Genomic DNA, 72,089 nt, shown 5'->3' on the forward strand with positions numbered 1-72,089 from the left:
TAAGCCGCACAGCTCCTTTTTGATGTTGAAATTTTTTTCATTTGTGTATTTCCCTACTGTATCACGTTCCCCCAGCACCACCAAACGGCAACCCATCGGTGGTCAGTTTTTATCATGTTGTGGCTCCTTAATGTAAAGTTGCTCGTAATGGTAAACTCTAAATTTTTACGGGAATAAACAGCCTTTACATTTTTATAATGTATCTCGGAAGCTTGATTACTTACGTGGAGGACCTCACAGTTTTTTTATTCTTCAGGGCTATCTGCCACATTCCTCACCCTGTAGATAGGCCGGCCGAAGTGGCCGTGCGGTTAAAGGCGCTGCAGTCTGGAACCGCAAGACCGCTACGGTCGCAGGTTCGAATCCTGCCTCGAGCATGGATGTTTGTGATGTCCTTAGGTTAGTTAGGTTTACCTAGTTCTAAGTTCTAGGGGACTAATGACCTCAGCAGTTGAGTCCCATAGTGCTCAGAGCCATTTTCACCCTGTAGATAACCTGTCTAAAACATTTTCTATTTCGACTTCAATTTATGATGATGACTTAACTAGACGATGAACGACGACTCCTGAGGGCTGTTCAGATCGTCTCTTGTTTATGAAGGTTAAGAACAGCCGAAAGCCTTTAACGTATTCTTGGGGAGCATTGTGTGTAACTTCAGTTTCACAGATGAAATTCTCTCGCTTTTCAGGCACAAAATGCACTGCTGACACGGTGTACTACAAGCACACACTTTGATTAGAAACAACTTGTGAGAACGGAGTCAAAAACTTTCTTAAAATCGAGAAGGTTGGAAATTATTCTAAAACTGAAACGCTTCCCTAAAAACATTTTGAAGCTTTTATATGTTATTCCTGCAGTAACCAATAGTATTTCAGAAGACTTAGAAATACTAATTTTCTCTTTGCTAGTACTCTGTCTTAGTACTGTGTCCCCACCAAATTGTGAATCCACCTTAAGCCGGTTAATGAGGTAAGAAGATCTGCCGTTTGAAGTATACTGCGTGAAGTAAAACGTCATGCTGCATTCACAATTAAAAAGAAAAGGTAGTCATTGAGGTGTAATGATGTCAACACTTCCAGTTTAGAGAATAACAGCTTGCTCTAAATACTGAAAAAAATGTAGGTTAATGCATAACAGTGGGAAAAACAATCCTGTAATTTTCGAATACAGTATTGTGTGTGTGTGTATTAAACAGGGGACCTAGAAACGACGGAGAGGCTTCGTCCTGCTGTAGCCCTGAGCAGTGGTTCACAACCCCACAAAAGGCCACAGCGGTCAACCCACCGCACCGCCGCCCATACCGAACCTCGGGTTACTGTGCGGTTCGGCCCCCAGTAGAAAAATGGTTCAAATGGCTCTGAGCACCATGGGACTTAACTTCTAAGGTCATCAGTCCCCTAGAACTTTGAACTACTTAAACCTAACCAACCTACGGACATCACACACATCCATGCCCGAGGCAGGATTCGACCTGCGACTGTAGCGGTCACGTGGTTCCAAACTGTAGCTCCTAGAACCGCTCGGCCTCCCCGGCCGGCCCTCCAGTGGACACCCCCCATCCTCCGCCCCCCACCCCTCCCTGCGGTAAGGTCTCATACCAGATGAGTCTAACCCCGAATGTTTGCGTGGTAGAGTAATTATGGTGTACACGTACGTGGAGACAGTGTTTGCGCAGCAATCGCCGACGTAGTGTAACTGAGGCGGAGTAAGGGGAACGAGCCCGCATTCGCCGAAGCAGATGGAAAACCGCCTTCAAAACCATCAACAGGCTGGCCAGCAGACCGGACCTCGACACTAATCCGGATCCGGTGGGTGGATTCGTGCCGGGGACCGGCACGTCTTTCCGCTCGGGAAGCAGCGCCTTAGACCGCGCGGCTAGCTGGGGAGCTCCATACAGTATTATTGGTGTGCTGCTTGAAATAATCACCACAATTAACCATCCAGGCGTACAGATGCGAAGCGCTTTTAAATGATATGAGCACTCAAAGTCGGTGATAGGCAAGGTAGAGAGTCGAAACAGTTTATTGGGAGAATTATAGGAAAGTGTAGCACATGTTTTGCAGTCCTAAAGCATCGACTGCACACCATCCAGCGCAGCGCCACGTAACATCAAGCACGTGCTGACACACGCCAATGTGTGTGTGTGAATTCCTAAGGGACCAAACCGCTGAGGTCATTGATCCCTAGACTTACACACTACTTAAACTAACATATGGTAAGGACAACACAGACCCATGGGCTAGGGAAGGCTCGAACCCCCGACGGGAGGGGCCTTGCAATCCGTTACATGGCGCGTCAAACCGCGCGGCCACTCCGGGCGGCCGCACGCCAATGAAAGAGCGGGCAGCGCTACACCTCCCGGAAGACAGAGTTCAGCGTCCCCTGCCAACGCTGCCTTAACCAGCCGCCCATCGGTGGTCGGCCACACTTAAGTAGAAACCCGGAGAACGTCAATACTGAGTAATAGGAAGTATTCTGCAAGTAATAGTAGTGGATTAATGTAATTGCACATAGGAGGCACAAGAAGTTATGTTTCTTTCCTTTTTACGAATAAAGAGTTCTATAAATTCGAAAGTGTATGTGCAGATTATTTTAAATTCCAGTCACCGGCCATCGCTACTACTCTCTTTCTCCTTGTATATGTTAATGCTGACTTCCACATAAGTCGACACAACGCATGTATTATTTAGGCCAAGTGTAGAACACTAGGGCGACACATTTTTGGGTACTGATCGAGTGTCTGGGATATCCACCGTATCAGATTAAGGAATGACTAGGGTGACCAGACGTCCGGATTAATCCTGACATGTCCTGCTTTTTAGCTTTTTGTCTGGGTTCCGGGCGGTCTTTTACAGTGTCCGACTTTTTCCCAAAGTTAAGCGTAATAGAGTTAAATTTACAATTCGTCCCGTTCTATTGCTCTTCTCTTAAATACTTTAACTGTTGGCACAGCCTTCGCACGAAGGCGGTGTTAGTAGGTGGCACCAGGATCGTCGATGTTATCGTTGATCAACCATAAGGAATGCAAATATCGATTATTTAAAATTTTCGTTTCGTATCTTCGCTTTGTATTGGCTTGGCTTCCTGTAGTGCACGTGTGATTTGTAAGTGTAATTTTTAACCGAATGAGTTACGTAAAATATGCCTAAACGAATGTGTACATTTTCTGATGTCCTTTCCGGCAAATATCCGGCTTTCAAGAAAGGGAGAAATGAAGCGGATGGTAAGATATGTGGGGCTGGAACGTACGTCTCAGTGGCCAGTAAAGGTAAGAAATAACTCGAGAGATTGTCATGGTTTTATTTCATTATTTCATAGTCATTCAATTTATTTGTATTCGGAAAGTTAAAGTGCTGTTTACATGTCGTCAACTGCTGCTTGAATTGTAGATGTTGGTAGCGGTGCGTCGAATGAAGGGAGGTGAATGGTCTTACGTTTCTCCCTTTGTAAACAATTCCGTGTTGTTGACATGACAAAATAATTCACGCCACACTGTCAAGACTATCAATGTTTTTATTTTTTTTTATATTGCTCAGTTAACCACCACCTGACCATAAGTTAGAATTAACTACTAGTTTTACTGGTAATTCCTGGCAGTCACGTGACTTGTCCAAAGCTGACGGGTGGTATCCTCATCTGCAGTTGACCCGTTTGGTGAGTGCTCTTTTTTCTTTCTTTGTCCTCCTTTTTGAAGCTGTTTGTCCGCCTTTTTAAACAACTGCATCTGGTCACCCTAGGAATGACATAGAAACAATTCAGAGATGCCCTATTAGATTTATTAGCGGTAGGTTCGATCAACAAGCAAGTATTACGGAAATGCTTGGTAAACTGAAATGGAAATCCAAGGAGTGAAGACGATGATCCATAGAGAAAATTTAGAGAACCGCCATCTGTAGCTTCCTACAGAACGACTGTACTACCGTAAACGTACGTTTTGCGTAGGGGCCGCGAAAACTATGTAAGTGAAATTAGGGTACGTGCTGAAGCATATTGACAGTCGTTTTCTCCTCACTCCATTTGCGAGTGCAACAGCAAAGACAGTGACTAGTGGTACCTTCCACCCAGCAGCTTGTGGTGGCTTACGGAGTGAGTACGTAAATTTAAATGTGGACATCGGTTTATTTCTAGTTTTTTATTTATTTTTTATTTCTTTGTTTATTTGGCTACGAGCACTGCACGAATACGGTGCGGCGCCGTGTCTAACAACCCTCCGAACACGGCCCATAAATCAAGGGGGAGCGACACGAAATTGCGCGCAGTATTTTGCGTGCTCGTACAATAGCGCCGTGGGCATAAAATGAACACGGTCGTATAGCGCCCGGCGTTCCGAGGGGGGAAGACGTTATTCCGCGTTGCTGCATCGGCGATGTGGGTCACGTCGCTGGCGTTACGTGTCCGACGCGGGCACGGGGTGGCCACGCGTGACGCACCGGTCTCTGCATGCCAAGTGGGGGCACGCGCACACCACTGCGGCGGCGAAAAGAACTGCCACTTTCGCAGAACGCCGGGGCGCCAGCACGTGACTGCCTGGAAAGGCTCTATCTAGCGCGCTCTGTGTCTTACGTCAGATGAATGAACTCGAGGTGCGATTTCAGTCAGTGCTGGATAACGCAGGGTCGTTGGTTAGGGGCCTACAGCGTTGTGTCGCAAACTTCAGCTTTTCGTTGCGCTTTATTACAAAGTTTGCCATTTAAAGAACAAAACAGAGAAGAATTACCTAAACCAAAACTTCGTTTGTTGTGGATATATGAGGTCCAAAAAATTGGGGACCATTCATATCGCCGGCCGGTGTGCCCGAGCGGTTCTAGGCGCTTCAGTCCGGAACCGCACTGCTGCTACGGTCGCAGGTTCAAATCCTACCTCGGGCATGGATCTGCATGATGTCCTTAGGTTAGTTAGGTTTAAGTAGTTGTAAGTCTAGGGGACTGATGACCTCAGATATTAAATCCCATAGTGCTTAGAGCCATTTGAACCTTTCATAATCTCATGCCAGTTCTGGAAACAACTACAGATTCGGCCGTTTCACGACCTCGGGAACGGCCGCGATACCTTCATCGAGCTCTGCAGATCAACAGATGACAGTGTGGAATTTTCGGCAAGCGCTGGCTAAGGGTTAAGAGAAGCCGAACGCACTAAAGACAAGAACGTCGGGAAACCGAAGCACACGACTCATAACGAAAAGATTGCAGAATGCAGTGCAAAAGCAAAACTTCGAGAAGACGAATTCTGAAGCCATCGGCGCGATAGGAATTATTCCGCGCAGCAGTTTTTCTTTTCCAGTTTATATTTGGACATTTATTTTAACATTGATCATTGTTCCGTTAAAATTTTAGCATATTAAACTTGATTCATAACTAAACTGGTGGCTTATTTAGGATCCTGAAAATGTGAGTTCGTAATCTTACGGAACACATCAAATATGGGGCCAAGATTGGGAGACTGCATACAACACTGCATTCATAAAATAAGCCTCGAAGAACGTTGAAACATATGCAAGAGGAAATTAACCGCAACCAACCGATTCAATTTTCACCCAAAGAAGTTACGTTCGTAGCGCAATCCTGTCCGTCATGAAATTACCACACACTGGTATACTAAATTCATACTAACTCTCTGTGAAATCTTCCCGAAAAGAATAGCTGAGGGCTACTTTGATGATTACACCACATGCTTCACGTGGTCATCTTGGTTTACACAAAGGGTGTAACTCCACAATAATTTTGATAATTAAAATATATTACATCGAAATGCAATTTACAAAGGAAAAACCTCGAATTTTGATAATTAAAATAGATTACATCGAAATGCAATTTACAAAGGAAAAACCTCGAATTGGTTACTATCGTCTTTCTATTAACCTGATGGGTCAAACAATTGTATAAGCACGTGGTACTGGTCTCACAAAGTACACCCCATGTGGGCTGAACATAGAGAAAGGTTGCTATATTGAAAAATATTGTCAAGACGAGACGTTATAATCTCAAGCACATTCTCATTTAAGATTGATGATCTTAGTTAGAGTTACGGGTCATCAACACGTGGTTCCACTTTACTCACAAAGTAGTGACAAAGCAACTACTGGAAGATATTCTGAACTTCACACTCGAATTACACTGCGTTGCAGTTTAAGATAACGAAAGATATTTTAGATCAAAACCTGAAATAAAGGTGATTAAATTTTAAGTTATGCTGAACTTAAGAAATCATTTGTCCTACGGACTTAGCAGAGACGCGCTTAGCTGGAGATCTTACCACTTCAGACGCTCGCCGCGGACAGATTGCCGTGGGCCCCTACCGAGGGTGCTTAACAGATACAAACGGAAGTGACCAAAGAGGCAGCTTCCTATACCAACATGACAAGGGACGGACAGGACCATACTAAGAATAGAAACCTCTTTGCTTTTAGAAAGTGTAGCTACCTGTTCCGATGTTGGTCCTACTGTTTTCTAGCAGACAGGCTTCTCTGCTACCATCAAGCATGCAACTAGAAATACATTTGCTCATTCATCCTTTCACACAGAAGGGAGGGGGGATGACAGTATCTTATCATATACAGTATATAAAAGAAATCAGATGTAGGTTCCGTACGAGACAGTGTGACATGAATTACATATAAACTGTGTTTTAAAGTGTAGTAGTGTGACAGGTCGTTCTTGATTGTGTGTAAAAGTAACACGTTCCACTGCTCAGTCTCCTCCCAGATAGAGTCAGAAACACCACAGTAAATTTAGAAGTCGAATCTATGCCGTAAATGACAACAGATTTAAGAAGCTGACATGAAAGGAATCCAACAGAGACCTTTCACAGTGATTTGTTGGAGCGAACTGCGGTTGGCATCCCTGTACGCCTCTGTCCTTAATGTGTAACTGCCATTAAGTTTAATTGTTGTATGTCTATCTGTTATTGTTCGATGCTGTATTGAGTAGAACGTGGTGTTGCACAGTTGGTGTATTTCGAGATGGGAGAGTTAGAGGAGCAACGCGTCTACATTCCATTTTGACTGCAACTCAAGGAAGTCTTCACAGAGGTGCAGGAAGCCTTTGGTGAAGAGCGCTTAAGCCATACTCGGTGTTACGAATGGTTCACACGGCTTAAAAACGGCCGGACAGAAGTTAAAGATGACTCTCGTTCACGACACACCTCGGAGTCAACAGACGATGCTCACGTTAGGAACGTGAGCGCCAATCGAACACTGACTCAAATCGTTACAGGTACAGAAAGCTGGCTAAAGCCGGACATAAGTTCAGCAGAAATTTTTTCAAACAATCTAACAGTGTCCAGAAAGGATAGATAAAATACAATTGGTGGTGGAGTATTTATTGCTGACAGAAGCACTTTGCCTTGTAGTGAAACTGAAGTAGATAGTTTTTACGAGATAGTCTGGGTAGAGGTTATACTTGACAATCGGACTAAACTATTATTTGGGTCCTTTTACCGACCCCCCGACTCAGAAGATACAGTTGCCGAACAGTTCAAAGAAAACTTGAGACTCATTTCAAACATGTACCCCTCTCCTAAAGTTATAATCGGTGGTGACTTTAATCTACCTTCGATATACTGGAAAAACTATACGTTTAAAGCGTCAGGCATAAAACGTCATCCGAATTGTACAGATACTTTCTCAGAAAATTATTTTGAACAATTAGTTCATGAACCCACTCGAAGCGTAAATGGTTGCGAAAGCATGTTTGACCTCTTCGCAACAAATAATCCTGGACAAATATTGAGTATCGTGACGAGTACAGGGACTAGCGACCACAAGGCAGTAGTTGCTAAGCTGGATACCATAACTTATACAACCATCAAAAAGAAACGCAAAGTATACCTATTTTAAAAAAAACTGATAAAGAAGCTCTTAACACCGTTTTAAGAGACAGTCTGCGCTCCTTCCGATTTGATCAAGTATATGTAGAAAGGTTGTGGAATGATTTCAGAGAGATAGTATCGACAGCAATTGAGAGATATATACCCCACAAATTACTAAGTGATGTTACTGACCCCCTATGGTACACAAAACGGGTAAGATCGCTGTTGCAGTAGTAACGAAAAAAGCATATCAAATTTAAAAGAACGCAAAATCCCCAAGATTGGGAAGTTTTGCAGAAGTTCGAAATATAGAGCGTACTATAATGCGAGATGCTTTCAGTCATTTCCAACACGAAACTCTGTCCCGAAATCTGACAGAAAACCCAACGAGATTCTGGTCATACGTAAAGCACAACTGTGGCAAGGCGCAATCAATACCTTCACTGCGCGATAACAACGATGAAGTCACTGATAACAGTGCCACTAAAGCAGAGTTATTAAAAACGATTTTCCGAAACTCCTTCATCAAAGAAGACGAAGTAAATATTCCTGAATTAAAAACAACAACAACAAGCCAAGATGAGAAACATAGAAATAGATATCCTCGGTGTCGCAAAGCAACTTAAGTCACTTAATAAAACCTAGACTTCCGGTCCAGATTGTATACAGGTCAGGTTCCTCTCAGAGTATGCTGATACATTAGGTCCACATTTAGTAATTATATACAACCGCTCGCTCAGAGAAAGATCCGTACCTAAAGACTGGAAAATTGCTCCAGTCACACCAATACCCAAAAAGGGAAGTAAGAGTAATCCGTTGAATTACAGGCCCATATCACTAACGTCGATTTGTAGGAGGGTTTTAGAACATATACTGTATTCGAGCATTATGAAGTACCTCGAAGAAAACGATTTATTGACTCATAGTCAGCACGGATTCAGAAAATATCGTCCTTGTGAAACACAACTAGCTCTTTATACTCATGAAGTAATAAGTGCTATCGACAGGGGATGTCAAATTGACTCCATATTTTTAGATTTCCAGAAGACTTTCGACACCGTTCCTCACAAGCGTCTTCTAATCAAACTGCGTGCCTACGGAGTACCGCCTCAGTTGTGCGACTGGATTCGTGATTTCCTGTCAGAAAGGTCACAGTTCGTGGTAATAAACTGAAAGCCATCGAGTAAAACAGAAGTAATATCCGGCGTTCCCCAAGGAAGTGTTATAGGCCCTCTATTGTTCCTAATCTATATTAACAACGTAGGAGACAATCTGAGTAGCCGTCTTAGATTGTTTTCAGATGATGCTGTCATTTGCCGTCTTCTAAAGTCACCAGATGATCAAAACGACTTGCAAAATGATTTATATAAGATATCTGTATGGTGCGAAAAGTGGCAATTGACCCTGAATAAAGAAAAGTGCGAAGTTATTCGCATGAGTAGTAAAAGAAATAGCTAAATTTCGATTACGCGATAAGTCACACAAATCTGAGAGCCGTAAATTCAACTAAATACTTAGGGATCACAATTACAAATACCCTAAGTTGGAACGATCACATAGATAATGTTGTGGGTAGAAGCAAAGTAAGATTGAAATTCATTGGGAAAACACTTAGAGGGCGCAACAGGTCTACTAAAGAGACTGTTTACACCACACTTGTCCGCCCTATTCTGGAGTATTGCTGTGCGGTTTGGGATCCGCACCAGGCATGATACGCGAATTGGAGTGGCTATCATTCAAACAAAGGCGTACTTCGTTGCGACGGGATCTTCTCATGAAATTTCAATCACCAATTTTCTCTTCCGATTGCGAAAACGTTCTGTTGGCACCAACCTACGTAGGGAGAAATGATCGTCACGATAAAATAAGAGAAATCAGGGCTCGTACAGAAAAATTTAAGTGCTCGTTTTCCCCGCGCGACGTTCGAGAGTGGAACGGTAGCGAGACAGCTTGAAGGTGGTTCATTGAACCTACTGACAGGCACTTTACTGTGAATAGCACAGTAATCACGTAGATGTAGATGTAGATGAGAGAATGCAGAAGAATGTAAATTTCAGTTGAAATCCTGACATAGCATCTTCGAACGCATGGTGTTGCCACCATGTTCGCCTCGCAGTCTGTGAAGAGCTTTTGGGTCGCGAATATGAGAACGAGATAATCCTTAAGAGAATCATAGCTGATGATGTTCAGAAATGTTCAGTGTGAATTGCTAAGTGACCAAACTGCTGAGGTCATCGGTCCCTAGACTTACACACTACTTACACGTACTTACTTTTTAATTAGTGTGTAAGTGGGACTTAGGCTAAGTACAAGACACACACAACCATTCCCGAGGGATGATTCGAACGTCCGGCGTGAGGGGCCGAGCAATCCGTGACATTGCCCATCTAACCGCCCTGCCTCTCTCGAGCGGCACCTGATGATGGGACCAAAGTTGAACGGACGAGGTCTTGCAACAACAGCCAAGATAAAAGAAAATCAGCAGACGTTGCAACCAGCAACAGGCGTACCAAGGCGTTCGGAGTAATATATCAATTGTGGAGGACAGTATTTCTAAGGGCCCATGCACCTTTTTGTGGACAAAGTTCGGAGTATTTGGAACAGGCCTCGTACTTTATGGCAGGAAATGTGGCATCCTGTTAATCGTTCCATTATTTTTAAAAACACCACTGGCCATTAAAATTGCTACACCACCAAGATGACGTGCTACAGACGCGAAATTTAACCGAGAGGAACAATTGCTGTGATATTTAAACGACTAGCTTTTCAGAGCATTCACATAAAGTTGGCGCCGATGGCGACACCTACAACGTGCTGATATGAGGAAAGTTTCCCACCGATTTCTCCTATACATACAGCAGTTGACCGGCATTGCCTTGTGAAACGTTGTTGTGACGCCTCGTGTAAGGAGGAGAAATGCGTACCATCACGTTCCCGACTTTGATAAAGATCGAATTTTAGCCTATCGCCATTGCGGTTTATCGTATCGCGACATTGCTCCTCGCGATGGTCGAGATCCAATGACTGTTAGCAGAATATGGACTCGGTGGGTTCAGGAGGGTAATACGGAACGCCGTGCTGGATCCCAACGGCCTCGTATCACTAGCAGTCGAGATGACAGGCATCTTATCCGCAAGATCGTAACGGATCGTGCAGCCACGTCTCGATCCTTGAGTCAACAGATGGGGACGTTTGCAAGACAACAACCATCTGCACGAACAGTTCGACGACGTTTGCAGCAGCATGGACTATCAGCTCGGAGACCATGGCTGCGGTTACCCTTGACGCTGCATCACAGACAGGAGCGCCTGCGATGGTGTACTCAACGACGAACCTAGGTGAACGAATGGCAAAACGTCATTTTTTCGGATGAATCCAGGTCTGTTTACAGCATCGTGATGGTCGCATCCGTGTTTGGCGCAATCGCGGTGAACGCACATTGGAAACGTGTTTTCGTCATCGCCATACTGGCGTATCACCAGGCGTGATGGTATGAGGTGTCATTGGTTGCACGTTTCGGTCATCTCTTGTTCGCATTGACGGCACTTTGAACAGTGGACGTTACATTTCAGCTGTGTTACTACCCGTGGCTCTACCCTTCATTGGATCCCTGCGAAACCCTACTTTTCAGCAAGATAATGCACGACCCTACGTTGCAGGTCCTGTACGGGCCTTTCTGGATACAGAAAATGTTCGACTGCTGCCCTGGCCAGCACATTCTCCTGATCTCTCACCAACTGAAAACGTCTGGTCAATGGTGGGTGAGCAACTGGCTCGTCACAATACGCCAGTCACTACTCTTGATGAACTGTGATATCGTGTTGAAGCTGCATGGGGAGCTGTACCTATACACGCCATCCAAGCTCTGTTTTACTCAATGCCAAGGCGTATCAAGGCCGTTATTACGGCCAGAGGCGGTACTGATTTCTCAGGATCTATGCACCCAAATTGCGTGAAAATGTAATCACATGTCAGTTCTAGTATAATATCTTTGTCCAATGAATACCCCTTTTATCATATGCATTTCTCTTTGGTGTAGCAATTTTAATGGCCAGTGGTGTAAATAAGAATAATATTCTTCATAACTTCCCTGAATGTTTAAATTGTTGTTAGCTGGACAACCAACAAATGTTCTTCCGAAAGATTTTCAAGCATCGCTGTTATGCAAGAATAACTGTACAGTACGTCTCTCGCAGAATCATGGGTTATTCGTGTTAATGAACACCGTCGAAATCTTTTCTAAACTGTATTTTTATTTTTTTATTCTTGAGGGAGGGGGGGTGGAGAGTTCATTAACCTTCGGACGGGTCTGATGTAGGCTGCCAGGAATTCCTTTCCTGTGAGAACCTCTTATCTCAGACTGCACTTGCACCCTACATCCTCAATTATCTGCCGGGTGTATTCCCATTTCTGTCTTCTACTACAGCTTTTCCCCTCCGTGGTTCCCTCTACTACCCTGATGCTTTATCATATGGCCTTTCCCTCTGTTCCTTCAAGTTGTGTTTTCTATATGCTACTTTCTTCGCGTTTCACCTTTCTTCTCCAGCACCACCTCCCGAACGCTTGATTCTCTTCTGCTCCGGTTTCTCAACCGTCGATGACACGCAGCCGCACAATGCTGTACTCAAAACACAAAGTCTCAGAAATTTCTTCTTTAAATTGAGGCGTATGTTAATACGAATATCTATTACAAAAGATTTCAACAGAAAATTGATTAGCATGAATTCGTTCAAACTAATAAACTATTAATAACTGCAAACCTGTTATTTTACAGTAATTGAAGATCTCTGCCGTAAGTTATGGTAAGCGACGAGATTAGGGTTTTGGGAAATTGTGCAATAAAATTTCAATAAAATTTCGTAAATAAGACATTTCAAATATAGTGTGGCGTGCCGTATTCTGTTTTTACTACGTATTGTACAACATCAGCAATATTACAATAGACCTAGTTACTTATTATTGATATAATATGAGGTTTTATTTAATCGCTGATTTTCCCAGTTAATGATCATTATTTTGTTAAAGAAATCTCCAGCTGGGAACGTGTAGCAATGCTGTCTGTCAAACAATGTAAATGGGAGTAAATTCATGTACAAAAATAATCATATATAACCAGCAAACAAGCTAAATGTATGATAAGTAATCTGAATTAAACAAGTGTAATGATTTTTAGTAATTTTCAGTGCTGTTGCATAATAGTCTCTTTACTACTGTAGTTGCAGATTGTTTATGAAATGTAACGCTACTGTTATTCGAGGTGGCAACACTTTTCTTTAAGCAAAATGAACAGTTTTGTCACACAATACCACACTCACAAAACACTAATGTAATTTATTCTGTCAAAATATTTCATAAAATTTGCTACGAAATAACCAGGCTTCATACATCAGCATATAAGAATTTGTATCTCGTAAGATTCTGTTTGCATTCATAGAAGTTCACTATATTTAGAGACTAGTCATAGTCTCGAATTTATGACCTCAGAGAGGGTTCTGGACCACCAATACGCAATTATTATCGTAATTTTGACTAACAACATTTATCTTTGTATAGAAAAGCCAATTTAAAACGGCCGCTGCAATATTTCACTAAGATGGCGGCTAACATAAAACAATCACTTATCGATTATACTTCAGGCCCTGTTTTACTAGTAACAAATAATGTATATTAAATCCTTTTGTACCTTCACTATATGCATTAACATTTGAAAATATTTTCAATGTTAATCGTTCATTATTCAGCATTTACCAACAAACAGAGCGTAGTGAACAGGATCGAACAAGCACAGAGTCTGCACCGGAAAAACAAGCAATTAACGAAGATATTACGCATTTGCGATTCCAATCACAGGCGGAAAGTAACATACGTGATATCAGACAGCCTGCACAGCAACAAACACATTTCGAAATTCTTGATGAACAAACGTCATCACAAACACATGCGGAACCACAAATGTATGTTTCAAGACAGTTAGGATCGTGCAATGAAGCAGCAAGGTTAGCCAGACAAGATACCGAATCAATACCTGACAATGGAAAGCCAGGTCGCGAAGAGTACAGTGTAATGCATTCAGCTACACGTTCACAAACGATGGAAGAAAATTATTGCGTACCACTCCAACGATACTACGCAAGGGTAGGCGAAAGTTACAGCGGACAGTATCCAATGGATCTAACACAACAGGAAAGAACGACAGGAGAAATTATCAGAAACAAAAGTGGCGAAGAATCGCGAATTTCATATGGAACTATGACGAATTACGTCAACGATCATTTCCTCACAGTCAGAAAATTTCAACACTTTCGACAAGGAAACTCATTACATCCACGAACTTTTATTGATCAATTCCGAGTAGGATTAGCAGAACACTGGACGCTAGCACACAAATTAGACTTTATATGTGCACACATGTCAGGAACAGTCGCAGAAACCATGCAGAATGTTGCAGCGACATGCCGATCGTACGAAGATTTCAGAGAGAAATTTCTCTCACGATTTTGGTCCAGCGAAGCACAGAACACAGTGAAGTACGAATTATTACAGAACCCATAAATGGAAAATTCAGGAGAGAAGAGTCCTGTGAAATTTTGCGAATTAATGGCAAAGAAAAATCAATGCTTAGATGTACCATACAGTGACGGAGAGTTGATTAAATTATGCGCGATGAAGTTACCATTGAAATACCAGCAATCATTAGTAGGTCGCGGAGGCAATGACGTCGAAGCATTTAAAGGTATTCTAAGGGAACTAGAGTTCATATTTTCGGAAGATGACGCAAGAAAAAGACGAAGCGCACGTGAAAACGAAAGCAAAAAGCAGTGGAATCCACAAGACACAGTACGAAGAAACAATAATTACGAACCACGTGATAACTTCGAACCAAGAAACGACAATAGATTTCAACAAAGAACCGGTTATGGATTTGGAAGAGAATATGGCAATAACTATAATTCACCCAGGAACGACAACCGGAACGGGTACTGGAGAACCAATAGACCGACAAATTATCAACAAAGAAGCCACTATCAACAAGCTGAACAAGAAAACAGAATACAAATAGAAGAGGTGGAGGTAAGACTACCAAAACCCGATAAACGTTCAAATTGACAGCTAAGCGCCCATGACAAATAGAATGACGCACCGACCCAGGACAATTGCGGCACCTTGAAGAGAGAAGTAAAAATCTTATCACAAGAAGAGAAGAAGGAAGAAACAAATCCGCAGGGACCAGATGAAAACGAAGACAAGAAAATAACAATATCCTGTTGGGACGAAATTAATTGGGAGAATACTGACGAGGAAGATGAATTACCAGAGGCATGCACAACGAATGTAGGAGGAAAGGACGAAGTAATGAGTATTGCAGAGCTATTTGAGATGGAAACCAGGGAAAGCGAATTCAATGAGGATACTATGCTGTCGACAGAAGTTGAAAATAAGTTACGAATGGGCACACAACCCAACGTATGTGATGAAGGAAGTTATGAAGCGATAATTAGAGCATTTAGATGCGATTATGTGGAAGTAGCGACGAAGAAGGAGAAGATAGACGAGGATGAGGAAAAAGTAGAGGATGTTGAAGAAAGCGTAAATGAAGGAAGAAATAGAGAAGAGGAAATAAAAGAGAGAAGTAGCAGTCGAAGCTTATCCTACAGAAAGTTCGAATTCACAAAGGAAATTCCTAAAAAGACTCATGTATGATTCGGTGGAGGATTCATTGATGCAAGAAGAAGAAGAACAGAATCAACCCTTTCAAATTCAACCAGTTGTGAAGGCCATGGTAAAGCATATCCCAGTCAATATTGTAAATGATAGCGGATGTGAACTGACTGCGATCTCAGAAAATGTATTCATGCAGTGTAATGCCAATGAGGAATTGCCAGTTCTGAAAACGTAAGATTAAAGTAAGAGGTCCTATTAGAAGCAATGCTGCGGAAGTTACGAGACAAACAAGGTTAACTCTTTCGTGTCAAGGTCAAAAGATCGAAGCCTACTTTGTGATTATACCTAAACTAACTGTAGATTTGATTATAGGTGCAGATTTTTTAAATGAGAGATGAGCGATAATAGATATAGGGAAAGGTAGTGTAACATTCGGGAATGTCACACTTCTCTTTGAGCAAAAGCTAAAATTAGAAGAAATACCAGTTATAAACAAACAATTAAGAACGACGCAAGATAAAGAGGATGAAGAATTAGAATGGTATGCACAAAAGGGGGAATCGCCTCAACTCATGTTAGAAGTTCATAAAGAAATCGACGAAAAATTGCAAGAAATTCAACGTATTTTGGAACACAGTAAAAGAGAATTAGAGGGTATTTTACCAGATAAAGCAGAGGTATTTTTACCTAAGACTGGCAGTATTAAACACTTTCAGTACAAGTTTGAAGATTAATTTTATTACTGGTAAATAATCAGCACAATATTTCAAGATTATGTTGCAGATAAGATCATCAGGAGAAAGAAGAACGAAGAGAGGAAGGTGGGAAAAAGAAAGTATTTTCAATAAAAACAAAAACAAAAATAACACCAATAATACCATAGATTAAGGTGAAGGAATAAAGCATAGATAGTCTAATAGCATGAAATACTAAAATACTATACACCACGACATTACACAAAAAATAAAAAAAACGAATTTGAGGATTTTTGTGGAAGTTAAGGTTCAAAATACCTTAGAATTGTAACATGAAAAGGGCGCTGAAATTTGTAAAGCTTTTTAAGAAGGCATAAAACAATGTAGGTACTAGACATATGTTAGATGAATATAAGTAAAACTTTTTGTAAGAACCATTGTAAAAACTTCAGCAAGGACAAGATGCAATGACCCATTAGTTGCAGCGAGAGATGTATCAAGAAAGAAAAGGACGTAATTAGCAAGACACGATACCTACAAGGCAGAAGCGTCAAGAGAAAGGAAAGAACAGCAAGACCAACAGAAGGCCCTTGTATGGGAAGTGGGCCGTAAATCTGCCCACTAAGCGGAACCCTGCTGGGACAGGACATGGAACCACACAGTGGCAGAACCCTGCAGAGACATGACAGGACACCAAACGCCAGAAGGGACCGGTGCAGGGACAACAAGCAAACACTGGACTTTCACTGGTCATAAACCCCGGAATGCCCCGACTCAGCAGAGCGAGCAAAAATCGGCCCGACGAGAAGACCACTTGGGCAAGCCACCACTGGCAAAAAAATATGTGTAATAGTCACTTTACTGCAATTAAACAGCACGCTGATGCACAAAACTGAAGAAAACTTCCACAAAATAAAAATGACACGCCCAAAAAATTTCTCAAACTGTTACTGAGAGGCGAACTTCAAAGCGACTAGTTATCAATAAATATTTCCATATCCTTCCCAGAGAAGAACCAAGAAGCATGTAAGAAGCAGAGAGAAAGCAGGAAGAACAGAAGTTGAAGATTTATAAGATTGAGACCAAGAAAGAGGATGGGTGAAGAATAGATGACATACCAACTGGTCATCTGTGAATTATTACAACGAAAAACGATCGCTTTCAGCGACACATAACGATGACTTTCACACATACAAAGCCAGTAAACCACGGGATTCTGCACCCACAGCTCCATTCCATTATGGGACCTCCACAACAGCAACACACACTTGCAAAGCCAACAAGGAACTACGAACGAAGTTGTACATCAAATACTGGCCACATCCATCTCGCTCAAGTCCATCACCTTCATGCAAAAAACATTTGCCAAGCTCATGCTTAAACGTTCATAGGATTGTGTGAATGTGTAAAATCAAATTATGTGATGTAGGAATTGTGCAAACGAAACATGTGAAAAACTAAATAAGTTAAGCACACCAGACAGCTAATAAACTACAAAATAACAGTCATTGACTATGGACTTAAGTAAAAATTAGACTATCGACAAAAAATAAGTCATTAAATCTGAAATGGACAGTATACAAAGAACAAAAGTAAGGCATAATAAACACTAAAACAATATGCCACTTATTTTCTCCTCAGAAAAATAAAAGGATAACTATATTTTACTTATTTTCTCCTTATAAAAACAAAGAATGAAAAATTATCTTGTTGGATGTTTTCCCTTTTTTTTAAGATTTGTACCATTTGTTAGGATAATATCTCAATACTTGTATATGTATATTTCTTTGTCGAAACAATTATTGGATATAATTCTTATTTATTAGTGTAACAATGTTGAAATGAGTGTCTAGAAAAAAAAATCATTCTACTTGTACATGATATTTAGAAAATGTGTTAGGATTAGATTTTACTTAATTACTACATTTATAAAAACAGTATTTCTAAGAAAACCGATGTGAAAGACTCATCACATTCGATAACAAACTTCATAAAAAACAAACTTCACAATTAAATAAGGAAAGAAAATAATTAAAAAATAATTATTATAATAGAATAAAAATATTCTTCCCTTGTCAATATAAACATATTTTTGATATTAATGCAAAAGAATATAAAAATGTAAATTAGTAATACAAACTAGCATAGAACAGAACAATGTGGCTGAACAGTAGGCAACAAAATTTAGATAATGGAATAATTTTTGACTGGCTTAGACAACGACTCAATCATTGCCTAACTTCAGTGCAAAAATCAAGTTCAAAGGGTGGTGATACGTAAGGTGTCAGGCAAATCCAACACCTTCCCAGAAAACCCTGACATGATAAGCAAATCCAGTAGTATGTCACATAGCTCCGAATAAATCGTGACATTAAATTAACCAAAGTAATACGAGTAACGAGTGAGCAAATGGAATACCACAGACTAACACAAGAATGCCTAAATGCATGTCATACCTTCCCACCGTGGGACAGACGCAGTTCCGTGGGGAGAAACGAGAACAGAAGCCGAGAGCAGAACGGTGTTAAGCTAGAAGGCCCTACGATAGGGGACGCACCCCCACGTCGCCAGCTAACCGCTAGGACCACACCCCAGCCGCAAGTTTTAGCGTGAGACGTTTTCGCGTCTCTGTTACGTCAGGACCACCCCCCAGCCCACGTTAAAAGATAGAGCCCTCCAGAAGAACAGTATAGATCTTACGATAACACTAAAAGGACCACGCCAGCTGCAAGTTTTAGCGTGAGACTTTATCGCCTCTCTGTTACGTTGCAAACTTTAAAAACATTGCCCTACCACGAAAAGTACAACGTTTCTCATTGGATCGACAGAATTTTTGTAGGCGGAGCTTAAGGTTAACATTGAGACCCTGATTGGTCAGATGAAAACACAGCCAGATAGATTTTTTAATTCAACTTCAGTAAATTGTAGTAAGGAGAAGTTAGGAGAGAGCTGCTTCCGAGACGGCGAGGTGAGCGGAGCTGTGCTGCCCGCTGGCCCCTGACGAACACCCTACTAGGGTGCAGAACTCTCATCTGTTATACCCCCTTTTTTTTGCGTAATACTAGTGTCGATCGTCAATTTAAGCTCATGGTGTTCACATTTGCCACTTCAAGTAAAAATCTGAAACGCGATGATTTTTCTGTTATATAGTTATTGAGAAGTGACATCAGCCACTGTAATTTAAGACAGGTTAGGTAAGTAATTAAAGATGATTGAGGGTCACTGTAGACCATTTTGATAGTTTTCTCTTTTGTGAAACTTAATTTGAACCTAGATTATAAATGTGATATGGCATAGATCATCCTTCATTCCATTGCAGAACTTGGAAACCCATTCAGTGAATATTCGTTCACATTTTTGTTGAACGCAGTTGGTTTTTACCATCCTGTATTGAAACATTTCCTTTTATCAATAGAGCAATTTATAAACAATGTTTTGTGGGTAAAACAAAATTTCCAATGGTAAACTTAACTGCTTTTTCGACGTTACTTTACCAGCTAACTAAAAACAGGAAAGTCTTGAACTCCTTCCACTAAATTTAGTTAGTATTAAGATTCTTTTACAGGGAGTGCAGTGGAGCTGATGCTGAAATCATTAAGTATTTGGTTATATCATCGCTAGTCTCACTGAACTCTTCTGAATTCTACATGTCATGTGTGGTCTGGCGTCTCCTTACCAGCAAAAGGTCCCCGGTTCAAACTAGTCAATTCCCTAAAAAACACGCTCAGAGCGTCGTTGAGCGAAAGTAGTAGGGAGACACGACTTAGAACAAACAGACACCACGCAGAATGTTAGAACCGCACTGTATATCAATAGCGCTAATGGCTACGTTCCTTTTTAGCTGATCAGACAGCTTAACATTTATATAGGTCGAGAATGAGAATGAAATAAAGCTCCAAACAAAGAAGATTCATTTCAGTGACACATAAATATTATTTTTAAAATATTACATTAGCAACATAATACAGTTTTTTACAGACCTCTGTGTTACGAGACATCAATGACATGCTATCAATACAACATTTCGAACAAGAAGGATTATTCTAGAAGAATCATAAATAACAAAAGATGGAGATTTTAATGATATTTTTCCATGATTATTGTCTGAGATATAATGTTTACAAAATATTACATCACGCCATTGACAACAACTATTTATTATTCTATTAACGGTTATGTCCTTTTTATTAATATCACGAGAACGTTCATTCACATTCTGCACACAATGCCGTCGTGAATATTGTTCTGAATGAAATATAGTCTTGGATATTACAACTGACGTTGTGAACTTTTTTATTCGAGTAAGTCAGTGTTTTCAAATCTTTCTGGAGTAGTGCCACATTTTTAAAATCATAACTTAATTCAATGCAAAATTTTATTCTTAAAAATGATCATTTCTTAACATTGTTTAATTGCAAACTCAGTGGGCTTAACATGAGTTACAATTTACTCACGACTGTTTATTAGCTCGGCTGGTTAACGGAACATTATTGTGAAACCACTCCAAAATACATTTTTTAAAGGCCAGAGTTGTTTCCGTTTATGATACTACGATTTGCATTAACAAGTTTTGCTATAATAAAGTATAAAACCTCAAGATATTGTCTGTGGTATTAAGCTTGTCCCTCAACATTTCAACCATCAGACAGTCACGTAAATTCATGTAAGCTATGGTAATGGACACAGCTGAACATTGTTTACTTGCTTAAAGAATTATTCACGTTTACCTGATTAGTAAAACCTTTTGAAGCAAATATCAGTTTCGGTTTTATACATTATCCTCGGACTTATACAAATCGTCCCTGAAATTCATTTTCCTGCCACGATCACCGCACGCTTAACTACTACTAACAGCTATGTGTTTGTCACTTACGATTGTTTGCATGCCCAAATTCTGACAAAGTAGCCATTAATGACAATTTGAAATTAGAGATAGAGCTGCTGTTTATCGGTTTAAACCTGAAAGTATCAACGGATATCAACGGAGCACGGCACGTACCACGTTTCACGCGCAGTAACTCTGATTCTTATGTACTGTGCTTGCCACTGATTACAGCCGAGGTCGTCATTTATTAATAATTATTGATCGACGTGCAGTGCTACAAATAACAAGTCTTGAGTCATTAGTCCAACCAATAGTATAGAAAAATATATGTAGTTACGAGAACGGCAAACGTTCCGTACTGCTCGCTAGCACGTCCAGACAAGATTAGTGTACTTTAGCAAAATCTGTGGATGCAACAAGCACTGGGAGCCAGATTTATACCATTGATTTAATTTCATCGTCGGCAAAGTTTCTGATCATTAGAAGACAGATGAAGTAATAAAGCGAAACTTACTTAAATTTACGTCGAAATTCTGATGGAAATCATAGAAGGAGACTGTATTAAGTATGTAGCTGATTTGGGGATATGCATCGTGCAAATGGCAGCCACATCGTGCGGCAACAATGGCTCTAACCCGACTTGGTTCTGAGTCGAACTGAACTAAGAAACAGGTACGCGTACTCCATTCTGTGCTCCACCGACATCAATTTATGTGGACGGTGAGTTGTAGCAAATCAGTCTGCCGGTGACTTGTGGCCAGTGTTCTGGCCTGGGCGACATCAGACAACCTCTTTATCGAGGGATGTCAGTACAGCGCGGACAACGTACAGTATTGCGTTTTCTAATTGTAAGATAACGTTGCAGTGACCTCGAAGCTGTGGCGCAGCCAATGAACTTCATACGTCTAAAATATAATGGTTGATGTCCAGCCAGAGAATACTGGAATGACACTTCCTTACAACATCACACTAGGTGTTGCGCTCGTATAACAATGACTATACCAGCGTTCATTCAGCTAGGAGCCTCCAAACATGCATGTAAAGACGATTAATGCAGCCCCGGGACTCGTCTTTTTAAGAACTTACCTACTAAACGATGTTAATGTGAAGGAGTTAAGAACCTTAACTGAACCAGTTGGACATTATAAGATGCACTAAATCTGGTTCGTCTGCTGGAACGTGGTTGAGTCTGAGTGTCATACTGGTAGCTACATTGCGCTACAGTCCATGTACACACCGGCCGCACGTAGACTGGAAGACACGTCCGAGCACACAGACCCAGTGATACATTAAAGCGTAATCCCCTATTTCAACAGACCGCGTAATTCAGGGAATAGCGCCGCACCAAAGTGTCCAGTGACATGCTGTACTCATTCTGACCAGTCAGTTGAGAAAGTTTCCTAGGTGTCGAAAGATGCAGCGGCAATAAATCTAAACACATTGCAATACTCGAAATTTATCTAAATGGAATAGCGCACGCTTCGCGGTCTAGCTGTAGTTTGACATACATGGCCGACAGTATTTTCAGCTAAAAGCATTCCAGAAACATTGCCTCCCTCGGTTCCTTTGGTCTACTTATTTGTCATTCATATCCAAGCGGACAACAGCGTCAACGATTACAGCAATTCATTGTGTATCTTCTGCGATATTTAAGTTTACTGAAATTATTTAACGATTGCAGAACATTTCAGTTTTAAATAGGCTGTTTCAGCCGCAGTTCCCTGGAAAATGCTTTGTGTAAACTGACCCGTAAATATATATTACTTTACTCCATCAATTTATTACAGTTTTAAACCTGTAGGATTTTAAGCTAATCGTTCTTCCGTGTACTGAGGAATCATCCTACATCTCTTGTACTTAGCTTTATATTCTATGAGAAGTTTGGGGATTATGTTTCCATTCATTGGTCCAACATTGATTTATTCTTTAATATATGTTCCTCTATTCTGTAATCATATCGAAAAATGGTAAAACGCTACTACATAACCTTACCTTTTTATCCAAGAGTTAAAGGCGTGACACGAATCTAAACAATCTCACCTTGGCAGCTTCAAATTTCCTCTTGTTCTTTCTGTTTCATTTCGAATTCTCACTGCCATACATTAACACACTGAGACTTCTGTCGATTACTAAACTGTATTCCTGTCAATTTCTCGCTGTTCCCATTTAATGTCCTCTTAATTTTACCAAGAAAATTTCAAACTGGCTTATTTTGTTTCTAATCTCAGTTCTCTGGTACTAACACTTATTATACCTTAAGTAGATGAAATAAGGTAGTGGTTCCATAATTTTCTGTTTTGCAAGTTTCTTAGATATAATTGTTTCCCATGTAAACCCACCGTCTCGATTTTGTTAGGGATATTTTTAGGTTAAAATATTTTGGTATGTTTCCAGTTTACCCACTGCTAACTGCATGTCGTCGTCTGCATCATCTACAAATACAAGAGAAGTGTCTACTAAACTCATTCGTCGTTTAGTTTCTGTGACTCCAGTGTGAGTACACTTATACAGGATGGACAAAACAAACCTAGTCCGGAAAATATTGCATACACATTATGAAAGGCAACCTAATCAGCATCATCTTCAACCATGGTGGATGATGGAAGATGGGTTGCCTATCTTAAGGTGCATGCACTAATTTGTGTCTAAGTTTCGTTTTGCTCATTGTATATATTAGGCATTGTTGGTGACAATGGGAATACCTTTACTTTTGCTCTTAGTGTACCCGGGGCAGACCCCCCTTCAGTCACAAGGCTTCATTTGTCACATTTTACCATCAAGCCCCTATTTTTGCGCATTAGCCTAGCCTACTGATCATCATCAACTAGTATAAAACGTTATTAGCTCGCGATCAAATACATATCTGTAATACATCCACGCTGCCGGTTTCGGCATGCGGTTGCCATCTTCAAATGTGATTCAACACTTAAGGAGCTTCATACAAAATATATGTAGCAATTGCATTTTGTCACTTCGAATATATAGAAATTTGTACATTTTTGGTGACATGATGCACATTCATTGAAATATTCCACACTACTGGCCATTGAAATTACTACACCACGAAGATTACGTGCTACAGACGCGAAATTTAACCGACAGGAAGAAGATCCTGTGATATGCAAATGATTAGCTCTTCAGAACATTCACAGAAGGTTGGCGCCGGTGGCGACACCTACAACGTGCTGACGTGAGGAAAGCTTCCAACCGATTTCTCATACACAAAAAGCAGTTGACCGCTGTTGCCTAGTGAAACGTTGTTGTGGTTTATCGTATCGTGACATTGCTGCTCGCGTTGGTCGAGATCCAATGACTGTTAGCAGAATATGGACTCGGTGGGTTCAGGAGGGTAATACGGAACGCCGTGCTCGATCCCAACGAACTCGTATCACTAGCAGTCGAGATGTGAGGCATCTTATCCGCGTGGCTGTAACGGATCGTGCAGCCACATCTCGATGCCTGAGTCAACAGATGGGGACGTTTGCAAGACAACAACCATCTGCACGAACAGTTCGACGATTTTTGCAGCAGCATGGACCATCAGCTCGGAGACCATGGCTGCGGTTACCCTTGACGCTGCATCACAGACAGGAGCGCCTGCGATGGTGTACTCGACGACGAACCTGGGTGCACGATGGCAAAATGTCATTTTTTCGGATAAATCCAGGTTCTGTTTACAGCATCATGATGGTCGCACCCGTGTTTGGCGACACCGCGGTGAACGCACCTTGGAAGCGTGTATTTGTAATCGCCATACTGGTGTATTACCCGGCGTGATGGTATGGGGTGCCATTGGTTACACGTCTCGGTCACCTCTTGTTCGCATTGACGGGACTTTGAACAGTGGACGTTACATTCCAGATGTGTTACGACCCGTGGCTCTACCCTTCATTCGATCCCTGCAAAACACTACATTTCACCAGGATAATGCACGACCGCATGTTGCAGGTCCTGCACGGGCCTTTATGGATACAGATAATGTTCGACTGCTGCCCTGGCCTACACATTCTCCAGATCTCTCACCAATTGAAAACTTCAGGTCAACGGTGGCCGAGTAACTGGCTCGTCACAATACGCCATTCACTACTCTTAAGAACCAGTGGTACTGTGTAAGCTGCATGGGCAGCTGTACCTGTACACGCCATCCAAGCTCTGTTTGACTCAATGCTGAGGGGTATCAAGGCCGTTATTACGGCCAGAGGTGGTTGTTCTGGGTACTGATTTCTCAGGATCTGTGCACCCAAATTGCGTGAAAATGTAATCACATGTCAGTTCTAGTATAATATGTCCGTCCAATGAATACCCGTTTATCATCTGCATTTCTTCTTGGTGTACTAATATTAATGGCCAGTAGTGTAGTTAATTACGTTCGAGTAGTTTAACTGTAATTTTTACATACTCTGTAGGAAGCTCTTTAATGGGTGTACCAGTTGGTTATAACTAAAGTGCAGCCATTCACGGAGTTCAGTGTGTGCTGTAATTACCACATGGGTTCGAAACTTCGTAGACACGCTAATGGGAAACCGATTGACGCTGGAAAAAAATCAATTACAGTTTTGGACACCACGTGCAGATCTGGCGCTGTACACAGTTTGTATAACATCCAATCTGGTATTTGACAAACAAAATGACTATCGAGAAGAGGTACCGTGAGCTGTCAATGAAAGTGTTTTATGTGAATAGCAGCAATTACGATCCTACTTTTAGAGAATATCGCCAACTTAAAGATCAGATAAGGGACCCGAAGTCATTAAATGGCTTAAAGAAATTTATAATGAGATTCGAAAACATGGGTAGGTTCGTGTGGTTCAAATGGTTCAAATGTCTCTGAGCACTATGGGACTTAACATCTGAGGTCATCAGTCCCGTAGAGCTTCGAACTACTTAAACCTAACTAACCAAAGGACAGCACACGCATCCATACCCGAGGCAGGATCCGAACCTACGGCCGTAGCGGTCGCGCGGTTCAAGACTGTACCGCCTAGAACCGCTCGACCACCCCGGGTTCGTGTCGCACTGGAAGAGGAACACTTCCTACCCCATTGGATGTTACTGACGCATGTGCTGTTGCTGTTAACTGACCATGAAGCACGTGGCAAGGGTAGAGCTAGAGCTTGTGCAATGTCACCAGAACTATCCATCCCATGGTCAACAGTACAGAAAGATATGCGGCTTATTTTACACTGGTATGTGTACTGGATCCAGACGGTGCAGCTACTGAAACACGATCCGCAGCAACATTCTCTTCGGTTTCAAGTATCGATCGGAATTACGTATGCCTGGGGAGTATTCTATGGAGTGACGAGGCACTTTTTACACTATGGGGAGCAGTCAATACACGGAACTGTCGAATTCGGGTTGCTATTAAGCCGCGTGGTGTGCACGAAGAGTCATTGTACTCGTCGTATGTGATTGTGTGGTGTGGAGTCACAAGCACCTTTATTCTCAGTCTGTTCTTTGCGGAGAATACATCCAGAGGGACTGTAAGTGAATTATGCAGGCTGCACATTATGGAGACCCTTGTATGGCATGTGATTACTTGTTTGGAAGCGTACAGCTGTGTGGAAACCACAGTTTTCGTGTAAGATTGCTAATAATAATATCAACATTACGCCTTTCTCACTTGGTTGACTTTTTCTGCCCACGACCCGTTCCTAATCCATCACATATGGAAACGATTATATACACTTTCTTGAAATCACAACGCCAGATTGTTCTTGATCAGTAGCAGACAAAAATACTGACAGACACAGAGATAGCCATACTGTAAGACTGGCTTAATTTTAATTGAAGATGCTGAATTCGGTCGTGAAGTAAGTAAAGTTAACCGCTTACGTCAGGGGCAGAGTCGTATGTATCGCGGCCACTGCAGCATTAATAGAAGTGAGAGGCGGATTGTTTTATTGTTTGTCTTCCAGTGGCGACAAGTAACGAGCGGGCGCAACTAGCACAGTTCTGCGGCTGTTATTAATGTCAAACGGAAGTAACAGGAAATCTTTGATGCCTTTTGTAGAAGAGGTCATCTTCGAATGCAGTGCGTGTTTGTAGCAATTAGTATGAATTCAAATTAAGGCTGTGGTATCAGGGGCGATCAAAAATGTTTCCGTTCGAAGACCACATTAAACTCTTCCTACATGCCGCTGTTTACTCATATACGTGCATCGGAGTCTCAGAGGTTTCCATATACGCGCTGCAGCAACACCCTTAAAGGGAAAGGTTTGATCGACCATTATAATACAATGCAATGAGTAAAAAGAAAAAAAATTTACTAAATATTTGTACTCCTTTCTCATATTGTAGTTACTGTTATTAATTAATATACAACATACTAATTCATGTGGCTTACGAATTAGTGGTAAAATCGGTATGGGAAGATGTGGTAAACTGGCCAGGACGGGAAAAGTACCCGTTGCACTGTCTTCTGACTGGTTTCATGCTTCCCGCCAAGAATCCCTCTCCTCTGCCAATCTCTTCATCACAGCTGAGTGGGATAGCCGTGCCGTCTTGGGCGCCTTGCCACGTTTCGCGCGGCTCCCACCGTCGGAAGTTCGAGTCCTCCCTCGGGCATGTGTGTGTGTGTTGTCCTTAGCGTAAGTTAGTTTAAGTTAGAATGAGTAGTATGTCAGCCTAGGGACCGATGGCCTCAGCAGTTTGGTCGCATAGGAACCTACCACAAATCTCAAATTTCAGAGTAGCACTCGCAACCTACCTCCTCAATTACACTCCTGGAAATGGAAAAAAGAACACATTGACACCGGTGTGTCAGACCCACCATACTTGTTCCGGACACTGCGAGAGGGCTGTACAAGCAATGATCACACGCACGGCACAGCGGACACACCAGGAACCGCGGTGTTGGCCGTCGAATGGCGCTAGCTGCGCAGCATTTGTGCACCGCCGCCGTCAGTGTCAGCCAGTTTGCCGTGGCATACGGAGCTCCATCGCAGTCTTTAACACTGGTAACATGCCGCGACAGCGTGGACGTGAACCGTATGTGCAGTTGACGGACTTTGAGCGAGGGCGTATAGTGGGCATGCGGGAGGCCGGGTGGACGTACCACCGAATTGCTCAACACGTGGGGCGTGAGGTCTCCACAGTACATCGATGTTGTCGCCAGTGGTCGGCGGAAGGTGCACGTGCCCGTCGACCTGGGACCGGACCGCAGCGACGCACGGATGCACGCCAAGACCGTAGGATCCTACGCAGTGCCGTAGGGGACCGCACCGCCACTTCCCAGCAAATTAGGGACACTGTTGCTCCTGGGGTATCGGCGAGGACCATTCGCAACCGTCTCCATGAAGCTGGGCTACGGTCCCGCACACCGTTAGGCCGTCTTCCGCTCACGCTCCAACATCGTGCAGCCCGCCTCCAGTGGTGTCGCGACAGGCGTGAATGGAGGGACGAATTGAGACGTGTCGTCTTCAGCGATGAGAGTCGCTTCTGCCTTGGTGCCAATGATGCTCGTATGCGTGTTTGGCGCCGTGCAGGTGAGCGCCACAATCAGGACTGCATACGACCGAGGCACACAGGGCCAACACCCGGCATCATGGTGTGGGGAGCGATCTCCTACACTGGCCGTACACCACTGGTGATCGTCGAGGGGACACTGAATAGTGCGCGGTACATCCAAACCGTCATCGAACCCATCGTTCTACCATTCCTAGACCGGCAAGGGAACTTGCTGTTCCAACAGGACAATGCACGTCCGCATGTATCCCGTGCCACCCAACGTGCTCTAGAAGGTGTAAGTCAACTACCCTGGCCAGCAAGATCTCCGGATCTGTCCCCCATTGAGCATGTTTGGGACTGGATGAAGCGTCGTCTCACGCGGTCTGCACGTCCAGCACGAACGCTGGTCCAACTGAGGCGCCAGGTGGAAATGGCATGGCAAGCCGTTCCACAGGACTACATCCAACATCTCTACGATCGTCTCCGTGGGAGAATAGCAGCCTGCATTGCTGCGAAAGGTGGATATACACTGTACTAGTGCCGACATTGTGCATGCTCTGTTGCCTGTGTCTATGTGCCTGTGGTTCTGTCAGTGTGATCATGTGATGTATCTGACCCCAGGAATGTGTCAATAAAGTTTCCCCTTCCTGGGACAATGAATTCACGGTGTTCTTATTTCAATTTCCAGGAGTGTATATGTTGGGTGTATTCCAGTCTCTGTCTTCCTCTACAGATTTTGCCCTCTACAGCTCCCTCAGGTACCATGGAAGTCATTCCCCAGTGTCTTAACAGGTATCTTACCATACTGTCCCTTCTCCTTTTCAGTGTTTTCCAGGTGTACCCATCCCTCACCGATTCTGAGCGGAACCTCCTCATTCCTTACCTTATCAATATAACTAATTTTCAAAATTCGCCTGTAGCACCACATGTCAAATGCTTCGATTCTCTTCTATTCCGGTTTTCTCACGGTCCTTGTCTCACTACCATACAGCCCTGTTCTCCAGGCGCACATTTTCGGGTATTTCTTTCTCAAAGTAAGGCCTATGTTTGATTCTAGTAGACCTCTCTGAGCCAGAAATGTCCTTTTTGCCAGAGCTAGACTGCTTTTGATGTCCTCCTTGCTCCGTTCGCCATTGTTTATTTTTCTGCCTAGGCAGCAGAATTTCTAACCTTAATATACTTCGTGACCATCAATCCTGATGTTAAGTTTCAAGCTATAGCGATGTTATCAGCGAATTGTATCATTCATATCCATACGCCTTCAATTTCTATTCTACTCCTGAATCTATCTTTCCTTCCCTTCTTTGGTTCTTCGATGTAGAGATTGAACAGTAAGGACACAAGTCTATTTCCCTGTCCTACACCGTTTTTAATGCGAGAGCTTCGTTCTTGGTCTTCCAGTCTTATTATTCCCTCTTGGCTCTTGTACATATTCTATACTACCCACCTCTCCCTACAGCTGACCCCCATTTTTCTCAGAATTTCTAATATCTTGCTCCATTTTACGTTGTCGAACGCTTTTTCCAAGTCGACAAATCCGTTGCACGTGTCTTGATTTTTCTTTAGTCTTGTTTCCATTATCAACGGCAACGTCAGAATTCCCTCTCCGGTGTCCTTCCCTTTTCTAAAGCCAAACTGATCGTTAACAAGCACATCCTCAATTTTCATTTCCATTGTTCTGTATATTTTTCTTGTCAGTAACTCGAATGCATGAGCTGTTAAGCTGATTGTGCAATTACTGTCGCATTTGTCAGCTCTCGTAGTCTTCGGAATTATGTGGATGATAATTTTTTCAAACGGCGGACTCATACATTCTACACACCAATCTGAATAATCTCCTTTTGCCACTTCGCCCAATGATTTTATAAATTATGATGGAATGTTATCTATCCCTCCTGCTTTATTTGATCTTAAGTTCTCCAAAGCTCTCTTAAACTCTGATTCTAATGCTGGAGCCACTATCTATTATAAATCAACTCCTGTTTGTTCTCGCTTCCCACGCCCAGGTTCCCGGGTTCGATTCCCTGCGGGGTCAGGGATTTTCTCTGCCTCGTGATGACTGGATGTTGTGTACTGTCCTTAGGTTAGTTAGGTTTAAGTAGTTCTAAGTTCTAGGGGACTGATGACCATAGATGTTAAGTCCCATAGTGCTCAGAGCCATTTGAATCTGTTTGTTCTTCTATCTCATCAGGCAAATCTTCCCTCAATGTACTCTTTCCACTACCCGCCCTCTCCTCTACATTTAACATTGGAATTCCCCTTGCACTCTTAATGTTATCATGCTGCTCGCTTTTTATGTCACCGAAGGTTGTTTTGACTTCCCTGTATGGTGATTCAGTCCTACCGACAGTCAATTCTCTTTCGACTTCTTCACAATTTACATGCAGCCAATCCGTCTTAGCTTCCCTGTACTTCCTATTTATTTCATTCCTCAGCGACTTGTATTTCTGTACTCCTGAATTTCCCTGAACATTTTTTTACTTCTTTCTTTCATCAATCAACGGAAATATTCCTTCTGTTACCCCTCGTTTCTTCGCAGTTACCTCCTTTGTACTTATGTTTTTCTTTCCAACTTCAGTGATTGCCCTTTTCAGAGAAGTCCGTTCCTCTTTAACTGTACTGCCTTTAGAGCTATTCCTTACTGCTGTATCTGCAGCCTTGTCTCGTCATCGCTTAGTACTTCTGCACCCCATTTCTTTGCGTACTGAGTCTTTCTGACTAATCTCTAGAACTTCAGCCTACTCCTCCTCATCACTACTACGTCGTGATCTGAGTCTATATCTGCTCGTGGGTACACCGTACAATCCAGTATCTGATTTCGGAATCTCTGTCTGACCATGATGTAATCTAACTGAAATCTTCCCGTATCACCCGGCTTTTTCCAAGTATACCTCCTCCTCTTGTGATACTGTAACAGAGTATTCCCTATTACTAGCTGAAATTTGTTAGAGAGCTCATTTGGTCTTCCTTCTCTCTCATTCCTTGCCCCAAGGCCACATTCTCCTGTAACCTTTTCTTCTACTCCTTCCCCTACAACTGCATTCCAGTCGCCCTTGACTATTAGATTTTCATCTCCCTTTATGTACTGTATTACCCTTTCAATATCCTCCTACATTTTCTCTAGCTCTTCTTGTTCAGCTTGCGACGTCGGCACGTATAACTGATCGTTGTCGGTGTTGGCTTCCTGTCGATTCTGACAAGAACAGAAAGACTGCAACACAGTCTTTGCCCTACCTTTCCATTCCAAATGAATCCTACTCTCGTTGTACCATTTTCTGCTACTGTTGATATTCCTTGTCTTCTTTCCATTTCACTTCACTTATCCTTGCTGTATCTAGACTGAGCCTTTGCATTTCCCTTTTCAGATTTTCTAGCTTCCCTACCACAGTCAAGTTTTTGACATTCCATGTACCGACTCGTTGAACGTTATCATTTCGTTGATTATTTAGTCTTTTTCTCATGGCCACCTCCCCCTTGGCAGACCCCTCCAGAGATCCGAATGGGGGACTATTGCGGAAACTTGTGCCAAATGATACTTTTCCAGTTACAGGCCACATGTCCTGTACATACACGTTATGTGTCTTTAATGCCGTGGTTCCCATTGCCTTCTGCAACCTCATGGCGTTGCTCATTACTGATTCTTCCACCTTTAGGGTCAGTTTCCCATCCCAAGGACAAGAGGGTGCCCTAAACCTCTGTCCACTTCTACGCCCTATTTGACAACTCCGCCAATGCAATACCAGCGTTTAAACAGCGTCTTGTGACCTATTCCCTAAGCTGCATCATTTGGCCCTTTGGCCTAGACCCCAAGAAACGACTGTAGGCCTCCCCCTAAGAAGAGTCTTTTCTAAAAAACACGCATAATAGACCAGATGAAACTGACTTCTGAACCGTTTTAAATATAAAGCTATCACCCATCGTACTACAATTTTTGAATTAATTAATTTATTTAAAACCGTCTCTGTTTTTTGTACTTGCCCGAAGGCCCATTGAAAACGTCCTGTTGCAGCACTTGGTATTATTTCACGTACTAGGACGTGATGATGCCTAGAAGATGTGTCCGTAAAGAAAATGTGTCCGGAAATCAGAATAACAGACGTGGAATCCTGCTGTGATGGCACTGGCCACAACACCCGGCTAGGTACGGAAAACTGATCACTATTTCAGCCTTTAGAAAAATGAATGTAGATTCAATATATTATTTCCTTTTTCTCTTAAAATTTTTTGGTGTTATGCCCTGTAACATACAGATTCAAAATGTCTAGGTGGTAAGCTAGTAAGCTATTATCAACGATGGTAATTTGTGAAAATTGAATTCCTCTTCGAGTGGCCACATTAACTTCTTTCTCCTCCTCCCCTCCCCCCCCCCCCCCCTCACGCCACCCCCCTCCCCCTCCCCTTTCGATTTTAGGCGGCCCGAGGTGTCGCCTGCAATGTCAGTATTGGCTCTTAAGCAAAACAGTTTGACGACCACCCCAGTGTGATTATCGTGCAGCTGCTTACCAGTGAATGATACCTTCTTGAGAGTCCGCAACCATGAGCTAGTGCTGTAATGACTTCCTCCACGTCGTCTTTCGCCTCCCTGTCGCGCGCGCTCCACCACGCGCTACCACTCCGCCGGGTTTCCCACTGAGTGGTCCGCCAAGCGCAGGCAAGGTGCTGTACTGTCGCCCCCGCAGTAGCGGCGGCGCGTTGCCCCATCTGTCGCTACAGCGGTAGCGGCAGCAGCTGTAGCGTGCGTGTAGTGGCGGCGTCGCCTTTATATTCACAGGGCTGATCCTGAATTGCAAATTGGCCTTCTTACAAGTCGCACCGACACCGAAGCCACTCTGCGGCCCGCGACGGAACCACCCCCGCCGTTTTAAATTCTTTGCCGAGAGCGACAGCGGGTAGTGCGCGACTGCAATAAATCTTTGTCCGCTCTCCCACCATGCATTATTCATAATTCCCCAGATTTCTTTTCTTATAACTGGATGGCATGCAGCTACCGACGCGTGAAAGTTGGCGGCGGCACTTTCCAAATGCTTTCATACCTCTCCCTTGTTCCTTCCTCCGCACAGCTCATTTCTTACACAGAGAATGTAATATTAGCCATATTCAGCTCACACCACAATGGCGAAGACAAAAAGTTCCTGCTCGCTGCAGTCGTTCAGTAACTCATCCATATATCAGTTCAACAAAAATAACTGATCCCAAAAAAATTATATAGCATCAGATAAAAATATTGTTAACACCACTACACTGCAAAGATATTGTTCTTAATAACTTCTCGAAAGAAGTAAGTTCCCTGCATCGGCTGTTATTTCTTTAGATTTAATTTTAGTTTTGCGCACTACGACGTTTAGACTGTGTAGCCATTTTCAAGCAAATGCAGACAACTCATAAAAACAGAACACAAATTACAAGGTAACTATTCATTACATTCACCAGAATAAAGTATGACAAATCACAGAATAACTCGAGCTCTTACTTTGTTTAACTCATTAACTACGTGCGTTTACGATTACAGGCATTTTCATGAGCAGTCCATGGCTTGGCCTAATATACATTCTACTTCTTTTCGTTAGCGTTTACGCCGTCTTAGTTTCAGGCCTCACTTTGCTCAAGCTTTACCATGTACACTGACTGGAAAGAACAGCAACACCAATAAGGAGTTGTGTTGCATAAACTAAAGTTCATACACGTATTTCTAGACCTGAAAGACGACGTGCATTCTAATTTCATGCCAGTCACAGAGGAGTGGCGCTAGTAGAGCCACTATAATGTATATCGAGTTTGCTTTACAGATTGCAGGTGGTGAGTTGATGTTAATCAAGAAGGCCTTTAAGACGACAGAGACGCCGTTGTCAATATCTCACTGAGTTTGAACGAGGACCTATAATAGGGCTACGAGAAGCTGGCTATTCTTTCTGCAATATTGCTGGAAGACTTTGCAGGTCTGTAGCCAATGTACACTACTGGCTATTGAAATTGCTACACCAAGAAGAAATACACATGATAAACTCGTGTTCGTTGCACAAATATATTATACTAGTACTGACATGTGATTACATTTTTACGCAATTTGGGTGCATAGATCCTGAGAAATCAGTACTCAGAACAAACACCTCTAGCCGTAATAACGGCCTCGATACTCCTGGGCATTGAGTCAAACAGAGCTAGGATGGCGTGTTCAGGTACAGGTGTCCATACAGCTTCAACACGATATCACAGTTCATCAAGAGTAGTGACTGGCGTATTGTGATGAGCCAGTTGCTCGGCCACCATTGACCAGAGGTTTTCAATTGGTGAGAGATCTGGAGAATGTGTTGGCCAGGACAGCAGTCGAACATTATCCGTATCCAGAAAGGCCCGTACAGGACCTGCAACATGCACTCGTGCATTATCCTGCTGAAATGTAGTGTTTTGCAGGGATCGAATGAAGGGTAGAGCCACGGGTCGTAACACATCTGGAATGTAACGTCCACTGTTCAAAGTCCCGTCAATGCGAACAAGAGGTGACCGAGACGTGTAACCAATGGCACCCCATACCATCACGCCGGGTAATACACCAGTATGGCGATTACAAATACACGCTTCCAAGGTGCGTTCACCGCGGTGTCGCCAAACACGGGTGCGACCATCATGATGCTGTAAACAGAACCTGGATTTATCCGAAAAAATGACATTTTGCCATCGTGCACCCAGGTTCGTCGTCGAGTACACCATCGCAGGCGCTCCTGTCTGTGATGCAGCGTCAAGGGTAACCGCAGCCATGGTCTCCGAGCTGATGGTCCATGCTGCTGCAAAAATCGTCGAACTGTTCGTGCAGATGGTTGTTGTCTTGCAAACGTCCCCATCTGTTGACTCAGGCATCGAGATGTGGCTGCACGATCCGTTACAGCCACGCGGATAAGATGCCTGTCATCTCGACTGCTAGTGATACGAGTTCGTTGGGATCGAGCACGGCGTTCCGTATTACCCTCCTGAACCCACCGAGTCCATATTCTGCTAACAGTCATTGGATCTCGACCAACGCGAGCAGCAATGTTGCGATACGATAAACCGCAATCGCGATGGGCTACAATCCGACCATTATCAAAGTCGGAAACGTGATGTTACGCATTTCTCCTCCTTACACGAGGAATCACAACAACGTTTCCCCAGGAAACGCCGGTCAACTGCTGTTTGTGTATGAGAAATCGGTTGGAAACGTTCCTCATGTCAGCACGTTGTCGGTGTCGCCACCGGCGCCAACCTTGTGTGAATGCTCTGGAAAGCTAATCATTTGCATATCACAGCATCTTGTTCCTGTCGGTTAAATTTCGTGTCTGTAGCACGTCATCTTGGTGGCGCAGCAATTTTAATGGCCAGTAATGAACGTGACTGCTGGTAGCCGTGGTCACAAGAATGGACGGTAACGCGGCACTGCTGAGAGGCCAGATCATCGTCTTCGACATATAGCTCCGGCGCATAGTACTCCATCTACAGAAGAATATGAGCACCATAGTCTCACAACCAACTGTTATAAACCGGTTGCTTCGAGAACAGCTCCAAGGCAGACGGTCTATAGCATGCATTGCACTGACCGCAAACCACCTCCATTTGGGGCTTCAGACGACACATCAAGCGAGAGCTCTTTAAAGGACATGGTGGAGATCTGTTGTAAGCCCTTTTTGCCTCGGTGCCAGTGATGGCCGTATGTTGGTTAGAAGAAGGCCAATTGATGGTCTGTAATCAAGTTTTCTGCATGCTACACGCACTGGACCTACAACTGGATTTACCGTCTGGGGTGTGATTTCGTAAGACAGCAGGAGCACTCTCGTGGTTGTCCAACGCACCCTGGCTGCAAATCTGTTCGTCAGTGTGGTGATTATATTTGCTGTGCTGTCATTCATGAACAGCATTCCAGGGGTACACTTCAGCAGACAACCCTCGCCCACATACCGATTTTGTAATCCAACATGCTCTACAGGGTGCCGACATGTATCCTTAACCTGCTCGATCACCATGTATGTCTCCAATGGAGCACATTTGGGAAATCATCGGACAATAACTGCAGCGCCATCCACAAACAGCACTAACCGTCCCTGTAACTGTCGAATAAGTTCAATGGGCATGGAACTCCATCCCACAAACTGATATCTGGCACCTGTGCAATACACGGCATGCACATTTGCGTGCTTGCATTCAATATTCTGGCGCGTACAGCGTTTATTAGTGTACCACTATTTCACATTTGCAGTGGCTTATCTCATGCTTACATTAACCTGTGATCTTGCATATCTTACCTAGGCAAATGTATTCCCGAAACTTCACTACGATGGTTTAGTTAATTTTTGGTGTTGCGATTTTTTTCCGTCAGTGTACATTTGATTTATCTTTGCGGCCGTATGTCCCACCTATCTTCTTATTCGTCGATTACCTAGGGGAGGTAGGTAGCGTGCGTCGCCTGTCTGTGACACGTGTAAAGTTTGTTCTGTGAGCGATCCTATTTCATCTGTTTTTGTACCTGTAAGGACGAGAGTGGGAAACAGCCCGAAAATCAGCCAGAGTAGCTGGTACGTAAGCCATCCAGGAGATTTAATCTGGATGTAGCTAACTTTCCTGTATCGAAACTAGTGCGCTGTGTATTGCCCTGTGTATTACGCTATGCGACCAGGTTTGCTTCTGTTACTGTTATTTCATCCCCCCTTCCCTCGCCTCAGGGCTGTCAGCCCTATATTCAAACTGCTCTTCACGCAAGGTACAAGAAGAAGCGAGAGCACCTTGAAGAAATTATCTGAATGGAACCGAAATCGGTAGATCTGATGTACGTCTGCAGACATACGAATGACAATAATTTCAAAAAAACTGGATGCTTTAATCAAGAGAGAGAGCTTTACAAACTGAGCAAGACAGTAACCCGTTGGTCCACATCTAGCCCTTATGCAACCATTCGACATATCATTGATTGATAAATTTGTTGGATGTGTTACATCGTCAAAGATCCAACATGGTTGTAGGGCCCTGCCCATAATGCCCCAAACTTTCTCAATTGGGGAGAGAGCGGCTACCTATCTGGCCAGTGTAGGGTTTGGTCAGCACGAAGCGGTACAAACTCGCCATGTGAAGTCCTGCGCTACCTTAATGAAATATAAGCCCAGGTTGGCTTCCACTAAGGGCAACATAATGAGGCGAGGAGTATCGTCGACGTACCGCTGAGATACAAGGATGCCGAGTGTGACAACCAAGATTGCTATGAAAAGAAATGGTGCCCCACACCATCACTCCAGGTTGCCGGGGTATTTGGCGGGTGACAGTGCAGTTGGTGTCGCACCGCAGCACGTTTCTTCTCCAGAGATGTCGTCGGCCTGGAATCTCAATGACTGGTGTACAATGGTCTTCAGTGATGAAACCTGCTTCCAACTGAACCCCAATGACGAGCGAAGACGTGTCTGGAGAGGTCCCGGACAGCAGTTGGATACCAACCTGACTGTCGCCGCCACACAGCCAGAGAACCAGGAGTGACATTCAGGGAAGACATTTCTTTGCATAGCTCGCCCTCTTTTGGTTGTCATCCGCGGCGTCCTTACAGCACAGGAGTACGCAGACAATATTCTACGGTTCGTTTTGTTACCCTTCATGACAAGTCATCCAGAGTTCGCATTTCAGGAAGATGATTCCTGCCAGCACACGGCTAGAGTCTCTACTGCTTATCTTCGTGCTTGCCGAACCCTACCTAGGTCCCCAGACCACCAAATCTCTCCGCAGTTGAGAACGTTTCGAGCACCTCGAAAATTTGACAATCTAACGAGCCAGTGGGAGGATTTGTCACGATATCCCCCAGGAAAACATCCAACAACTCTGTCAATCAGCATCAAGCCGAATAAGTGCTTCCGTAATGGCCAGACGTTGACCAACAAGCTATTGACTCTCCCAATTTGTGACATTCTTTTCTGAGATTGTAATCTTTTGTGGTCTGTACATGCGCATTACATCCACTGATATCCGTCCCATTCGGATAAGTGAATCAAAAAATTTCTACAGGTGAAAGTTATGCACAATTTTTGTATGTAAGTAAACTGACTATATTCATTTTTGATTTATACCAGTAATAACAAGGAGGTGAAACGAAAAACTGTAAGAGTACCTATAAAACAATTTAAACGTGATGCAAATTACTGATTTTAAAAAAGAAGCTTTTTACTGTCACTAAAAGTGGAAGGCCTGCCCTGGGAAACTTCATCGCACTTAGCAGGGTAGGAGAGTAGGGGTGTAAGTATGGGAGTGAACGCTGGGAAACAGGAACGCAGACGTAGTTGAGGGTATTTGTAAAGCTACAAACTGAAAAGGATGAAGGGATTAAGGACAGACGGGAAGAAAGAGGAAGGAGTAATATGGACAGGAAAGCAAAAGGGAAACCTGAAGAGGTGGCATAGGTGGGATGGATTTATATTTGTGAAGCATCTACAATAATAGGCTGCGAACGCTGTAAAATTGTAGAAGCCTTCCTTTGGTAAGGCAAGAGGTGAGCTAAGCAGGGAAGAAAGCAACCACTGGCTAGAATGCCTAGAAATAAGGACTGCTGATGTTACATGCAATGTCGTCACAAGACGGAGGTAACCGCTACACTCTGGTAGAACCGGTTATCCCAACCTCAAATACAGCAGGAAGACGTAACAGATAGATAAGGATGCCGCCATTATGTAGACAGCTCAGAGTGAAGTAACAAACAATGATTTGGAAATTACAGAGTACTTCAACCTCTGCTTCTTAAAGGGAAGTTAAGATGCTTTTCAGCTACGGCCCAAACGTCCACAAACCTGTCACAAAAAGGAGGAAAAGCGAAGTAGTTGTCGCCTCGCAATAGCAACGCACTTGAGATATTAGCTATATAAATACTACTCCTATGCAGTTCTTGATCTACAATCACTGAGTTCGCAGTCGACCATCCGGAAGTGAATACTGTCTCGGTCTATCCTGTGACTGAGGAGAATGTCCCAACTCTGATGGAATAGCGGGACCTTCCAGGAGGACTTTGCATGTGTAAGCCGCAGTGCACCGGTTAGAGTCAAGGCTGGTGGGAAGTGGTGGGCGACACACACAGTCAGGTCTGCTGGAGGACTAACTGTTGGGGCCAGGGAGCAGTGCATGTGTAAGCCGCAGTGCACCGGTTAGAGTCAAGGCTGGTGGGAAGTGGTGGGCGACACACACAGTCAGGTCTGCTGGAGGACTAACTGTTGGGGCCAGGGAGCAGTCAACAGTAGTCATCGCGGAGTGGCCATGCCATAGCCGACGTCCACCTTCCGTTCCTGTAGATGTACACCGATTGCTGGCCTTACTCCCGTAGGAGGCCGCAACGTCACACAGCCCGACATCGCACACGCTGTGGGTCCTTACGGCGCCATCGAGAGTGCTCTGATAACGTACTGCCCCGTGCTGCCAACACCAGACACCAATCGAGCTGCGGCCAACGTGCCGTAATGTAACAGGACGCCGAGTATGCGCCTCGAACAGCTGCAGCGGGCGAGACGGTGCCACGCGTGCTGGTGTCATTCCAGGGGTGGATAGCGTCGATCTGCCCGCCGCTACCACTGGCAGCCGTGGATGAAGACGACTTTATAACTTAAAATAGTAAAGGCTCGTTAGTTTCGTTAGTGGCCGGCACAGAGATAACCGTCTCCCACCGAACTACGGCTCACACACAGCCGAGGGGTAACGGTCCGACCTGATCCTGATATCGACGACCCAACACCGTCACCTAAGGCATTCCGGCCCTCGAGTAGATACATATGAAGTGATCAGCAAATATCGGCACAGAATGCATGGTCATGGCTGAAATTTCGTTGGGAGCGGGACTGAGACGTTCCATGCCTTCTTCTGCAAGTCGCCTCTCATTTTCGTCAATTTCATTAAAGTTTTGTATCATGTAGTTTAATAAGCCCACCTGTAAAATACTAACGCGAATTCTTTACAGACGAATGGAAAAACTGGTAGAAGCCGACCTCGGGGAAGATCAGTTTGTTTTCCGTAGAAATATTGGAACACATGAGGCAATACTGACCCCACGACTTACCTTACAAGATAGATTAAGGAAAGGCAAACCTACGTTTTTAGCATTTTTAGACTTAGAGAAAGCTTTTGACAATGTTGACTGGAATACCCTCTTTCAAATTCTAAAGGTGGCTGGGGTAAAATACACGGAGCGAAAGGCTATTTACAATTTGTACAGAAAACATATGGCAGTTGTAAGAGTCGAGGGACAAGAAAGGGAAGCAGTGGTTGGGAAAGGAGTGAGGCAGGGTTGTAGCCTCTCCCCGATGTTATTCAATCTGTATATTGAGCAAGCAGTAAAGGAAACAAAAGAAAAATTCTGAGCGAGTATTAAAATCCATATAGAAGACATAAAAACTTTGAGGTTCGCCGATGACATTGTAATTCTGTCAGAGACAGCAAAGGACCCAGAAGAACAGTTGAACGGAATGGACAGTGTCTTGAAAGGAGGATATAAGATGAACATCAACAAAAGCTAAACGAGGATAATGGAATGTAGTCGAATTAAGTCGGGTGATGCCGAGGGAATTAGATTGGGAAATGAGACGCTTAAAGTAGTAAAGAAGTTTTGCTATTTGGGGAGCAAAATAACTGACGATGGTCGAAGTAGAGAGGATATAAAATGTAGACTGGCAATGGCAAGGGAATCGTTTCTGAAGAAGAGAAATTTGTTAACATCGAGTATAGATTTAAGTGTCAGGAAGTCGTTTCTGAAAGTATATGTATGGAGTGTAGCTATGTATGGAAGTGAAACATGGACGATAAATAGTTTGGACAAGAAGAGAATAGAAGCTTTTGAAATGTGGTGCTACAGAAGAATGCTGAAGATTAGATGGGTGGACCACATAACTAATGTGGAGGTATTGAATAGGATTGGGGAGAAGAGGAGTTTGCGGCACAACTTGACTAGAAGAAGGGATCGGTTGGTAGGACATGTTCTGAGGCATCAAGGGATCACCAATTTAGTATTGGAGGGCAGCGTGGAGGGTAAAAATCGTAGAGGGAGACCAAGAGATTAATACACTAAGCAGATTCAGTAGGATGTAGGTTGTAGTAGGCACTGGGCGATGAAGAAGCTTACACAGGATAGAGTAGCATGGAAAGCTGCAACAAACCAATCTCATGACTGAAAACCACAACAACAACAATCATTTCACCGTGGGAACGGGCCGAATAAGGTTATTCTGGTGCGAGTATTTGTACTGAGAACACAGATTACTTTTCACTTGGTTACTATGCATTTTGGGAACTGTATGCGTTCTTGCTTTTTATTTTCTGTGTTACTTCCCTGGGCAGCTTGTTGCGAGGCGAGCACCGGAGGACGCGACACACTGCGTTTTCATTGGGGGTCCGCACTTCCGCGAATACGGAGAGGGTCGCACATCAATGGGCTTCAGCGCCTGGCAGGGCGACTGACTTCGGTCGAGTTTTGCCTATTGTATGGATGACAAAACCTGTGAGCCGTCCGAGTGTCGCCACAGTATATGTGTTTACCGTTCCGGTGCGTCAGGAACGAAGACAGCTGGCGTCAACTGACTGATAGCCTTCATGATTCTGAGAATTCTTGTGGACGGTGTCCTGCCGGATGTGACTGTCGGGCGCCAGATGGCCCGTGATCTTGGCAGGCTGTTTTTGTGGCCGGTCAAATGGCAAGTTCAGTGCCGCCAGCTAAACAGCTGGGGCGTGACTCGTCACTTAAACTGAGGTCAGTTGACGCCATGAAGCCCACCACGAAATACGAGGGAGCGATCGCTATTGGCGAGGATGATGTTCTGAGATAGTGTGACGGAATTTTAGAATCAGCACTAAATGCGGATCCGCGGCTTTTCGAGGGTGGTAGGGAGTTGAATAACGTTGGCTTCGCTCTTGCGTTGCGCGGCTGCAGGGCATTCGGGATCTGATCTTCATCAGAATTGGACGGTCTTGCGACTAGTCGCACGTTTCGGAATCGTTGTAGAGCATGACTTTGGTCACACTCCATTTTCTTTCTGCGACTTGAAACATAGATCGTTACTCTGCGGTTTCGCACCTGTACCGACAGGGGGAATTTAAGCTGTTTTGGTGTGTCTCTTCCTGGAATACATCCTCGTGCATCCAGGAGTTTCTCTGATTCGGTCACGCGAGCAGAACTTAAGATTCTCGGTCAGCATTCGAGGCCACGGGTTGAAACAGAGCTGCCACACAGCAGGACTCGGCGCCTACATCATCAGAATGCTGCCTACCGACGACGTGCTGCAGGTTTCAGAACTGGTAAAGTATTTTGCGCCTCCAGCATTGTAAGACCTGTCATTTTTGTACTGAAGTCCTCAGCAACACGCGCGCTCACTTTGTTACAAGCCCACCTTGATTGTTTCTCCGTGCGTTCCCATTTGAGCTCTCATGACTAATCGCGATACTGCATTATATTCGGGGGAGTATTATTTGATTCGCCGCGCGGAGTGGCCGCACGGTTTAGGGCGCCGTGTCACTGACTGCGCGGCCCCCCCGCCGGAGGTTCGAGTCCTCCCTCGGGCATGGGTGCGTGTGTTGTTCTTAGCATAAGGTAGTTTAAGGTAGTTTAAAGTAGTGTGGAAGTCTAGAGACCGATGACTTCAGCAGTTTGCTCCCATAGGAATTCACACACATTTGAACATTTTGAACAATATTTGATTCATTAGGACCTCCAGTCATTATTGTCAGTCTATTGCATCACAGTGAGTAGGAGCTCCTTTTCCTCAAGCCAAATCTTATTCTCATAATAGTTCAGTAAACCCTATCCTACTGTTTGCATGGACAATCAAATACCCTTATGTTCTGATTTATAATAAATCTAATTGTAATATTTAATCTGCATATCATTTCGCAGATATAAGCATAATCCCATTTCCTGTCGTTTATTACGATAAAATTCATCTTTTGGTGAGTAGTTACAATTTTTATTAAATTATTGTGAATGTGCACTTTACTAACTAGCATCAGTTCCCTTCGTTACCGTACTGCGCATAATCAATTACGTGGTAGGTAAGGAGTGCATTTCTAGTTCTTAAGCAAAATTCGCCAGAATTAAAGAGGTACAAACTCTTCTCCACCCCGGCACCTCGCAGGACAAGGAGCTTGTGCAGGTGTAGTTTTGTTGGGATGTGTCGGTAGTGCCGCGAAATCGTATTAGGACTGGAAATTAGAGGGAAAAGATAGGATTGCGGTAGTCAAGTTCACAGATGGTGGAGCCCATATCGTGAATAGAAATTAAGCACTAAGCAACTACACGTAAAAATATAAGTATGCATTGTTTACAGCGTCATATAATAAAGCGTTTTACCACATTAGAGAGCTTCAGAATGTACCCGTGACATTTGGAACAGTACAAACAATAGGACACAACGCCAGTTTCTGTGTTTTTTTTTTAATATAACATCAATCCAACTTTTTATATTTTTTTTCATGTATTGCAATGGCCGTGCGACGAGCGTGGCAGGCAGGTGGCGGCAAGGTGGTCAGGGGTCAATTAGTCCGAGGCCAGGCAACGGTGCCGCCACCATACCCGTCACCACTCACATTGACTGTAAAAGAACATTGATTTTATTTATTAATTTTTTTTTTGGTTGGGGGGGGGGGGGGGGGGTGAAGCATTGATACGGGATTTCAGCCGGACTATTCGCTTGATACATAAATGGGTGAAGCTTTTAGAGCTCGAACTGCTATCCAATCCCCGTTCTATTGAATGCAATATGGAGCATATTACCGTACTTGCGACGGTGATCAGCGTAGTTTCTAATTTTAATATACTCCGTTTCCATGTGTAACAGAAAATCGGCGTAATCGTCGCCCGTCAGCCGATTGAATACATGACTTGTACAGTGGCCCAACAGACACATAACTGCATTGTTTTTAGTTGGCGGAAAATATTTGACGTCTGGTCTGTGCAATAAGGTCGTGTCTATGTTATTTTCAGAAGTCCTAGTTACAAGGGCGACTTTTAGACGAACCCCTTGCCAATTGCGCATGCGGTGACTGCAAGTGTATCTGTGGAGAACAGTATCCACTTGGTGACAATCTGGACAATGGGCTGTGTTGCTTAGCCTAATCGCAAGCAGGCGCTCATTTGTGCTGATAAAACTGTTGACCGTTTTGTACCACGTCGACCTGACCAAGGACAGAAGTACACTGCTGCTGATTTTCTGCCACACGACATCCCAATTGACACCAGTACGCTTTTGTTCGATTTTGTTCTTGCCCTCATATTGTTTCCTGTGCTCCAGAATGCCCTTAGAGTTAAGAGGCGATGTTGGAGAAGGACCTCGCTCAAATAACTCTTTTTCCAGATAATGTATGCGGATGTGGGAGAGCTGGTAGTCGATCGTCTGCACATTGATCGGCAGTTCTACGCTTTTCGGTGCGACTGCCTAAAACAACTTAGCCGTAAGGGTGTCACAGTAGCTTTGGATTTAGGTTGTCATCCGTTTAGTGCTGAGGCAGCACTGAACTGTGCACAGCGACTACGCATGGCAAACAAATCAAAGTTAGACCTGTGTGGACAGTTACACTAACAAGGGAAGGCCACGACGTGTGGAACACGGATTTACTGTAAACTTCGTACACTCGTAGTAATCCATGAGGAAAGAAAAATGTGTAAGCAGTAGCACGTACTTCTCAAGCGTTACTGAGAAAATCGAAAGATAATTTTGGTCGTCAAATATACATCTGTGCGTGGCCATTTTAATCATGAAGCGGCTTCAGCCGGGTGGTGGCGGCACGGTAGCAAGGAACACACATCAAGGATTTACTGAATGATTAATTTGGGTCTGGGAAATTGTAAGGTGTCAGGCAAATCCAACACCTTACATGAAAACCCTGACATGATAAGCAGATCCAGTAGTATTTCACATAGCTCCGAATAAATCGTGACATTAAATTAACCAAAGTAATACGAGTGAGCAAATGGAATACCACAGACTAACACAAGAATGCCTAAATGCATGTCATACCTTCCCACCGCGAGACAGACACAGTTCCGAGGGGAGAAACGAGAACAGAAGCCGAGAGCAGAACCGTGTTAAGCTGGACGGACACCCACGTCGCCTGCTAACCGTTAGGACCACCCCCAGCCCATGTTAAAAGCTAGAGCCTTACCGTGAGACTTTTTCGCGTCTCTGTTACGTCAGGACCACCCACCAGCCCACGTTAAAAGATAGAGCCCTCCAGAAGAACAGTACAGATCTTACGATAACACAAAAAGGGCCACACCACCCGCAAGTTTTAGCGTGAGACTTTTTCGCGTCTCTGTTACGTCAGGACCACCCCCCAGCCCATGTTAAAAGATAGAGCCCTCCAGAAGAACAGTATAGATCTTACGATAACACAAAAAGGGCCACCCCAGCTGCAAGTTTTAGCGTGAGAATTTATCGCCTCTCTGTTACATTGCAAACTTTAAAAACATTGCCCCACCATGAAAAGTATAACGTTTCTCATTGAATAGACAGAATTTTTGTAGGCGGAGCTTAAGGTTAACATTGAGACCATGATTGGTCACATGAAAACACAGCCAGATAGTTTTTTTTAAACCAACTTCGGTAAATTGTAGTAAGGAGAAATTTGGTGAGAGTCACTTCCGAGACAGCAAGGTGAGCGGAGCTTTGCTGTCCACCGCCCCCTGATGAACACCGACAAGGTAATGAATGCACGCGATGCCGCATAACAGCGCATAAAGCTTCACTCAGAACTGCAGAAGTCTCACCTGTTACACCCCCTTTTTGCGTAATACTGGTGTCGATCGTCGATTAAAGCGCATGGTGTTCACATTTGCCACTTGAAGTAAAAGTCTGAAACGCGATAACTTTTCTGTTATATAGTGATTGAGAAGCCACATCAGCCACTGTAATTTACGACAAGTTAGATAAGTAAATAAAGATAATTGAGGGTCACTGTAGACCATTTTGATAGTTTTCTCTTTTGTGAAACTTAATTTAACCCTATATTATAGATGTGATATGGCATAGGTCATCCTTCGATCCATTGTAGAACTTGGAAACCGATTCAGGGAATATTCGTTCACCTTTTTGTTGAACACAGTTGGTTTTTACCATACTGTATTAAAACATTTCCTTTTATCAATAGTGCAATTTATAAACAATGTTTTGTGAGTAGAATATAATTTCCAATGGTAAACTTAACTGCTTTTTCGACGTTATTTTACCAGGTAACTAAAAATAGGAAAGCCTGTAACCCCTTCCACTAAATTTAGTTAGTATTAAGATTCTTTTACAGGAAGTGCAGTGGAGCTGACGCTGAAATCATTAAGTATTTGGTAATATCATCGTTAGTCTCACTAAACTCTTCTGAATTCTACATGTCATGTGTGGTCTGGCGTCTCCTTACCAGCAACAGGTCCTAGGTTCAAACTAGTCAATTCCCTAAAAAACACACTCAGAGCATTGCTGCGTGAATGTGGTAGGGAGACACGACTTAGAACAAACAGACACCATGCAGAATGTTAGAAAATGGCGACCCTGCCAGGATGGTAAAATACCGTGATTGAAGGTCGACCACATGCCTAACTAGGTCAGAAAAATATCCTGTTGAAAAATTTAGTAGTAAAAAATTTTTTTTTTCTAAAGTTATACATAGTCGAAAACAGTAGCTGCAGCGATAGATAGTAAAAGTATTCAGTAGAAAGTGAGTCTGGCAGAGACAATAGCACAATTAAGTTATGAATTTTATAATTGTTAGAATTAAGTTTTCTCTGCAATGCAAGCGAACAGGTGGCGTATACATCGTTGACAAGTTCGTTCTGACCCAACAAGTAGGTGAATGGTTTGTCAAGTCGTGTGAACAAAAAGTTTATGAAACGGGTGGGATCGTATGAGCGCATATTGACTCGAAGTAGGGCGCGTGAATTGCTTTTAAAACAGAAAATAAGGGATTCGGAAAGATTAGCAATGGCAGATCGAGACCCTGACCGAATTGAGGTAGAGACCCAACATGAAGACGGACAGAGAATAGAGGACAGTACAACAGACGATGCAGTATCGCGAGAAATAGGACTGATAACGCACCATAACGAGGATAATGTACGTCAAGGCATGGAAAACGTAAGTCAGCATACGACAGAGGAGCAGGAAAGTAGAAAGACAGTCGATGAGGATTCTAACTTGCATCTTGAATACGTAGAACCCATAGTACATGTAATCAGAGCTCCCTCACCACAGAGTACAAGGAATGCGAGCAGAAACGTGTCACAGCACAGTTCAATGCAATCGGTTGCAAACCAACAACTGGGCGAAAACACAGAGCGTAGGACGTTGGAAGAAAACGCAATAGGACCCACCAATCTGGCAGAATTATTACAATTAATGACGGAAACCATGACAAGACAAAATAAAGAAATTGCGAACCAAATTAAAATCCAGAGTGCAGAAATGACGAAACAAAATGCAGAAACGACGAGACAAATGCGTGCGATTAAAGAACAAAACACAAAAATTCAGTTACACCTAAGTCATATCGAAGACGAGGCAAAAGAATCTCGAGAAGTGATACGAAACTTAATAACAGGTCACAATCAATTGAGAACAGACATTGACAAGGTACAAGCGGATGTACAAACATTGCGTAATTACACTCAGGACGAGAGCAAAACATTACGTAACAACACCCAGGGAGAAGTCAAGAAACTAGAGAAACAGATAAGCGAAATTACTAGACAAGCAGCAGGTACAGCGCGTGAACTTGTTGAAAAAAGTGTGTTACACAAACGTATCACAAAAGCAGCACTGAAAAGATATGATAACCGCATAGTCAAAATAGAAGCGCAAACGAAGCGATAATTTCAGAAATTGCGAGCAGAGTTGTTGCAAACCATTGAAGAGCGTAGTGAACAGGATCGAACAAGAACTGAGTCTGAAACCACATCCGTATCTGTAACAGCACCGGAAAAACAAGCAATTAACGAAGATACCATGCATTTGCGATTCCAGTCACAGGCGGAAAGTAACATACGTGAAATCAGACAGCCTGCACAGCAACAAACACATTTCGAAATTCTTGAAGAACAAACGTCATCGCAAACACATGCGGAACCACAAATGTTTCTTTCAAGACAGTTTGGATCGTGCAATGAAGCAGCAAGGTTAGCCAGACAAGATACCGAATCAATACCTGACAATGGAAAGCCAGGTCGCGAAGACTACAGTGCAATGCATTCAACTACACGTTCATAACCGATGGAAGAAAATTATTGCGTACCACTCCAACGATACTACGCAAGGGTAGGCGAAAATTCAGTGGACAATATCCAATGGATCTTACACAAACGGAAAGAACGACGGGAGAAATGATCAAGAACAAAAGTGGCGAATAATCGCGAATTTCATATGGAACTATGACGAAGTACGACAACGATCATTTCCTCACAGTCAGAAAATTTCAACACTTTCTAGAAGGAAACTCATTACATCAACGAACTGTTATTGATCAATTCCGAGTAGGATTACCAGAACACTGGACGCTAGCACACAAATTAGACTTAATATGTGCACACATGTCAGGAACAGTCGCAGAAACCATGCAGAATGTTGCAGCGACATGCCGATCGTACGAAGATTTCAGAGAGAAGTTTCTCTCACGATATTGGTCCATCGAAGCACAGAACACAGTTGTAAGTAGGCTGTTTATGTTTTCTCTATGTAAGTAGGCTGTTTATGTTTTCTTATTGGCAACGTTACGTAGCGCTCAATATGAAAATCACTGGCTGTGCTGTGTGCAGTCTGTGGCTGCTTTGCATTGTTGTAATACTCGCCATTGTAGTGTTAGGCAGCTGACTGTGAACAGCGCGTAGCGTTGCGCAGTTGGAGGTGAGCCGCCAGCAGTGGTGGATGTGGGGAGAGAGATGGCGGAGTTTTGTAATTTGTCATGAACTGCTATATATATTATGACTTTTGATGATACTAAGGTAAATACATTGATTATTCTCTATTAATATCTTTCATTTGCTAACTATCCCTATCAGTAGTTAGTGCCTTCCGTAATTTGAATCTTTTATTTAGCTGGCAGTAGTGGCGCTCGCTGTACTGCAGTAGTTCGAGTAATGAAGGTTTTTGTGAGGTAAGTGATTTCTGAAAGGTATAGTTTAATGTTACTCAGGGCCATTCTTTTGCAGGGATTTTTGAAAGTCAGATTGCGTTGCGCTAAAAATATTGTATATCAGTTTAAGCACAGTCGTATATAATTGTTCAAAAAGGGGACGTTTCACAGTGAAGTACGAATTATTACAGAACCCATATTTTGAAAATTCAGGAGAGAAGAGTCCCGTGAAATTTTTCGAGTTAATGGCAAAGAAAAATCAATGCTTAGATGTACCATACAGTGACGGAGAGTTGATTAAATTATGCGCGATGAAGTTACCATTGAAATACCAGCAATCATTAGTAGGTCGCGGAGGCAATGACGTCGAAGCATTTAAAGGTATTCTAAGGGAACTAGAGTTCATATTTTCGGAAGATGACGCAAGAAAAAGACGAAGCGCACGTGAAAACGAAAGCAAAAAGCAGTGGAATCCACAAGACACAGTACGAAGAAACAATAATTACGAACCACGTGATAACTTCGCACCAAGAAACGACAATAGATTTCAACAAAGAACCGGTTATGGATTTAGAAGAGAATATGGCAATAACTATAATTCACCCAGGAACGGCAACAACTATTACAGAGGGAATAAAGACAACCGGAACGGGTACTGGAGAACCAATAGACCGACAAATTATCAACAAAGAAATCACTATCAACAAGCTGAACAAGAAAACAGAATACAGATAGAAGAGGTGGAGGTAAGACTACCAAAACCCGATAAACGTTCGAATTGACAGCTAAGCGCCCATGACAAATAGAATGACGCACTGACCCAGGACAATTGCAGCACCTTGAACAGAGAAGTAAAAATCTTATCACAAGAAGAGAAGAAGGAAGAAACAAATCCGCAGGGACCAGATGAAAACGAAGACAAGAAAATAACAATATCGTGTTGGGACGAAATTAATTGGGTAAATACTGACGAGGAAGATGAATTACCAGAGGCATGCACAACGAATGTAGGAGGAAAGGACGAAGTAATGAGTATTGCAGAGCTATTTGAGATGGAAACCAGGGAAAGCGAATTCAATGAGGATACTATGCTGTCGACACAAGTTGAAAATAAGTTACGAGTGGGCACACAACCCAACGTATATAATGAAGGAAGTTATGAAGCGATAATTAGAGCATTTAGATGTGATTATGTGGAAGTAGCAACGAAGAAGGAGAAGATAGACGAAGATGAAGAAAAAGTAGAGGATGTTGAAGAAAGCGTAAATGAAGGAAGAACTAGAGAAGAGGAAATAAAAGAGAGAGAAGTAGCAGTCGAAGCTTATTCTACAGAAAGTTCGAATTCACAAGGGAAATTCCTAAAAAGACTCATGTATGATTCGGTGGAGGATTCATTGATGTAAGAAGAAGAAGAACAGAACCAACCCTTTCAAATTCAACCAGTTGTGAAGGCCATGGTAAAGCATATCCCAGTCAATATTGTAATTGATAGTGGATGTGAACTGACTGCGATCTCAGAAAATGTATTCATGCAGTGTAATGCCAATGAGGAATTACCAGTTCTGAAAACACGTAAGATTAAAGTAAGAGGTCCTATTAGAAGCAATGCTGCGGAAGTTACGAGACAAACAAGGTTAACTCTTTCGTGTCAAGGTCAAAAGTACGAAGCCAACTTCGTGATTATACCTAAACTAACTGTAGATTTGATTATAGGTGCAGATTTTTTAAATGAGAGATGAGCGATAATAGATGTGGGGAAAGGTAGCGTAACATTCGGGAATGTCACACTTCTCTTTGAGCGAAAGCTAAAATTAGAAGAAATACCAGTTATAAACAAACAATTAAGAATGATGCGAGATAAAGAGGATGAAGAATTAGAATGGTATGCACAAAAGGGGGAATCGCCTCAACTCATGTAAGAAGTTCATAAAGAAATCGACGAAAAATTGCAAGAAATTCAACGTATTTTGGAACACAGTAAAAGAGAATTAGAGGATATTTTACTAGATAAAGCAGAGGTATTTTTACTTAAGACTGGCAGTATTAAACACTTTCAGTACAAGTTTGAAGATTAATTTTATTACTGGTAAATAATCAGCACAATATTTCAAGATTATGTTGCAGATAAGATCGTCAGGAGAAAGAAGAACGAAGAGAGAGGAAGGTGGGAAAAAGAAAGTATTTTCAATAAAAACAAAAACAAAAATAACATCAATAGTACCATAGATTAAGGTGCCGGGATAAAGCGTAGATAGTCTAATAGCATGAAATACTAAAATGCTATACACCACGACATTACACAAAAAATTAAAAAAAACGAATTTGAGGATTTTTGTGGAAGTTAAGACTCAAAATACCTTAGAATTGTAACATGAAAAGGGTGCCGAAATCTGTAATGCTTTTTAAGAAGGCATAAAACAATGTAGGTACTAGACATATGTTGGATGATTATAAGTAAAATTATTTGTAAGAACCATTGTAAAAACTCCAGCAAGGACAAGATGCAACGACCCATGAGTTGCAACGAGAGAAGTATCAAGAAAGAAAGGACGTATTTAGCAAGACACGATTCCTACAAGGCAGAAGTGTCAAGAGAAAGGATAGGCCAGTTAGACTAACAGAAGGCTTTTGTATCGAAAGTGGGCAATAGATTTGCCCACTAGGCGGAACCGTGCTGGGACGGAACATGGAGCTGCACAGTGGCAGAGCCCTGCAGAGACGCAACAGGACACCGAATGCCAGAAGGGTCTCCGAGCGCCCCGAATGAACGGAGCGAGCAAAAAACGGCCCGACGAGAAGACCGCTTGGGAAAGCCACCACTGGCAAAAAAATATGTGTAAAAGTCACACTACCGCTATTAAACTGCACGCTGATGCACGGAACTGAAGAAAACGTCCACAAAGTAGAAATGACATGTTCAAACCATTTATCTAACTGTTGCTAGGAGGAGAACTTCAAAGCGACTACTTATCAATAAATATTTCCATATCCTGCCCAGAGAAGAACCAAGAAGCAAGTAAGAAGCAGAGATAAAGCAGGAAGAACAGAAGTTGAAGATTCGCAAGATTGAGACCAAGAAAGAAGATTGGTGAAGAATAGACGACATATCTTCCCAAATCCCTATCTTATTGTAAACTAGTCGTCTGCGAAGTATTAAAACGAAAAACGACCAATCTCAGCGACACATAACAATGACTTTCACGAATACAAAGCCAGTAAACCACGAGATTCTGCACTCACAGCTCCATTCCATTATGGGACCTCCACAACAGGACAAGACAAGAAACACTTGCAAAGCCAACAAGGAATGCCGAACGAAGATGTACATCAAATACTTGCCCACATCCATCTCGCTCTAGTCCACCACCGTCATGCAAAAACATTCGCCAACCTCATGCTTAAACATTCATAGGATTGTGTGAATGTGTGAAATCAAATTATGTGATGTAGGAATTGTGCAAAAGAAACATGTGAAATACTAAATAAGTTAAGAACACCAGACACCTAATAAACTACAAAATAACAATCACTGACTATGGACTTAAGTAAAAAATAGACTATCGATAAAAATAAGTCATTAGTTCTGAAATGGACAGTATATAAAGAACAAAAGTAAGGTATAATAAACACTAAAACTATATGCCACTTATTTTCTCCTCATAAAAATAATAGAATATCTGTATTTTACTTATTTTCTCTTTATAAAAACAAAGATTAAAAAATTATCTTGTTGGATGTTTTCCCTTTTTTTTTAACATTTGTATCATTTGTTAGGATAATATCTCAATACTTGTGCATTTATATTTCTTTGTCAAAGCAATTTTTGGAAATAATTATTATTTGTTAGTGTAAAAATGTTGAAATGAGTGTCTAGAAACAAAAACATTTTACTTGTACGTGATATTTAGAAAATGTATTAGGAATAGATTTTACTTAATTACTACATTTATAAAAACAATATTTCTAAGAAAATCGATGTGAAAGACTCCTCACTTTCAATAACAAACTTCTTAAAAAACTAACTTCAAACTTAAATAAAGAAAGAAAATAATTAAAAATTAATAATAGCTTAAAAATATTCTTCTATTGTCATTTTTGAGAATAATGTGAAAGAATATTAAAATATAAATTAGTAATACAAACTAGCATAGAACCAGAATAATGTGGTTGAACAGTAGGCAACTAAATTTAGATAATGGAATAATTTTTGACTGGCTTAGACTACGATTCAATCATTGCCTAACTTCAGTACAAAAAATAAGTTCCAAGGATGGTGATATGTAAGGTGTCAGGCAAATCCAACACCTTACATGAAAACCCTGACATGATAAGCAGATCCAGTAGTATGTCACATAGATCCGAATAAATAGTGACATTAAATTAACCAAAGCAATTCGAGTGACCAGTGAGCAAATGGAATACCACAGACTAACACAAGAATGCCTAAATGCATGTCATACCTTCCCACCGTGAGACAGAAGCAGTTCCGAGGGGAGAAACGAGAACAGAAGCCGAGAGCAGAACCGTGTTAAACTGGAAGGCCCTACGATAAGGGACAGACATCCACGTCGCCAGCTAACCGTTAGGACCACCCCCCAGCCCATGTTAAAAGCTAGAGCCTTAGTGTGAGACTTTTTCGCGTCTCTGTTACGTTGCAAACTTTAAAAACATTGCTACACCATGAAAAGTATAACGTTTCTCATTGGATGGACAGAATTTTTGTAGGCGGAGCTTAAGGTTAACATTGAGACCCTGATTGGTCAGATGAAAACACAGCCAGATAGTTTTTTTAAACCACCTTCGGTAAATTGTAGTAAGGAGAAGTTAGGAGAGAGTTGCTTCCGAGACAGTGAGGTGAGGGGAGCTGTGCTGCCCACTGCCCCCTGACGAACACCGACAAGGTAATGAATGCACGCGATGCTGCATAACAGTGCATAAAGCTTCACTCAGAACTGCAGAACTCTAATCTGTTACACCCCCTTTTTTTTGCGTAATACTAGTGTCGATCGTCAATTAAAGCTCATGGTGTTCACATTTGCCACTTGAAGTAAAAATCTTAAACGCCATAATTTTTCTGTTATATAGTTATTGAGAAGCCACATTAGCCACTGTAATTTACGACAAGTTAGATAAGTAATTAAAGATAATTGAGGGTCACTGTAGACCATTTTGATAGTTTCCTCTTTTGTGGAACTTAATTTGAACCTAGATTACAAAAGTGATATGGCATTGTAGAACTTGGAAACCCATTCAGGGAATATTCGTTCACATTTTTGATGAACGCAGTTGGTTTTTACCATCCTGTATTAAAACATTTTCTTTTATCAATAGTGCAATTTATAAACAATGTTTTATGAGTAGAATAAAATTTCCAATGGTAAACTTAACTGCTTTTTCGACGTTATTTTACCAGCTAACTAAAAATAGGAAAGTCTTGAACTCCTTCCACTAAATGTAGTTAGTATTAAGATTCTTTTACAGGGAGTGCAGTGGAGCTGACGCTGAATTCTTTAAGTATTTGGTTATATCACTGAACTCTTCTGAATTCTACATGTCATGCGTGGTCTGGCCCAGGTTCCAGGTTCCAGGTCCCAGGTTCAAACTGGTCAATTCCCTAAAAAAGACGCTCAGAGCGTCGTTGCGCGAAGGTGGTAGGGAGGCACGATATAGAACAAACAGACATCACGCAGAATGTTAGAAAATGATGATGAGGAACCGGCTGCAGAAGAAGAAAATGTGCATGCTGAACTGCCACCAGTTGAAGGTGACAGTGAAGGTGCTAAATTGTGCTACTGCTAAAGACTCATTCTTTGAATGCTGTAATTTATTACTGCATATATCTGTCATCTTATTAATGTCATGTCATTGTAGCCATTTTTGTTGCTGTTATTGTGGAATAAAAAGAAAGCGTGTTGGGTCAGAGCGTTAGCTAGCTCTCCTTTCTAATAAAGTAGCTGAACGAACGGATGAACGAAAAATCTGAACGGGTGTCATCAGACATCCGCCCAGAAGAAATTCAGTGAACAATAAAGAACAAAATGTTTCTTTTTTTAAAAAAAAAAATGCTTTTGGCGTTCAATCCGCTAGATCGCTGTATCGAGTTCCGTTCGTCAGTTTTTTTTATTTTCTTTATTATTTATATTGCAATTGATATAATAGGAAAAATACGTGTAATCGGATGGACTTTTATTAAATTTACAATGTTATTTGGCAGTCTACTAATTTCTACTATCACAAAAAACATAATATTCATAACTATCCGTATAGTAAACGACCAAACATATAAAGTAATACGGATAATGTATGCTTGTCCGTGTCTTCAAAACTGTTCGTATTTAATCGAAAGAGAACGGAAAATTGCTTCTTGGAAGGCGATATTAAAATACACTCGACACTGCATAACCAATTATCAGTGCCGATTTTTAAGGAAATACCGCGTTATGCATGGTTTGCTTCCAAACTATTGTCTGAAAGAGAGGTTTTTGAAAATGTTAACGAGGTTTGTTTTTCCACGGAAAACGTCAAAAGACCTTGCGTATGCGGAAACATAGCATTTATTCAATGCGGCTGGTACCGTTTCACTTTATGTTTTCAATGTTCTTATGAAAAATACCATCCTGCAACTTGTACTCGCGAAGTCGAAAGCGGCGATTAATTGTACATCTTTCGAGAGCCGTCTGTGCCGGTCAAAACTTGGAGGTAACAAGTCGTTTCGGGCTCCTTCCAGGTATAAGGGATTTATCAAATCCCTGACAAGCATACATTTTCAGTATCATTTTATGCGTTTGGACGTTTACTAGTCGATAGTTATGAATGTTACATTATTTGTGATAATAAAAATAGCACACTACCTTTCGTATTCGGTAATCCACTTCCTCTCCTCAAGACCTGTTCGAAAACATATCAGGCATTCGCCTAAACACGACACTTTACCTTATAAAAAATGGAAGTGGGGATGTTAAATACCATCCATCAGATGTGCCGAAAGGAGTGATGAAAACTGATAAAAAGGTCCATGTGCAGGATGGTAGATTTCAGCGCTGCTCTTAGTGTTGCTTGCTCTAGGGATTTAGAGGCAAGCACAGTATGTTCTCTCATGTTATCTGGAATAGTAGGAATTTCGCCGTATAGAACATCTTTAAAGAATCTCCAAAGAATAATGTTCCATGAGCTGTCAGGAAACGCAGCAGACGAATGAGCCGTTGCTCTCCAGTATCTCAATGAGAGTTAAAGAAGTTAAGCGTTTTGTCAAAGGTACTCCGAGAACTTAATAATTTGCAAATAGTGCAACTCCGTACAATAGAACAGTCTCGTCATGGAGGCAACCCACAATTAGGAGAGATGATTTTTCTAAGATGCGAACAGGAAAGTGCGCCACAGGTAAGTTCCCTGATTCTGTACAACAGTTTACCTTACAGATATTCATCCTCGTGTAGTATATTTGCAGATATGCGTGGTACTTATTTAATAGGTAGTTAACGAAAACACACTAATTACGTCCGACAGTAGGTGTCCGAATAATCCGCCGGCAGCCTCGCTTGCTTTGTCCTGGAACATGTACAAGTAAATGATCAGGAGGTAAAGTGGTGGGCTTGAACCATTGATGGAGCCAACGCAATAGATACATTTAAATAATCTTTATCGATCGAGTATATCTACATCTAAGAAACATATCTATTCTGCTTGAGCCCCTAATGACAGGAACTTTGCATTCACGAGCTTTACAACTTCTGGAAGTTATACTATATTAAATGCTTTCTCTGAATATTTAGCAAATATATCATAAATACGTTTTTACAAGTGAGACACCGTTTTCTTATTTCACATCAGTACATTATCAATTACGAGAGTAAAACGTAGGGCAAAAAAGGACAAGATACTATGAAACACTTCGCTAATCTACAATTCCTCTACGACCAGCCCTCCTGACAGGATGTTCTGTACGTCCGTGTGCTGGTGCCAAATGTAAATTCTGATTATTAGCGGCACATCATTCAGTATACGAGGAAGAATTTGCGTGATAAAGTTGGCACATTCCTGCCGTTTAGGTTACTATGAATGAAGTGGGTGCCAATAATTATAGTAACAAACATCCCTACCAGACATTAATTCTCCACTGATTCTGATATTCCATCCTTCTAAGCCATGCAATTCTCGGTGTAAATGTACATGACAAGATTAACTGGTGACATGTCAGAATTCGACGTACAACTGTTTAAGAAATGCCAGTGCACTGCTCTAACTCTCATGTGTTGACGCATGGAATTGCAACAGAATCGACAAGAGTAAGGAGGAAACTGGTCAGAATGTCAATCTCTGTACAGTTTCTCTGCCTGAGTTGACGTATCATGTAGTCACGAAAACACTCCATTTTGAATAGTAGGAAGTGGGAAACTTCATTGTGGGTAAAAAGGGAGTAGAATGTTCAAATTTGCTCAAAGTATTGACCATGGACAGTGACAGGTCAACGTGTTGGGTGAAAAAAATCAGTGTTGCGCAACACCAGTAAAATGAAAGTAATGACAACTGAGATTTTGCTCTAAGGCTTCCTTTATTCTGCACAAATTATAATTTAAATGTGCTACAATGCAGTACCGCAGGTACCTGTATTGTAACTAAACGAATATTATTGCAATTACTGTACTGCTAACTTACATTCTCCATAGGTGACACCGAGCGAGGTGGCGCAGTGGTTAGCACACTGGACTCGCATTCGGGAGGACGACGGTTCAATCCCGTCTCCGGCCGTTCTGATTTAGGTTTACCGTGATTTCCCTAAATCGCTTCAGGCAAATGCCGGGATGGTGCCTTTGAAAGCGCACGGCCGATTTCCTTCCCCATCCTTCCCTCACCCGAGCTTGCGCTCCGTCTCTAATGACCTCGTTGTCGACGGGACGTTAAACACTAATCTCCTCCTCCATAGGTGAATTGCATTTCTACCATTTGTTTACCGTCAACTGCAGCAAGTGGACGAGAAACGTAACCTGTGTACTTGCACTGTGTGCTGATACAGTGGAGTGAAACTTACTTTTGTGTTACGTTTTTAAAAGCGTGTTTACTGGAATGGTACACTGTGATATGTTTTAGAACAGGTCTTGAGAACATGAAGTGTATTAACGAATAAAAAATATACCGTGATGTTTAAGAAAACGTACTACTGCTCATATCTTCGCAACGAACAACTTTGCAAGAAAGACAGTCCTACTGGTTAATCTAACCCTTGCAGCCAGACGACAGATGCTTGACATATTTTTTTGTTTTACATGTAGGCCAAAAATAATTGGGAATGGGGTAGATATTTGCGACCCGCCTGCAGTGCTTGATGTAAATATAGTATGACAAATATGACTTGCTACAGGAATTTGTATCTTCAGTTGAAATTTCGATTAAACGGAGACAACATAAATTAACAACAGAGAATACTGTAGCTCCAGATACGCATGCAAAAGTATGGGACAAGGTTCTGACCACTATTTTGAAGTTTATAGTGTATCGGTGGAGGGTACCTAGAACATTTGTGCGAGATTAGTTAAAACTGATTGCAAATGTAATTGTAAAAAGTACCCCAAGGTTGTATAAGCATCCATTTAACAGATATACGTTTGTAAAATACTCTGTTTCTTATGAAAACAGAAATTTTGTAGTCTTTTGCATAAGATCAAATTGATCCCATGATTTTATCTTAAACAACGATGAAGAGACAGTGTTGCGAAATCCACAGAACCTATTTAAACTCCCTCTATACCACAAGCTAAGGTTTCAAGTAGATATTAGAAATCGTTATCTCCCGGCACATCGGACAAATAAACTGATTAATAAGACTGTTGCAAAATGTGGTGCAAAAGTAAATGGAGTCTGTGGCTGACAAAACAGCAGTGTCACAAGTAACCGAAAAGTGGTTCCTAAAGAACATCCATTGCTCAGAAACTGACAAAGATACCTCAGATTATTGAAGCATAACCCTCCGGAACGTGTACTGAATGTGACTGGTTAAAGCAACTTGGATTTTCAATTCAGATTCATAATAGTTACGGTCACGCATTACCTAAGACGTTCGTATTTAAAACCACCCAAAGCGGATGTAAGGTATGGCACGTTGACGGAGTCGACCGTAAGTAACTACAAAAGAAATTCACATGACGTGAAACCAGATGTCGTTGCAGTCCATGTTGATATATCTAAATCTGTACGATTTGTACGTTCGATCCATCGGTAATACAGTTCATTGTTAAGAAGTTCTCTTACGTGGAGGTACCAGAGCGGTGATGCTCCGTCCTGTTGAAAACTGATATTTTCAACATGTTCTCTCAGTTCTGGAAAAGCCACATGCCCAACTTAACCAGGTACGCGAGTCACGTTACAGCGTTTCTCGTAAAAAGGAACGGACTGAATATTTTTTCTCGGTAAACAGAACAAAGCGTATGACGCTTTTGAGAGTCTCCCTCGTGCTTAAATATTCTATGGTCCTGTTGGGTTTACCATATTCCTCCGTTATGACCGTTTCTGCATTAAATGGAACGCTACCACATCACTGAACTCTAAACGTGAAAGTGTATTGCTATTTTCCATTTCTACGCTCTGAGTAAATGCATTTTAAATACTCTTAGTAATTATGTATTTTTTTAAAAAACGTAAAATTTGAGAAAGCAAATGAATAACACAAATTTCTCTATGAAACGGGACAGCTTAGCCTGAGATATCAAACAGCTGAATTTCACCACACTCCTACGATTCTGTTTCACCATAAGTTAAATAAAGCACAGTATTAACTAAAAGAGAAAAACTCAATTTCAATTAACAGGTGTCCCATAATAATAGATCCGACATGATCAAACATATTGTTAAGAAACATTTAAATTAACAGGTGTCCCATAGTAACAGATCCAACATGATTAAACATACAGTTATCAGACCACAAAAAGTAATGAGCCACTACGAAAAATCACTCTATACAAATGGGTAACGATGAAAGGCTTTTGAGGAAATTTTAAAAAACTTCAGCAACGAGTAATAAAGTTAACATCTGGCACCGAATGCAGCATAAATAGTACAGACGATTTACCACCCAGACTCGAACCCAATGGGCAGGAGTATCTATAACACAGACTGACAGAAACTTTTGGCAATGTATACAGCTTGACGTTAAATTAGGATTACTGTGGCTAGTTCCATAAAAGAGCGTATAAACTAGAGCGCACACATTGCTTCAACTAAGACTGGAAATTAAACTTGTTTTTTGCCGTGTACACATTAGATCACACAAGTAACTCACTTAATATTCATAAATTATCACCAGATCTCAAGGCCAATTGCCAAAAATAACAGGACATTAAAAAAAATTATCAATGTAAATTAGTAGAACTGGTAAACTCCTTTTAAGTACCACCGACGTTAACTCAAGCCCAAATCGCACAATATAAAGAACCCCAAGGCACAGAAGATAATCCGAGTTGCAGCTTGTGCAGCGTACACATTGAGGTGTACAGCAAACAAATGCAAACGGCTCAACCATTCTATTTTTCCCGTGATTTCTGTATATGTGTACCAATACCCAGGCTGATTACCAACAAATCCGAGTGACGTATATCTCGAACACGTAAACTGACAGATTAGTAACACACAGTATTACTCAAAGTGACATTCAGTTCCAGCCGTTGCTTATAGCTTCCATGTCCCAAATAACTAGCGACATTTTCCATTGGATGGCCGATCTCGTGTTACCAGTGGTCAACGGCTGAAGACGAAATAATCCCGGCCACCGCTAATTCGGTGTGACTGAGACCGAGCATGTCCCTAGCGGGACACGGAGGCACTTGCCTAGCTACAGGCAAGAATTAGTTATTGAAACAGCGCACGAGACTGTATCAGTCAGGTGGTAATTAATTTTAACAGAGCGCAATACACATTTAAGTTGATATCGAAAATACTCAACTGATTTTGTGATGTAGCTGCTCACAATGACTGGGGATGTAAATATGCACTTCGCTGCGTGACGAATGATTTGAGTTTTCTACGTAGAAGTCCGTAATTTTTCATGAACAGACAGTATGCAAAAATTATATTCTGAATAATATTGACGTGAGATATTAAAAGCCAGCAACCACAGCATATTAATAGTTAGCTAACATACAACAACTAGCTAGATTGCGGGCACTGCCGCCCCCTACAAACACATGACGACAATAACTACGGCTTGTTAAATTGTTTTAACTTGAAAATTGAAGTTACATTTAATATTCATGGAAAATTTTGGTGAACTGTGTAGAAAATTTGATACTACAAAGCGTATTAACGACTTCTGAATGAGGAAGCGATTAAAAAACAATAAAAACTCGGTAGGCTGACAATTCTATTTTACAGGATGACCTATATTGCCTTACTGGCAATTTTCGGCCTGTGGCCATTTTCATATGTACTGCATCGGTGATGTTTGTGCCAAGGTCCAAGAAGCTAGTTGTTGGGAGTAAATTAGGCCTATTTACAAGGCGCTTTGGAAAATGCGTGCCTGGAAGCAGTTTGTGAAGTCCAAGACCATGTAGGTAAACTTCTGACATATTTGTGTAGCAACAAGTATCTTTTCCCAAATAGCACAAAACAGGTTTTAAACATGGCACAAATCACTGACCCAATATAAGAAAATGTCCACAGGCTGAAACTGAGCAGTAATGTTGTATATGCTTCTTTAAAAAGAAAAGATTCCTTATGTAGAAGTGACTTCGAGACTGTGGATCCAAAACCAAAGAAATTAACTTCCAAAAGGTTTCTTACGAGCACAATCAAGGTACCAAAACATTTTTAGATTGAGAATTAGTAAAATACACTTTGTAAACGAGGACAATAAGTTAATTTTAATTAACGTTATAAATAATAAGTAAACCACACAAAAAATTTCTCTCAATCTTTGACATATGATAGACAGGCTAATATAGTCAAACATTTAGTCGAAATTTCCTAATATTTTTAATTTCAGATTGTTACAATGTGATCCTGAATATAATACAAAGTGTTTTTACACAAAAAAATAATAATTTGAGATCTAATGGTATAGATCAGTGGTTCCTAACAGGTGGTCCACGGACGCCAAGGGGTCCGCAAGCTATTCCAGACGGGTCCACAAGACGATGCTATTACAATAAAAAAATATATTAAATATATTACCTATGATAACAGATTTTTTTTTGTTTTGGCCGCTTCCTGCATGAGCAGAGTTTAGCGAACACTAACTTGGAAACGTCCCCTTAGAACAATTTATACATGACTGTGCTTAAACTGACACACAATGTTTTCAGCACAACGCAATCTGACTTTCAAAAATCCCTACAAAAGATTGGCCCTGACTAACATTAACCTATACCTTTCACAAATCACTTACCTCACAAAAATCTTCGTTACTCGAACTACTGCAATACAGCGAGCGCCACTACTGCCACCTAAATAAAAGATTCAAACTACGGAAGGCACTAACTACTGATAGGCATAGTAAGCAAATGAAAGATTTTAATAGAGAATGAACAATGTATTTACCTTAATAGTCATAATACATATAGAAGTTCATGACATCCAGTCTTACAAATTTCAAAACTCCGCCATCTCTCTCCCCGCATCCACCACTGCTGGCGGCTCACCTCCAACTGCGCAACGCTATGCGCTGTTAACATCCAGCTGCCCAACACTACAATGGCAGACAACAATGCAAACTAGCCACAGACCCCACACAGCACAGCCAGTGATTTTCATACAGAGCGCTACGTGGCGTTACCAGTATAAAAACATAAACAGCCTAATTACATAGCCCCCATGCTCCCCCGAGAAAATATTACAAATGTTTTTGGGCAGTGGCCAATAATGATTTGATAAAATTTTCCATAATTACAATGACAAAGAAATCAAATGATACAATTTTGGTCAAAAGCTAAAATTTTCTCACAGTCCATAAAGACTGTCCTGATCATTCATCACGGTAAAATTGCAGTGTTTTTCTCAAAGTCTGAGCAGTAAAAGAAAATGCACACGGAAGTAGTGGATTTCCATGCAGTCTTGAAGAAATAGTGTTGTCCTTCCAACGGAAAGACAGTGCTGACTCTCGACATGCAGACAGGTAATGGGCCATAACAGAAGAAACCCACAGCAGAGTCATTCGATGTTTTGAAGAATATTGGTAGGTAGGTCATCACAAAGTAGACCCACTGTAGTCCTGGTAGAGATTACGGTATTGGTGGGCCACCAGAGGTGCAGACTCACTGCAGTCCTTGTAGAAATAATAGTACTGGTGAGTCAGCAAAGGTGCAGACCCACTGTAGTCCTTGTAGAAATAATGGTATTGGTGGGTCATCAAAGATGTGGACCCACTGTAGTCCTTGTAGAGATGGCCAGCAGCCACCTGTTGTGACTGCGCAGGTACACAATCACCACTGAAGAGTCTTGCAGATAATACAGCAAGTCCATAACCACCACTTGTGCACTCACAAAGTGTTTGGAATTGTCCTAAGAACCAGCAATGCTGTTATCCAGTCCTTTGCTGAATTATTAACACACGTGCAAACACTAACAGTCCCTACTTCTCACATATTATCCATATACTACGACCTACAAAATCGTGTGCAGTGAAATGGAACTTACAAGTTAATAATATGATGAACTGGTGTCAATTACAATTTTATAACATAAGAATACAATTACAAAGGTACAAAATACATCATTAAAGAACATAACAAGAAGATAACATTTGTAGTACAAGCTTTACAAAAGAATCGAAATAACATATACATAAGTGTTACAGGAATTATGACATGAGTACATGCATAAAAGATCAGAATAACTTTCGAAACATCAACTTCACACATGAGCATTAAAACAGAACAGAATAAATAATGTCTAAACATCTTTACAAAGAAAATAACATAGTATTTGAAAAATTCTACAACATAAATCTTATTAGCTAAACACATAAAGATAGGAAAAAGACAAATACACATGGGTACATAAACACATAGCAGAATAACACAGGAGAAAAGGACAGGGTTTGTTTTCAGTGTAACATTTGGTACTGCAGCCCAACCCAAAACTTCATTCCATAGATCTTTCGTCTTATTTCAATATTTGTTTCCACCAAAAAAAATCCTATCCAAGCATGCTTTCTGTATTTATATGTTCACACATTCCTTACCTCATTATTTATTTTCCATTATCTTACCTCGTTATTTATTTCCAAGAAAATCCTACCTAAACGTGTTGTCCCTAAACACTACTTTTTTGCTCATAGCCTCTTTCAAAATACTTTTTTTGGCCAAACCATTTTCTTATAGCTTCTCAATGCATTTCTTCCAATTCACAACTTGTTCTCTTATATGGCCTACCCCATCTTAAGCTAACTTAAACCTACTGAGCTCAGATGCTAAACTAAGGGACGAGGCAATGCAGCACCACAAAACAATTAACACAAACGGCAATGACAAAACGATGAAGATTTGCAAAGCAAGGAGCATTATAGAAATTAGAAAGCAATTGCAATATTACAACTAATGTAAGGCAATGTGCAGCAAACAAGAAAAATAAATCAGTAGTAAACTGGCTTAGCAGATTAACACAAATTAAAATTCAGTAACACTATGCCAGGCAAACTGAAGCAGCAAATGCAATAACTTATATCTAAACATGACAAAGCTCAAGCAGAAAAAATAGTACACTAAAGACAACAACGCAGATAAAGGGAATGTGTATTCACATCTTAATGTCTATGTAATTAAAGTGGTGCACCACAAAAACTTACTCTATGAAATAAATTACCAAGTACTTGAAAAGAAAATTATGTCACAGTTCCTGTGAAGGGGAATGTCTTTTTGTGCTCCCTCAATTTTTGGAAGTATATCATAAAATTTTTATTTTCTGGATCTGTAGACAGAAAATATGTATATTAGTACATCTATAAATTTTTTTTTCAACCATTGCTGCAGTGCAGCCATTAACTAGATATTAAACAAACTGCAGTGCAGCCATTAACTAGATATTAAACAAAATAGGCAAAGCAAAGTGTGAAACATCATTCACTAGCCATATGGCATTTCATAATGCAGTAAACAATCTTTCAACTATCAAGACAATAGACATGAACTGTTTCTCATCATTTCATTTCAGTAAATATCATAAATTAAGAGCTCCACAGCGTAATCATATGTTTTCAAGTTTGAGCGTGTCGTATTTGTGACGATTTCGACAATGAAATGTCAATAGCGAGGAAATGGCCTCTTTTTTTCTCTCCACCTAATGGCTTTCTTTTGTCAGACGACTATCTCTCAGCTGGGCGCCCAAAACGCATTACGTCAAGGTCACTTACCGTTCTTACCGAAATATTTGTGACAGCAGTTTCCGCTACAGTGACAGTCTCATATAAATATTTCACAGGTCGAAAATTTGCGTTACAAATGTGTAGAAACAAAATCCTTTAAATACAATAGTGTCCAAAAAAATTTCGTTGGCATTGTGATACAATCACGCATTTACACACATTTCATAACTTTAAAGTACGATTCTTGGTTTCCATCATCCTTTTTCACAAGTCAGAGTCTCTAACCACTACTCCTTATTCCTTACCTTATTACACATATACATATTCATCAACACATCTTCAATATTTGATCATAATAAATACATAGCATAATCAGATTCCTCATATAGCATCATCTCATTGATCATAAACATATCTCAACAGCATAATACACATCGTCATCGTAATAATAACATCATAACAGATCAATCACATCTCAAAATCGTCGTAGCTTTCTGAGTGTTTTAAAACCTAAAAAAAATCTCTGCTCATTTCAAAAGTGTCATCTGCCTCAAACGTACTTTAAAAATCATGATCTCACAACAAATACATCATTCAAAGCTCTCATAGTATCGCAATGGTTCCGAAAAAATATGAACTGTTCACAAAGTGCAGACAAAATACAATTTCATAAGTGGGAAGTTATCCAACTGTGTAATTGCATAAACATCTGTTACTGATGTAGTAAAATAAATGTTTGTCTCTCCCAGTTAAATAATCAGATAGCTGTGTAATTTATGTGTTAGAGAAATATGGTACCGATGTGTAAAGTTGTATAAGCTAATACCATATTAGCTAGGGCTCCTTGTGCTTGCCAAACACATGGTACACAAAGTAGGCATGTACCCCCTGAGGATTAATGTAATTATACCCTCAGGTGTTACAGATTATTGCAATGGAATGAAATGTATCACAGAAAAACTTTGTATCATTGTACTTCAAATGTCTTTAAAAATTAATGTTTTAAGTACAAAATTAATCACTCAAATACGTGTACTGTAGCGCTAAACTGTGCGTCTTGTTGTAAGATAATCTCTGTGGAAGTGTCGTAGTTATCGTCCTCCGAAAGCTAAGTTCTGCACAAGTCAATGTACTTACCTCATGATAAACAAAAGTGAAATGCTTTGCGTATAGATATCTTAGTTATTACGCTTATTACCGTGATGAAGAAAGTACTGTGCTGTAACGTATTGTTGTCCTATAGAAAAGGCTGTCTCCTTGTAGCTATACCACAAAAGTTACTACTAAAACATGTTTTACTTTCCAGAAGAATTCAGAAAAACTGTGCAGATATAAAACAGATACACCGCAAAAGCAACATTGTAAATTGTCACTCATTAGTAGCGTCGTGATAAAATCGTGTAGCTTTCACATAAACTAACCGCTGTGTCATCTGGTATCTCACAGAAAGTACTTTAAATCCAGAATGTATTTTCAAGTAAACCAAAATGTTGCATTAAAATCTCATTAGCAGTATAAGTTCTAAGTATGTAAGCCTGATAGTTGTTACGTAATTGTGCCACTAACAAGCAAGAATGTACACACACAAAAACACTGTGTCGTCTGTTCACTATAACAATGCATTCGTAATTACTGTCTAAATATGTTCCCTAGGTTATAGACTGGATAGTTTATTTTAAAACATAGTTACATGTTAACAGTTTCTAAGTGTGACAAAGAGTACTAGAAATGCGAAGTGAAAAGTTTTATGGCAAAGACAAAGTTAAAAAGCAGATCATCTCTCTATAAATGGTTCTACATGAGAAATGTGGTGTATCCTTTACTCTTCCTAGTACGCAATTATCATGCAATATACATCGGTAAGGAGTACTGGAATTTTTCTCAAGGTTAGCGTCTCTGTTATTTTTCTCTGAGCCAGCTGGCGCACGTGGCTGCCTGCGGTGCGAGTCATTGTCTGTCTCTTTGTTGGCGCGCGTCGTTATTGGGATTAGGAGGCCTAGCTTCTACAAATTCACCTTGTCGAGAGTGCCCTGCACTGTTTGAATCTCGCCAGCTCTGATGCAATTCAAGTCTGTCGTTACGATTATATCGTGTGTCGTCATGTCGGTAGTTCCTGTAGTTTCTTTCTTGTCGGTTAAGTGATGGAGAATTTGTCCCTGAATCGTAACTGTGCGCTGGACCGTTGCGTCTAAAGTTATTCTGTCTCCCTTGATAGTAATTATTTTGGTTCCCATATTGTCTGTTTCTCTGACTGTCTCTGTGATAGTCACTACCATGGAGAGGTGATGTTTCCCTGTAATTATTACTACTCTGCCAACGATTGTCATACCGGTGGTGTCTGTTTTGGTCACGATTTGTGTTGTGAGAATAGCCTTGTCGTGTCCAGTTATTTTTTTTTCATCGCGGAATTGCGACAGATGTGACCTGTAATTGTTGTGTTCCTGTTTTCGCGATCCGCGATTGTCAGTGTCAATTCCTAATTCCTGTAAGAGTCCCAGAAAAGCTTCATTGTCGTCTTTGGAACGTCCTGCCAAAATAATATGTCGCAAATGTACAGGTAATTTGATTAAGCAAATACGGATGAGTTATGAGGGACTGTATGGGTTTGACAGGTACCGATTCTTGTGCATCATGTCTTCAAAATATTTCACAAGACTGGAAAATTCAGATTGTTCGAAATGTTTCATCATTATGATGCTATGTTTTACTCGGTCTTGTGTAGCTTGAGACCAATACGCTGAGAGGAAGGCATGATAAAATTCTCCTTCACTGTGACAATCGTGAATGACCGATCGCATTCTTACAGCTGGTTCATTCTCCAAGTAGCCACATATAAATTCTAACCTGTGCTCCAATGACCAGTTGGGAGGAAAACAATGAGAGAATTGATGAAGCCATGCTTGTGGATGAATGTCATTGCAAGAATTCATAAATGTTTTGAATTTGCGTGTAGTAAAGAACAGCTTATAGTCAAAATCATCATGTCGGCGAGTCGCATGTCGGTCATTGTTACGTCGTTTTGGCGGTTCCATCTCAAAATTCGGTGTACCTTGCCAATTTCTTTCATAATTCCCAAAGTGCCCTGTGTTATTATTTTGTGGCTGTTCCGTATTTCTATGTCCCTCTTCCCATATTGGAGCGCGAGTGTCCTCTAAAATATGTAATTCCTGTATTACCTGTGTCAACTGATCTTGTAGTTCCTGGATTTCTGTTTGGTTTTGCGTATTAATTTGATTCTAATTTTGTTTGAATTTCCTAATTTGTTCGCACTCTTCTGTGTCATTAAAGACTTGTGTCATTCAGATCATCATCTACCTTTGTAGATAAGTTAGAGAACTGATCTGAAAGTTCGGCTACTTTATCCGTTAGTGATATTATTTCCTCTGTGTGTTTTTCTGAACCAAGTTTCAGAGTGTCCATTTGTGTTGAAATCGTATCTACTGTGTCCTTTAAGTTTTCCTGAGTTTTTGCAAGTTGCGTAACCGAATCGCTAGGTGCAACTGAGTCAATTTTAGCTTGCAAGGTGTCGTGATTTTCATGAACAATAGTTTGCAGTTCTTTTATGGCTGCTTCGTGATTCTGTAATGCATTTTCATGACGCGAAAAAATAGGTTGGAAATGCTCACAAATTTGTGTTTTTACGTCATTACAGACTTTTTGACATTTCGATTCAATGTTATGTAACTCAGTAGTTAAATCTTCACATGATTGTTCAAGTGTGGTGTCTAACTTCCGAAGATTTTGTTCCATTGTGTCTAACTTTTGAAGATTTTGTTCCATTGTGTCTAACTGTTGCTGTGTTAGTCTCTGGTGTTGTTCCATTGTGTCTAACTTTTGAAGATTTTGTTCCATTGTGTCTAACTTTTGAAGATTTTGTCCCATTTGTTTCTGATTTTGTTCAAGCGTTGTGTCTAACTTTTGTAGCCTTTGTCCCATTTGTTGCATTAACTGTAATAACAGTTCACTGGTGTCTGAAACATGTTCCTCAGTGCTATTCGGCAGTGCATTTGAGCCGGCAATATTCGCATTTTGAAAAGCAGAAAATGTGTCTTGATTTATTTGAGAAAACGGTGAGGACGCAATACCTGAATCTACAGTATTTGCAAGATTGTGTCCTATCATTTCGGAATCGTGAGGCGAGCTGTTGCCGACCGATCGATCGATAATGCTTCCCTGTTCACTACTTGTTTCACTGCCTACACCATTATTTGCAGCTCGGTCCATTTCCCTATGCACAGTTACCAAATTACTACTTTGAACATTAGTTAATTCATTACATGGTGGCGCTAACACACTGCTTTCGTCTTCACTGTCATTTCTCAGTTTACTTAGCAGCCTAGTATTACGTTTTTCACACGCCATTATTGTCACAATATTTCAGATGACAACACGTAAAAACGCAATTTAAAGAGTAAAAATAAGAGAACACATTAACATAGCACTGAAAATAATATCTAGTTAATTGCAAGCGCAGCTGCGAAATACTTGGTACAAATTTACATGCGTGCTACACCTGTTTTAATGTACAACAATGAAAGACTGCAACTACAAAGGAGATTCTCTCAACAATTACACACTAGCAATAAACAAAATCTACACTAATTACACAAACTACAAGAAAAATTCAGAAGATTCCAGTGAGGTAATGAGGCAGGGTCGCCATATGAAACGTCCCCTTAGAACAATTTGTACATGACAGTGCTTAAACTGTCACACAATGTTTTTAGTGCAACGCAATCTGACTTTCAAAAATCCCTACAAAAGAATGGCCCTGACTAACATTAACCTATACCTTTCACAAATCACTTACCTCACAAAAATCTTCTTTACTCGAACTACTGCAATACAGCGAGCGCCACTACTGCCAGCTAAATAAAAGATTCAAACTACTAACTACTAACTACTGATAGGCATAGTTAGCAAATGAAAGATTTTAATAGGGAACAAACAATGTATTTACCTTAATAGTCATAATATATGTAGCAGTTCATGACATCCAGTCTTACAAACTTCAAAACTCCGCCTTCTCTCTCCCCACATCCACCATTGCTGGCGGCTCACCTCCAACTGCGCATCGCTAGGCGCTGTTAACATCCAGCTGCCCAACACTACAATGGCAGACAACAATGCAAACTAGCCACAGACTGCACACAGCACAGCCAGTGATTTTCATACAGTGCGCTACGAAACGTTGCCAATAAGAAAACATAAACAGCCTACTTACAACTTCTGTGTCTAGCGTCTTCCTAGAGTGTAAAGAGATCGTCAGTGAGCATGAGCAACTTCTTAGTCATACAGAAGTAAGATGGCTTTCTCGAGTTAGGATCTTGTCAAGATTTTTTTAACTTGGAGACGAGGTTCGTGTCCTCCTTCTTGACACAAAGTATGCGGATTTTCTCACTAACTTCTCTTAGCTTTGCTCAGTTGCGTACTTAGATGATGTATTTGAACACTTGAATGTGTTGAACTTGAGTTTACAAGGAAAAATGTAGACATGTTCAAAGTTGAAGATAAGATTAGTGCTATGGTCAAAAAGTGTCATATCTAGGCGTCAAGGATAGAAAACGAGTCACTAACTAACTTTTCTACTTTAAAACAATTCTTGGAGTCATCAGAGGAGAGTTTGCCTGACCAGATCAAGATCAATGTAGCCGAGCATCTACGCAGCCTAGCCACCACTTTTAGTGAGTATTTCTCTGAACCTGACCCTAATGAAAGATGGATTCGAAATCCCTTCAGCTGTGAAGAAATAGACAAAATCCAAGGCCTCACTGAAGACGAGCAAGATCAACTTGTGGATCTGTCCAGCTGTGGTACGATGATAAACATTTCCATCGGTGATAAAATTACAGACTTCTGGGCATCAGCACGCAAGGACTACAAGAAACTTAGAGAGAAGGCAATGAAAAAGATCCTTCCATTTGCAACCACATAACGGAGTGAGCAAGCATTTTCTTCCATGTGTTTCAAGAAAAACAAATATAGGAATCGGCTCGACATGCGGTCGGATTTCAGAGTGAAAGTTTCAGTTTTGGACCTAATATTTCAGAAATAATGGACTCAAAGGTCAGATTGAACTCATCTCATTAAGAACTGAAAATTAACACTAACTGTATACTGAAGGAGTACTTTGTTGTAACTGTATTTTTTTCAAATAAATAATACCTTGTATGAAATTAGTGTTTTCTTATTTTCCACACATGTCTACTCAATGCAATCTCGGGGGTAGTACAGTTGAAAGACCAATACACTCAGTTGTAAATTTAACCTGTCATTTTCAATTCATACTCAATTT

The sequence above is a fragment of the Schistocerca americana genome, chromosome 7 (assembly GCF_021461395.2).
Source record: "Schistocerca americana isolate TAMUIC-IGC-003095 chromosome 7, iqSchAmer2.1, whole genome shotgun sequence".
NCBI classification, from domain to species: Eukaryota; Metazoa; Arthropoda; class Insecta; order Orthoptera; family Acrididae; genus Schistocerca; species Schistocerca americana.